Source organism: Trichomycterus rosablanca, chromosome 9, assembly GCF_030014385.1.
Source record: "Trichomycterus rosablanca isolate fTriRos1 chromosome 9, fTriRos1.hap1, whole genome shotgun sequence".
Classification (NCBI taxonomy): Eukaryota; Metazoa; Chordata; class Actinopteri; order Siluriformes; family Trichomycteridae; genus Trichomycterus; species Trichomycterus rosablanca.
Genome location: NC_085996.1, coordinates 9,504,035 through 9,576,123, shown reverse-complemented (window position 1 = coordinate 9,576,123; position 72,089 = coordinate 9,504,035). Strand labels below are relative to the sequence as shown.

Sequence of the window (72,089 nt, the reverse complement as noted above, 5' to 3'; positions counted from 1 at the left end):
AGAATAGCCGCTCCACTCCGGTCCTCTTAGCCTTTCTCTTTCTGCAGTGTGTAGTGCTGGAGGCAGGAGCTGCCCTTCCCATGTACTGGAACTGAGGGGACTTCATCAGCACAGGTCATTTGCTCAGTGGGTTTAAGATGAGGACTGTGGACCAGGCATGACTTTAACAGGCTGGGACTTGGAGGCTGGATGGATGGATGGATGGATGGGTGGATGGGTGGATGGATGGTGGATGGTTGGACTGATGTATGTATGTATGGATGGATGAATGGTGGATGGTTGGACTGATGTATAGATGGATGAATGGTGGATAGTTGGACTGATGTATGGATGGATGGATGGTGGGTGGGTGGATGGATAGTTAGATGGATGGATGGATAGTTGGATGGACGGATGGATGGTGAGTGGGTGGCTAAGTTAATGATGGATGGATGGATGGTGGATGGATGGGTTGATGTATGGATGGGTGGACTGATGGATGTATGGATGGTTGGACTGATGTATGGATGGATGGATGGATTGATAGTGGGTGAGTGGAAGAATGGATGGTGGATAATTTTTTCATGAGTCTTAGTACTCATGTCATTCATGTCATTTAACTGGGTTCATAAACATTGTCCTGCCACTCTAGATCCATTTAAAGTCTCACTTTTCTGGTTTAACTTACTTAGCATGTTGCTAATTTCCCGTGCCTGCCTTTTAGCAGAAATTTTAATTAGCTCGGTCCTGCAGTTTAGGTCACTAATGTGCTCAATATTTAATTAAACAGCTATTGCATTGTGGTGTCCTTTTCCCCAACACATCGTTCTCCCTCAGCACCTTTACACCAGCATGCTTCTTCATTAATCAGATCGGAGCTTTTAATGAGAGACTCTGTAAACGTCGCTCACACCTTTTATTTACTCCGGAGAGAGTGAACACATCACATCGGTGTCCAACATCTACTTTAAGAGATACTGGCTTGCACAGCTAAATGTAAAAGTCCATAAACTTTATGTACTACATTTAAACTAAACAATTTACTACCTTTGTACACTTGTAAGGAACATCTAGTTCTTGTCAAGCTTGTTTTATTGATTTATGTTTTTTTCTTTGACTTATTCATCCAAGAAAAACATTCATGAATATATATTTTTTTTCATAGATGGGTTTTGGATTTTCTAAAGAAAGGATTTTATCAGAAATATGTATGCAAATAAGGCAGTTAATTTAGATTTACTGTATAATGACCTAGAATGTGTATGAGTGGTATAAGTGGATCAGAAACAGCAGCGCTGCTGGAGTTTTTAAATACCGTGTCCACTCACTGTCCACTCTATTAGACACTCCTACCTAGTTGGTCCACCTTGTAGATGTAAAGTCAGAGATGATCGCTCATCTATTGCTACTGTTTGAGTTGGTCATCTTCAAGACCTTCATCAGTGGTCACAGGGCGCTGCCCATGGGGCGCTGTTGGCTAAATATATTTTTGGTTGGTGGACTAATTTCAGTCCAGCAGTGACAGTGAGGTGTTTAAAAACTCTTACACACTCATACCAGCACAACACACAGTAACACACCACCACCATGTCAGTGTCACTGCAGTGCTGAGAATGATCCACCACCTGAATAATACCTGCTCTGTAGTGGTCCTGGGAGAGTCCTGACCATTGAAGAATAGCATGAAAGGGGGCTAACAAAGCATGCAGAGAAACAGATGGACTACAGTCAGTAATTGTAGAACTACAAAGTGCTTCTATATGGTAAGTGGATCTGATAAAATGGACAGTGAGTGTAGAAACAAGGAGGTGGTTTTAATGTTATGGCTGATCAGTGTATAAAGCAGCTGAAAGTGATAGATGTGTCTTTCTGTGACCTCAAGGTCCTTCGTCATCAGAAATCAGAATCAGCTTTGTTGTCATTATACTGTATGATTCACATGATGAAATTGCAAAAGCTAAAACCCGGGTGCGCACAAACAAAGCTCAACAGTTAAAATAAACAGATAAGATCAACACAAAGACACGACCAACAATACTAGAAGAATTCACACAAGCCCAGATGTAATATTGCACATTTAAATTGCATGTAGGTAATAAAAGATGTATCATGTGACGTTTATGCTATATTATTAAAAAGTTCTTCCCATGTCTGATTGATTATTAGATTGGAGTACCAGCTCCATGCTGAGCATCAGCAATATGCCTTTAAAAATGGCCATTTCCATCACAAGTGTATGATGTCTGACAGTATCAGAATTCCTCCATGGACGTTTTCTTTTCCTTTCCTCTTCCTCACTTCTGAGTTCCTGCACCTCGGCTGCATTCTGATTTGTCCTGTTGTGACAGACCACAGTGTGTGAGTTTTGTTCCCTTCAGTCATCAAGAAAATATTTACCAATTATTCACTGACCAATGGGGACCAGAGCTTAGGCAAGGACTGTTATCGTGGCAGAGAGCTTTAATTTGCTTGCCTTTTTAAATTCTTCCTGTGAGATATGCCAGCTCTTATGGTATGAAAACAGAATTTAAATAACATGGACTGTTGAATGGGTCATTTTTTAACTTTTTTTTTTTTTAAGTGTTGGTATGCACATGTTGTTTGAGGGTTTGAAACATCCATTGTGCTTTAGTTTTTGTTATTTAAACATTTTGCATCGTTTTTAGGATTTCAGAAGCAAAAACATTGATGGTCCATAACCACTGAGGGTCCATAACATTGAGGGTCACAACTATAAGTTGCTTTGAATGAAAGTATCTGCAAAGTAATATGTGACTTATTTTACTTCCATTGTATGTCTGTGGAATTTAATTTAAATTCCAGCCTGTTTGAAGCATGCAATTTTTAGTAATAAGTGTTAAGCTCACTGAATACAAATGTGTCCACATACTTTTGGCCTCATGGTGTATACATTCCATCTGCTCAGTATTCCTAATCTTATAAAACATGATCAGAATTGGTAAAACACTAGTCCTGCTGCATTAAACCATTAATCATTATGAATAATATCAACAATCTAACACAAAGTGACAACCAGTAGGTCTCATTAAACTCCAGGTGAGAAATAATATCACATAATGTGAGAAATAATCTCCTAAATGGTCAAATCTAGAGAGGAGCCGCTGTTCTGAGGTGTTTAATCTTCGTAAATAGATCCCACGGGTGCAGTTTGGCCAAAGCCACTGCAGTTATGAGTGAAGGATTCCTGTTTTATGTCACATCGTCCTGAAATCAAAGGCCGTCTGGGAATATAACTGTGTCTTTTTATTAGAGAACAAGTTCTGAACTGCTGTTTCCACAACCGATGTCACCAAATTTCCTTTAAAATTTTTATTGGATGCTGCTCGGCTTAGTCAGCTGGAAATATTTGCTGATGCTTCTAGTCTCACAAAGTTATTCCAATAAACTGACTCTGAGGTCATCGTGCGATCCGAAAACGTTTTGTACTTGATGTGATTGTCACATCACTGAATTATTAAATCTGCACCAGAAAAACAATCCACCTGCTCCTGCTGGTATTGTACCTGAAGTGATAAATAAATGTATGAAGCTCAGTCCTGTATAGAACAGTCTTTACTGAACAAACATTGCCTACATTTCTCTAGATTACTCTGGGCAGTATCAGGACGCTGTGAGACATAGGTGGGTGATGTGCTCGGCATCGTAAGCCATGTGAAAAGCGGCGGTCTAGATAGAAATCATTGAGTCACCTGTTTTTTTCCACTAAATTAAACCATCAAGAAGGTCCTGGATTTCGTTGCCAGATGGAGTGGTTCGGGTACTTTCTGTGTCGAGTTTGCATGTTCTCCGTGGCTCTATGGGTTTCCTCCGGGAGATCTGATTTCCTCCCACAGTCCAAAGACATGCAAGTGAGGTGAATTGGAGATGCAAAATTGTCCATGATGAATCTTGTGTAACCAGTAACTACCTGTCCTGTCATGAATGTAACTAAAGTGGACAAACATGATGTTAAATACATTTAATGAGCTCAGTGTTTTAGCTACATCCATTACTAAGAGGTGTATAAATCATTTATATTAATTAAATGCTTTAAACTTTGTTGCAAATGTTTGGGAAAGTTCCTGTGCTCAAAGCAAGGTTTTGACAAGTTTGGTCTGGAGATATATTCCCCTAAGCACAGACCCCTGAACCTAAACCCCAGTACAAATTCCCACACACACATAACAGAATTTTGAGTAAAGCCTAGGTGCTACTATAGCTGTGAAAGTGCTAGTAACTACGTTTTAATGCCCATGGTTTTGGAATACTATATCCACCCATGTGACCACATACTTTTGGCCATATATGGTATGTGTTAGTAGTAGTTAAAGACCACACATATAACAAACATTTATGTTTAATGTAATCTAATAACCACTATCATTCCAAGCTGCTGGAACATGAGGGACTGACCACAGCCAAGCAAGCTTTACGTTGTCCTGGGCAATGAGGCTGTTGTGGTAGAAAGAAGCCAATTCTTCTGTTTTTATTGATTAATGTGATGAGCAGCATGGGAGTAGAATTAAGGATTAAACTTAAAGTCAATCATTATCCCTAATGAGAAATAAAAAGTTTATTCCACATGTTTAATGACATTATAGAACTTTCAACACGACCAAATTAGAAATCTAAGTAACTGTATGTATAATCATTCAGTTCCAGAAAAGTAATAAGAAGAGGAAATTTCATTTAATAACTGATGGCCTGCTATTCCTCACTTCTTCATGCATAAGTGATCAGTGCTGTGAACATGCAGATGTCCTTGACGTGATGGTGTAGAAATCATTAATATTAATTCCCATGGCTTCATATTATTGCATTAAATGAGCAGTGGTGAATGGGGAACGAGTAAATGTGTCATTATCATTTAGAGATCGTTTAGTGATTATGGTCATGCATTGGGGAACAACCATTACAATAATTAGACATGAAAAGATGGATATTGGGCTGAAATTGTCAAATGAATTCAGACATGTGGCATGTTTCCAGGTGGGGAGATTAAATTGTAAATAATAAATGAGAAAAATATGTTTTTCATTATTTTCCTCGAGAAACGTTTCCATCTGCGTGTCAGAATTGATCCAGCAATCAGCATCAACCCTTAACAAAATAGAAAAAACATCTAGTAAAATTAAACGACACAATTATTACATGAATATTCATACAATTATCTGTTCAAGGACAGGGAAAGAAAGAGGAAATTAGAAACATATTTTGGTTGAGCAGATCCTTGTTTTCTTCTTTCACACATAACCCAGAAAGAGCCCCAATTTAAATATATAACATTTTTTTTTTTGTAAGTGTAATTGGCCAATTTTGTAAATCAAACAAATTTGCATGAATATACAACAGCCTAGCCTAAAAATGTGGTCATTTACACTACCGCACTTACTTTAGCAATGTGCAGGTATTCAAATTTATACCATACTCATTATTTGTCTGGCTTGATGTTGTTAGTGGGTTATTGGATGCATGTCTGGCTGGCTCTGGTTCGTCAAGCTGGTTTTAGCCACATAGAGCTGAAAACTTTTTGATTAAAAACAACACAGATTGGAAGGATTTATTTGTTACCAACATTTGCTGAGTTGTCATGTTGGTGTTTCATCACATGACCAAAGTAACGTAACTTGCTAGACTTAATGTGGCTCCTTTTCTGTTCTGGCTTTCTTCTAAAATTGCTCAGTGGTTATCATCCACCTCTATGAGATTTTCAGAACACACAGACTGCAAACATATGTGCCTTTTTTCCATTTTTATTTATGCTTTTTTTTCTTTTTCACCTAATTATAGTGTTTCCAGTTAGTCTGCTGCTGCTGGGGATCCCGATTAAGTCCGAGGAGGTCATATTCGTTTGTTCCATGCCCCCTTCGATGCATGTGCAGTCCCTCAACCCATTCTTATTTGACCAAACTTCAGCGGATATCGCACATGATGAGCCACGCACTTATGTCCATGCTCCTCCCTCTGTACAGGTGTCTCGGGCTGCTAACCAGGGTCCTTGGACAGCATTTGAAGACCCCACCCACTAATTAGTCCGGTATTTTCCAACCAGCAGACTGGTGGCCAATTCTGTCTGCTACAGGCACTGCTAATTGAGCCCGCTAGAGAGCGCCCAGTCAACTGGTAGAATAGCTGAAATTCAAACTCAGGGAGTTTAAAATTCCAGCACTGGTGCATTTACATTTACATTTTCAGCATTTAGCAGACGCTTTTATCCAAAGCGACTTACACAGTGAGCGGAACACGATGAGCAATTGAGGGTTAAGGGCCTTGCTCAGGGACCCAACAATGGCAACTTGGTGGTGGCGGGGCTTGAACCGGCAACCTTCTGTTTACTAGTCCAGTACCTTAACCACTAAGCTATCATTGGCCCCGATAGCGGAACATCCCGCTGCGCCACCTGAGTGCCCTACTTTCAGTGGAGTAAAAATGGAAACATACAGGACCAACGACAGCTCAGCAGAATCTCATAGTGCTTAAAAATCCTTATTTGTAACTCTTCTTTGGAAGCTTTGTGGATTGGTTTTCCTTAGCCGAACAACCACACACGATCCTAAGATCACCATGTACCATGTCAAGTGTTGATTGGAGTGGTGTAAAGCACAATGACATTGCAACCTAGAACTCTGGAAATGTGTGTTCTTGGTTGATGCTTCTATTTTTAACATTAGGCAATCTGATTGACAAATCTAGGTTTGAATGCCAGATCAATTATAACTGTGCAATACTGGTCTTGGGCTGAATGAAAGTGAACTGGTATTCATGTTCAAAAATCAAGTGGGAAGACTAAAGGTGGTTAAATCAGCAAAAGGTTATGTTTTTGATTTTGAATGTAATGTTAAGGTGTCCACAAACTCTAACTATGAATTTTATATACAAAATGTGTTAAACTTAGATAATATAAATGCAGACTGACGCAGAAAAAAAACACGAGTAGAAAAAAAAGTGCCACCCTGAGCTAAATTATGCTAAATTCATCTCGCTGGAGGAAGCTGCAATCAGCATCGGTGCATCTCCTGCCAATTGGCTGCTATTCAGAGACACAACATCTGCGCCAGAGTGCCCAACCACCCTGCAAGTTTCTGACGATTTTAGGGTGCGTTTTGAAACGAGACACTTCACCGCACTTCATCTTCCTTCTTGGTCCAAACAGGGGCATAATTGCGGTGAAAAGCTCTCCATGCGACAGTGATGGCAAAGCAGGGTCGGTGCTTGATGCTATATTTGAAGTCGCAGCTGCTCTCGCTTTGTGCAAGTGTCTGAATTTGTTTTACCACGACAGTCATGAAAAAGCTAAAAAGCAAAGCATGTAATCTGAGCCTTGATTGGTTTAAACAGCTAACCTGGAACTGCTGAAATGTGAAAGAATAATGGTGTGTTTGTTTGGCCGGCTTATATCATCAAAGGTAAGTATGTTAATATATGTGAAGTACAAAAACTGGAACTATACTGGTACAACTAACCTCTCAGTTCTCTTTAATACTTTACATCTCCAGGACTCCATCTGGGCAGCATGGTGGCTTGGTGGGTAGCACTGTCACCACACATTGAGAAGGTCCTGGAATTGATTCCCAGGTATAGCGGTCCATGTCCTTTCTGTTTTGAGTTTGCATATTCTCTTCATGTCTATGTGGGTTTCCCATTCCAGTTTCCCTCACACAGTCCAAAGTCATGTAAGTTAGGCAAATTGCCTGTGACAGTGTTTGACATTGAACGGCCAATTAGCTTCCAGCTGCCTGCTATGAATGGCTGGTTACATTGTTACACCCTACGATGACATTGCAGCATTCCAGGATGACCCTACACATCCTACTAAACACCAATATGAAATCAAGTACAAGCAATGGTCTTCCCAATCACTGGATTTAAAAGGTCAATAAACCTTAATAGAAGTCGCTCAGGTGGCGCAGCGGTAAACTACGCTAGCGCACCAGAGCTGGGATTTCGAATACATTGTATCGAATCTCAGCTTTGCCATCCGGCTGGGCTGGGCGGCCATATGACTGTTGGCTGTTGTTCATACAGGGTTAGGGAGCCGGATGGGGAACTGATGCAATTACCACCTCTGCTGGCTGGTTGATGGTATCTGCACAGAGTAGAGAAATAATGCTGATCATTATACCCCTGTGTTCTCCGTGCACAGGCCTGATTCACATATGAACTCGCCTCATGCAGGTGAAAAGAGTCGGTACTGAGCATGTGTTGGAGGGGGCATGTGTCAGTTGCGAAGCTCTTCAGTCAGCATGTGGAGGGTTATATCGGTGGAGGTGAAGCATAACGTAATCAGGGTAATTGGATACGACTAGATTACGGGAGGAAATTGGGAGGGGGGAGAGAAAAATTCTGGTGTTGATTCCCAGGTATAGCGGTTCATGTCCTTTCTGTTTGCATGTTCTCTTTGTGTCTATGTGGGTTTCCCATTCCAGTTCCCTCACACAGTCCAAAATCATGTAAGTTAGGCAAATTGCCCAAGACATTGTTTGACATTGAACAGCCAATTAGCTTCCAGCTGCCTGCCATGAATGGCTGGTTACATTATTGCACCCTTTGGTGACATTGCAGCATTTCAGGATGACCCTACACATCCTACTAAACACCAAGTCTCCCCAATCACTGGATTTAAACGTCAATATACAGTGTATCACAAAAGTGAGTACACCCCTCACATTTCTGCAAATATTTCATTATATCTTTTCATGGGACAACACTATAGACATGAAACTTGGATATAAGTTAGAGTAGTCAGTGTACAGCTTGTATAGCAGTGTAGATTTACTGTCTTCTGAAAATAACTCAACACACAGCCATTAATGTCTAAATAGCTGGCAACATAAGTGAGTACACCCCACAGTGAACATGTCCAAATTGTGCCCAAATGTGTCGTTGTCCCTCCCTGGTGTCATGTGTCAAGGTCCCAGGTGTAAATGGGGAGCAGGGCTGTTAAATTTGGTGTTTTGGGTACAATTCTCTCATACTGGCCACTGGATATTCAACATGGCACCTCATGGCAAAGAACTCTCTGAGGATGTGAGAAATAGAATTGTTGCTCTCCACAAAGATGGCCTGGGCTATAAGAAGATTGCTAACACCCTGAAACTGAGCTACAGCATGGTGGCCAAGGTCATACAGCGGTTTTCCAGGACAGGTTCCACTCGGAACAGGCTTCGCCAGGGTCGACCAAAGAAGTTGAGTCCACGTGTTCGGCGTCATATCCAGAGGTTGGCTTTAAAAAATAGACACATGAGTGCTGCCAGCATTGCTGCAGAGGTTGAAGACGTGGGAGGTCAGCCTGTCAGTGCTCAGACCATACGCCGCACACTGCATCAACTCGGTCTGCATGGTCGTCATCCCAGAAGGAAGCTGACGCACAAGAAAGCCCGCAAACAGTTTGCTGAAGACAAGCAGTCCAAGAACATGGATTACTGGAATGCCCTGTGGTCTGACGAGACCAAGATAAACTTGTTTGGCTCAGATGGTGTCCAGCATGTGTGGCGGCGCCCTGGTGAGAAGTACCAAGACAACTGTATCTTGCCTACAGTCAAGCATGGTGGTGGTAGCATCATGGTCTTGGGCTGCATGAGTGTTGCTGGCACTGGGGAGCTGCAGTTCATTGAGGGAAACATGAATTCCAACATGTACTGTGACATTCTGAAACAGAGCATGATCCCCTCCCTTCGAAAACTGGGCCTCATGGCAGTTTTCCAACAGGATAACGACCCCAAACACAACCTCCAAGATGACAACTGCCTTGCTGAGGAAGCTGAAGGTAAAGGTGATGGACTAAACCCAATTGAGCACCTGTGGCGCATCCTCAAGTGGAAGGTGGAGGAGTTCAAGGTGTCTAACATCCACCAGCTCCGTGATGTCATCATGGAGGAGTGGAAGAGGATTCCAGTAGCAACCTGTGCAGCTCCAGTAGCAACATGGTGAATTCCATGCCCAGGAGGGTTAAGGCAGTGCTGGATAATAATGGTGGTCACACAAAATATTGACACTTTGGGCACAATTTGGACATGTTCACTGTGGGGTGTACTCACTTATGTTGCCAGCCATTTAGACATTAATGGTTGTGTGTTGAGTTATTTTCAGAAGACAGTAAATCTACACTGCTATACAAGTTGTACACTGACTACTCTAAGTTATATCCAAGTTTTATTTCTATAGTGTTGTCCCATGAAAAGATATAATAAAATATTTGCAGAAATGTGAGGGGTGTACTCACTTTTGTGATACACTGTACCTTTATGGAAAGGTATGACACAAACTGAATATATACTGATGGGTATATAAGGTGTGTGATAGGCTGCCTGCACACATATCCCTCGTTGCTGTCATGGGTGAAAGTACTGTGGGTAAAATTGTCTTCCCAGGGGTAGATGGGATCTTCTAGCAAGACAATGCGACACATCACATGGTTAGAAATGTCCGACATTGGTTGGAAGACCATGACTAAGACTTCCAAGTACTACCCTGACCCCCTAATTACCCAGACTTGAACTCAAGTGAGCATCTGTATCTGGAGGACCACCTTGATTGTCGTGTGGATCCTCCCCCACGCCCCCTCTAGCAGCTGTGGGATGCACTGCTATCAGCACGACTCCAGATACCTGTGACAACCTACCAGGACCTTACTGAGTCACTCCCAGATGGTCCAGCTGCTGTTTGTGCTGCACACGGCGGTTATTCTGGATATTAGCTGGTGATCATAATAAAGTGACTCGACTGTGTATTTCTGGTAGAGAGTTACATAATGATGCCAAAGCCAGATTGTACATTACATGCAGTCTATGATGTGTAGCATTTGTTACTAATACAGTTCTCAGCCTTTTTATTAGCAACACTGGGCAAAGGACAGTCTCACAGGCTGCACGCATGCATTCATAAATAACAATAAAAGGCTTATAGCATAGAAGTTTGACCATGTGTCACGAACCACAAATAGCCCACGACTGCAAGCTAGTAACCCCAGCAATAGTAGATGAAAATTATAATGTACAGTGTATCACAAAAGTGAGTACACCCCTCACATTTCTGCAGATATTTAAGTATATCTTTTCATGGGACAACACTGACAAAATGACACTTTGGCACAATGAAAAGTAGTCTGTGTGCAGCTTATATAACAGTGTATATTTATTCTTCCCTCAAAATAACTCAATATACAGCCATTAATGTCTAAACCACCGGCAACAAAAGTGAGTACACCCCTAAGAGACTACACCCCTAAATGTCCAAATTGAGCACTGCTTGTCATTTTCCCTCCAAAATGTCATGTGATTTGTTAGTGTTACTAGGTCTCAGGTGTGCATAGGGAGCAGGTGTGTTCAATTTAGTAGTACAGCTCTCACACTCTCTCATACTGGTCACTGAAAGTTCCAACATGGCACCTCATGGCAAAGAACTCTCTGAGGATCTTAAAAGACGAATTGTTGCGCTACATGAAGATGGCCAAGGCTACAAGAAGATTGCCAACACCCTGAAACTGAGCTGCAGCACAGTGGCCAAGATCATCCAGCGTTTTAAAAGAGCAGGGTCCACTCAGAACAGACCTCGCGTCGGTCGTCCAAAGAAGCTGAGTGCACGTGCTCAGCGTCACATCCAACTGCTGTCTTTGAAAGATAGGCGCAGGAGTGCTGTCAGCATTGCTGCAGAGATTGAAAAGGTGGGGGGTCAGCCTGTCAGTGCTCAGACCATACGCCGCACACTACATCAAATTGGTCTGCATGGCTGTCACCCCAGAAGGAAGCCTCTTCTGAAGTCTCTACACAAGAAAGCCCGCAAACAGTTTGCTGAAGACATGTCAACAAAGGACATGGATTACTGGAACCATGTCCTATGGTCTGATGAGACCAAGATTAATTTGTTTGGTTCAGATGGTCTCAAGCATGTGTGGCGGCAGTCGGGTGAGGAGTACAAAGATAAGTGTGTCATGCCTACAGTCAAGCATGGTGGTGGGAATGCCATGGTCTGGGGCTGCATGAGTGCAGCAGGTGTTGGGGAGTTACATTTCATTGAGGGACACATGAACTCCAATATGTACTGTGAAATACTGAAGCAGAGCATGATCCCCTCCCTCCGGAAACTGGGTCGCAGGGCAGTGTTCCAGCATGATAATGACCCCAAACACACCTCTAAGACGACCACTGCTTTATTGAAGAGGCTGAGGGTAAAGGTGATGGACTGGCCAAGCATGTCTCCAGACCTAAACCCAGTAGAACATCTTTGGGGCATCCTCAAGCGGAAGGTGGAGGAGCGCAAAGTCTCGAATATCCGCCAGCTCCGTGATGTCGTCATGGAGGAGTGGAAAAGCATTCCAGTGGCAACCTGTGAAGCTCTGGTAAACTCCATGCCCAGGAGAGTTAAGGCAGTTCTGGGAAATAATGGTGGCCACACAAAATATTGACAATTCAGGAACTTTCACTAAGGGGTGTACTCACTTTTGTTGCCGGTGGTTTAGACATTAATGGCTGTATATTGAGTTATTTTGAGGGAAGAATAAATTTACACTGTTATATAAGCTGCACACAGACTACTTTTCATTGTGCCAAAGTGTCATTTTGTCAGTGTTGTCCCATGAAAAGATATACTTAAATATCTGCAGAAATGTGAGGGGTGTACTCACTTTTGTGATACACTGTAGGCATCATATAGAACTTCATATCAGTTTGACCTATATGCCAAACACAGCCAAGATTTTATTCAGCTGTACTTTTTGATATTCAAGAATAATTCTCGTAATATAAGAGAATCATTTTGACTTTTTGCCCTCATGTTCATATTGAGTTTTCTTCCTAAGGCTGCTAAAAAGTGCGCTGGAAAAAACTTAGTCAATATAAAGTTTCTAGATTGTATTGACTTTCTTATAATGAACTCATCAGAGAAAAACGAGCCTGGCTTTCTGTAAGAAATATCTCTGATTTAAAAAGAGAAAAAAAGCCAAAGCCATTTCATTGTGAGGACATTTCATATTACGTTTCACACTAAAGGGGTAGACTGTGTGTGTTTTTCTGCTTTAATCTGAAAAATCTCTTTACCGGTGGCCCCATGATGGATGTCGCCTGGATCGCTTCAGTCTGTGGCTTTTGACGATTGCGCGGCCTTTGCGTCCGTGAAACAGGGGCAATCGTTTTAAGAGAGCCCTTGCCATTTTTCATGTAGATAGTGTTTTGATAGCTTGGGAGGAAAATAGCAGCACTTACCCCCCCTCCCCAGTGTACACCATCCAAACTGCAGGCCTATCAGGCGTGCAAAGAACTCCAGACTAAACATGGTGAGTTTCAATTGCACTCGCAAGTGAAGCTTCATTTTGTATGAGAGGGATCAGATGGGCCCCTCTGAGACCTGGTGACTTCCTGCTACAGGAATGTTCCCCTAAAAATGTCTGATTAACCACCGATTATCCTGGTCAGAGTCGTGTTGGGTACGATTCACTAGACAAATGGTAGGAAACACCCCAAAAAGGTTGCCAGTGCATCACACGGCAAACACACATATTCACACTTTAAAACATTGTAGTAGCTCCAATTAACCTGACTGCATGTCTTTGGACTTTTAGGTGGAAAACAGAGCTCCCGGAGGAAACCCACACAGAGGAAGAACATGCAAACTCCACACAGGAAGGACCTGGACCGCTCCATGGTATAAGTGGGAGACATGGGACATGGGTAGCCTAGTGGGTAGAGCTTTGGGCTATCAATTGAAAGGTTGAGAGTTCAAATCCCAGCTCTGCCATGCAGCCACTATTGGGCTCTTGAGCAAGGCTCTTAACCCTCTCTGCTCTAGGGGGCCGTACAATGGCTGACCCTGTGCTCTGACCCCAGCTTCCAAACAAGCTGGGATACGCGAAGAAAGAATTTTGTTGTACTGTACATCAGTATATGTATATATGACAAATATAACGTATTTTGATTGAGATTCAATCAGACATGTTTATATCCTGGACACACAGTTTAGTCCACTCACACAGTGTCCCACCAAGAAGTCACAGTGATGCCAAATGGCCAGCACCACTACCAGCTGACCATGTAACAGTTTACTCCATACAAATGATACAAAGTCGTTATGCAGTCGGTTAGAAAATTGCACCAAGAGGTGCAGACAAAAGTAGAACAATTCCATCACAAGGCTTGTATTTTATGTGTAAACACTTAATGTCAATTTCCTGACATACGTGAGGCGCATGGTTAAAAGGATCTTAATGTGATGTTAGCACAGTAATTATGGCACAATAATAAAGCTATTCACAAAGCTGACTTTATTTTCACCTTAGATTTCCTGCATTATCGACATGTGAAAGATGTTTTTCAAAGCATCCAGTGTGTTTTGTTAGGAGATCAGGAGAGGAACATAATTCATCCCATAATGAGACCCGGCAAATCTGTCATCCCAGCAATTACTGCACAATCAGACGCTTTAATAATCAATATCAATGAAATTGGAGCGCCTGTTTGCTCCTTTGCCACCTGGTATCGCCCCGCTTCTACTTAACATTCAACCCGTTCATAGGAAGTGGTAATTAATTCCTAATAAGTGTTAAAGATTGCCTAATTGCTTCTCATGCCGGGTCCAGTCGGAAATAAAGGTGGTAATGATGCTCTTGACCTCTCTCTATTTTTATGTGTGTGTGTATACAGTATGTGTGTGTTTATGTACATATATGTGTGTGTGTGTGAATATACTGTATATGTGTATGTGTGTATACAGTATGTTTGTGTTTATGAACATATATATGTGTGTGTGTATATATATGTGTGTATACTATACAGTGTATGTTTATGTACATGTGTGTGTGTGTGTGTGTGAATATACTGTATATGTGTGTGTGTATATGTGAGTGTGTTTATGTACATATCTGTGTGTGTGAATATACTGTATGTGTGTGTATACAGTGTGTGTTTATTTACATATATGTGTGTGTGCATGTGTATACAATGTGTTTATGTACATATATACAGTATGTGTGTATGTGTATGTACAGTATGTGTGTGTTTATGTACATATATGTGTGTGTGTGTGTGAATATACTGTACGTGTGTATGTATATGTGTGTACAGTATGTGTGTGTTTATGTACATATATGTGTGTGTGTGTGTGAATATACTGTATATGTGTATGTACATATATATACTGTACATGTGTGTGTGTGTGAATATACTGTATAAGTGTGTACAGTGTATCACAAAAGTGAGTACACCCCTCACATTTCTGCAAATATTTTATTATATCTTTTCATGGGACAACACTATAGAACTAAAACTTGGATATAACTTAGAGTAGTCAATGTACAACTTGTATAGCAGTGTAGATTTACTGTCTTCTGAAAATAACTCAACACACAGCCATTAATGTCTAAATAGCTGCAACATAAGTGAGTACACCCCACAGTGAACATGTCCAAATTGTGCCCAAAGTGTCAATATTTTGTGTGACCACCATTATTATCCAGCACTGCCTTAACCCTCCTGGGCATGGAATTCACCAGAGCTGCACAGGTTGCTACTGGAATACTCTTCCACTCCTCCATGATGACTTCACGGAGCTGGTGGATGTTAGACACCTTGAACTCCTCCACCTTCCACTTGAGGATGCGCCACAGGTGCTCAATTGGGTTTAGTCCATCACCTTTACCTTCAGCTTCCTCAGCAAGGCAGTTGTCATCTTGGAGGTTGTGTTTGGGGTCGTTATCCTGTTGGAAAACTGCCATGAGGCCCAGTTTTCGAAGGGAGGGGATCATGCTCTGTTTCAGAATGTCACAGTACATGTTGGAATTCATGTTTCCCTCAATGAACTGCAGCTCCCCAGTGCCAGCAACACTCATGCAGCCCAAGACCATGATGTTACCACCACCATGCTTGACTGTAGGCAAGATACAGTTGTCTTGGTACTTCTCACCAGGGCGCCGCCACACATGCTGGACACCATCTGAGCCAAACAAGTTTATCTTGGTCTCGTCAGACCACAGGGCATTCCAGTAATCCATGTTCTTGGACTGCTTGTCTTCAGCAAACTGTTTGCGGGCTTTCTTGTGCGTCAGCTTCCTTCTGGGATGACGACCATGCAGACCGAGTTGATGCAGTGTGCGGCGTATGGTCTGAGCACTGACAGGCTGACCTCCCACGTCTTCAACCTCTGCAGCAATGCTGGCAGCACTCATGTGTCCATTTTTTAAAGCCAACCTCTGGATATGACGCCGAACACGTGGACTCAACTTCTTTGGTCGACCCTGGCGAAGCCTGTTCCGAGTGGAACCTGTCCTGGAAAACCGCTGTATGACCTTGGCCACCATGCTGTAGCTCAGTTTCAGGGTGTTAGCAATCTTCTTATAGCCCAGGCCATCTTTGTGGAGAGCAACAATTCTATTTCTCACATCCTCAGAGAGTTCTTTGCCATGAGGTACCATGTTGAATATCCAGTGGCCAGTATGAGAGAATTGTACCCAAAACACCAAATTTAACAGCCCTGCTCCCCATTTACACCTGGGACCTTGACACATGACACCAGGGAGGGACAACGACACATTTGGGCACAATTTGGACATGTTCACTGTGGGGTGTACTCACTTATGTTGCCAGCTATTTAGACATTAATGGCTGTGTGTTGAGTTATTTTCAGAAGACAGTAAATCTACACTGCTATACAAGCTGTACACTGACTACTCTAAGTTATATCCAAGTTTCATGTCTATAGTGTTGTCCCATGAAAAGATATAATAAAATATTTGCAGAAATGTGAGGGGTGTACTCACTTTTGTGATACACTGTATGTACATATATACTGTATATATGTGTGTGTGTGTGTGTGTGTATATACTGTATGTGTGTGTGTGTGTGAGTGTGCATACATAAGTGTATTCTACTTTGCCCATTTCTACCCACAACCCACACTAAACACACACACAAGCTGAGGCTGGGCTGTAACCAGTATCAGACTTTTAATTAAAAACTGTGTGCAGTACCATAACTTCACAGCCACAGCATCTCAGATTTCCAAGCTCCCTCAAAGATTTGGGCCCATGAAGACGTGGGCCGTCCCTTCCGCAGTTAAATTAATTACAACATGTGGCCTAGTTTTTCCTACAGAGAAGAAAAATTAGAATACACTGCTGCAGTAAATTTTTGAAATATGCTATAGGATTGAATGTCTGTACATAATTTTTTTTTTAATTAGCACATTTTGAACTAGTAAAACTATATGATGCTGGCCCCACCACGACCCTGATGAAGCGGATGCTAAAAATAAATAAATAAATACATGAATTTCTGATAGGTTGATTCACAGCTTAAAATTATCTTTGCTCTCGCTTAACATGCCAGAAATCCTGAGTGGCGTGGGGTCATCCCAATATGAACTCTTCAAACCCAATCCTTTACACTGTTGTCCGTTTCATGTCTGTGGACCAAAGCTCGGCTTCCGTCTTCATCTATTCATCCTCTCATCCTGCCTCTTCCTTTGTGTCTGAATAATGAGGAGCATCTGGACACTTTGAAATTGGTCATGTGGCAAACAATAGTTGTCTGTCTTCTTTTAGCCGGCTGTCTATACCGACAGCAGAAAAGTCGGGATTATACTTCAGGGATTCATTTTAAAGTGCAAAGATTTCAGTCAAATTTCATCTGTTTTTCTTTCTCGATTTTTCACACCATCTATCAGAAACACTATCACAGAGGTGGAATCTGAAATCCGTTCAGTCACTCTAATCATTTTAGTAAGGATTTTGTTTGGGAGGCTGGCACTGGGGCACAGCTGGTGAAGTGGGTTCCAAGCAGAACTTTGTGTTAAAGTTTGTTGTTGTTACGTTTGGAATATGTTGTACATTGTATGTGTTACATTCATTTTAGTTTATTTAATAAAAGGTACAATGAAATAGGGCAGTATTAGCTCAGCAGTTACTAGGTACTAGATTGTAGATTGGAAGGGTAATGGTTCAAGCCCCAACACTGGCAAGTTGACAAAGTTGGGTTTCTGATCAGGTCCAATAATTCTTAATTGCTTGCATTGAGTTTGGTCACAATTTTCTGTTGCACCTTAGTGAGTGAGGGAGTGAGTGAGTGTGTGTGTGAGTGAGTGTGTAAGTGAATAAATGAGTGAGTGAGTGTGTGTGTGAGTGAGTGAATAAGTGAATGAATGAGTGAATTGGTGAGTGTGTGTGAATGAGTGAGTGAGTGAATGAGTAAGTGAGTGAGTGTGTGTGTGAATGAGTGAGTGAATAAGTGAATGAGTGAGTGTGTGTGTGTGTGTGTGTGAGTGAGTGTGTAAGTGAATAAATGAGTGAGTGTGTGTGTGAGTGAGTGAGTGTGTGTGTGAGTGAGTGAGTAAATAATTGAGTGAGTGAGTGTGTAAGTGTGTGGGGGTGTGAGTGAGTGAGTGAGTGACTGTGTGAATGAGTGAGTGTGTGAATGAGTGAGTGAATAAGTGAATGGGTGAGTGAGTGAATAAGTGAATGGGTGAGGGAGTGTGTGAGTGTGTGAATGAGTGAGTGAGTGAGTGAATGAGTGAGTGAGTGAGTGAGTGAGTGAATAAGTGAATGAGTGAGTGTGTGAATGAGTGAGTGAGTGAGTGAGTGAGTGAATGGGTGAGGGAGTGGATGAGTGAATGAGTGAGTGAATAAGTGAATGAGTGAGTGTGTGTGAATGAGTAAGTGAGTGAATAAGTGAATGTTGTGAGTGTGTGTGAATGAGTAAGTGAGTGAATAAGTGAATGACTGAGTGAATGTTGTGAGTGTGTGTGAATGAGTAAGTGAGTGAATAAGTGAATGAGTGAGTGAGTGTGTGTGAATGAGTGAGTGAGTGTGTATGAGAATGAGTAAGTGACTGAGTGAATGAGTGAGAGTGTGTGTGTGAGAGAGAGTGAGTGTGTGTGAGTGAGTGAGTAAATAATTGAGTGAGTGAGTGAGTGAAGTGTGTGTGGGGGTGTGTGAGTGAGTGAGTGACTGTGTGAATGAGTGTGTGAGTGAGTGAGTGAGTGAGTGAGTGAATGAGTGAGTGAGTAAGTGAATGGGTGAGGGAGTGGATGAGTGAATGAGTGAGTGAATAAGTGAATGAGTGAGTGTGTGTGAATGAGTGAGTGAATAAGTGAATGAGTGAGTGAATAAGTGAATGAGTGAGTGAATAAGTGAATGAGTGAGTGTGTGTGAATGAGAGTGAATAAGTGAATGAGTGTGAGTGTGTGAATGAGTGAGTGTGTATGTGAATGAGTGTGTGTGTGTGAATGAGTGTGTGAATGAGTAAGTGACTGTGAGTGAGTGTGTGTGTGTGTGTGTGTGTTTGTGTGTGTGTGTGTGTGTGTGTGTGAATGAGTGAGTGTGTGTGAATGAGTAAGTGACTGTGTGAGTGAGTGAATGAGTGAGTGTGTGAATGAGTGAGTGAGTGAATTAGTGTGTGTGTGTGTGTGTGTGTGTGTGTGTGAGTGTGTGTGTGTAGGTGAGTGAGTGCTATTAACCTGCCCAGGTGTCCAGCAGGCAAAATAGCACCATCTGATGGAGGGAAGGTCAACTGGGTTTCAATCCTCTGCACATGTGTCAGAGGGTGCGAGTGATAGTCTGTTGCTCTCCTTGTCCAGTGCAGGGGTCGTGGATTCAGCAATGGGTTCAATTTTTTAATTTACTTAATGGGATTATGAGGTACCAGTTTGAGTTAATTAGATATCCATTAATTTCACTAAAAACTGTAAAGAACTGAGTGGCACACTGTTTGGCACCTGACCATGAGTCTGTGGAAAGCATGGGCATTCATATGGACTTGCCCCCTCTTTCTGGGTTCAGTAGGGGGTCACTGTGAATCTTCTGTACACAGGAAACAGTCACCCTGGAACGTTAAGAGAATTTATTCCTGATGTTTTAAAGTCATCACCTCTTTTGGCAAGCGACCATGAGCCTGAAGAATGTTGGCTAAGTTCCTGTAAAGTGACTTTTATGGTAATGAATTTCATATCAATTTGCCTATAAATATTGTTTAACGTTCTTTACGTAATATAATAACACTCATGAATTAACCCATTGGCCAGCAGTTTGACTTAGTTACAAGATTATAATACTGTATTAATGACTGTAATCAAAGAGGCTCTCATGCAGAAAAGTCCCTGCTTGATGATATCTAGTCAGAATGTAATATTGGCAAAGTAGATAGTGTTTGACATCGGTAAAGTAGTTCCAGAGTTAGGTAAAGTAGATAACGTTTAAGAGTTATGTAAAGTAGGCAGAGTTTAAAAGTTTGGTAAAGTAGCCAAAGATCAAGACTTTGGTAAAGTAGCCAAAGTTAAGGAGTTCAAGAGTTTGGTAAAATAGCCAGAGTTCAAGACTTTTGTAAAGTAGCCAGAGTTATGGAAATTGGTAAAATAACCAGAGTCCATGAGTTTGGTAAAATACCAGAGATCAAGAGTTTGGTAAAGTACACAGAGTTCATGAATTTTGGAAAAGTAGCCGTCGTTCAAGAGTTTGGTAAAGTAACAGAGATCAAGAGTTTGGTGAAGTAGCCAAAATTCATAAGTTTGGTAAAGTATCCAGAGATGAAGAGCTTGGTAACATAGCCAAAGATCAAGAGTTTGGTAAAGTAAACAGTCTATTAGTTTGGTAATCCAGCCAAAGATCAAGAGTTTGGTAAAGTAGCCAAAGATCAAGAGTTTGGTAAAGTAGCCAAAGATCAAGAGTTTGGTAAAGTAGCCAAAGATCAAGAGTTTGGTAAAGTAGCCAAAATTCAAGAGTTTGGTAAAGTAGCCAAAGATCAAGAGTTTGGTAAAGTAGCCAAAGATCAAGAGTTTGGTAAAGTAGCCAAAGATCAAGAGTTTGGTAAAGTAGCCAAAGATCAAGAGTTTGGTAAAGTAGCCAAAGATCAAGCGTTTGGTAAAGTAGCCAAAGATCAAGAGTTTGGTAAAGTAGCCAAAGATCAAGAGTTTGGTAAAGTAGCCAAAATTCAAGAGTTTGGTAAAGTAGCCAAAGATCAAGAGTTTGGTAAAGTAACCAAAGATCAAGAGTTTGGTAAAGTAGCCAAAGATCAAGAGTTTGGTAAAGTAGCCAAAGATCAAGAGTTTGGTAAAGTAGCCAAAATTCAAGAGTTTGGTAAAGTAGCCAAAGATCAAGAGTTTGGTAAAGTAGCCAAAGATCAAGAGTTTGGTAAAGTAGCCAAAATTCAAGACATTGGTGAAGTAGCCAATGATGAAATGTTTGGTAAAATAGCCAAAGATCAAGAGTTTGGTAAAATAGCCAAAGATATGGCCAGAATTATTGAAATTGGTAGAGTATCCAGAGTCCATGAGTTTGGTAAAGTAGCCAAAGATCAAAAGTTTGGTAATGTAGTCAGAGTCTATTAGTTTGGTAATCCAGCCAAAGATCAAGAGTTTGATAATGTAGGAAGTTGGTAAAGTGGCCAGAGTTCAACATTTTGGTAAAGTAGCAAAGATTTAGAAATTTGATAAAGTAGTCAGAGTTTAAGAGTTTGGTAAAATAGCCAAAGTTATGGAAATTGGTAAAGTAACAGAGATCAAGACCTTGGTAAAGTAGCCAAAATTTGTTAGTTTGGTAAAGTATCCAGAGATCAAGAGTTTGGTAATGTAGCCAAAGTTGAGTTTGGTGAAGTAGCCAGATTTTGGTTTGGTTTGGTTGAGATGGGTAACCGGGGTGAGGCAAAGAGAGCTGAGTAAATCTAGCTGATTTCTGGAGATCAGTCAAATAGCCAGCATTGAGAAAAATGGTAATGGAGTTTGCTTTACCCTGGTATCCAGCATATTGAGATTCTGGTGCAGAAGGAGTTAAAATCGTTGATTAATTCTGAAAGGAGCACCAACATATGTGCTGAGATTATTTAATTCCTAATGATTTTACTTTTCTCAACACCCTTCATTTTGTCATGTCCAAACAAGTGCTACGATTGCTGTTGCAGGCTGGGCGTACGGAGTGATCGATCGCGTGCTGGAGCTAAATTCAGAATGAAACATCAGGCAACCATCTGGGGTAGTGTTTAATTGACATATATTTTTGCACAAGCAGCAGGGTGAGACAATGTGCTGACAGAGAGACCATCTTGCTGCTGAATCGTCCTCCTGTATATCTGTTTGTAGGGGGGGTAATACAAGTGTACACACGGGACCCTGGGGAGCCACACAACGCAACTCCACTTGTTCTAAATGAGATTCATTGGGCTAATCTAAAACGAAAGCAGGCTTTTTTTCCCTAGATTACTTTGATCTACGTCTTGAGACAATCTCTAGAAGCTTCTGGAGTATCAGTGAACCAAGCGAATTGCACTCTCATTCTCGCAATCAATTAGTGATTTTCTGGGTTCAGCGATGTGATTGAACCTGGGCGTAATGGGGAATCCAAGCTAATTAAATTGCTGAGGAAGATATTAGGTGAAAATGAGAGATTTAAGGCTAACAGCCTCTGTGATTGTACTCTTAGCAGATTGCATTGCAATTTGTGGCACCTTGTGAGTTTCTAAAACTCAAAGAAAGAGTAAGAATCTTTCTACATTTACAATAAGAATTCTATTGTCTAATTCTCTTGTTATGGCCAACAAGCTCATGGTCATGCGTCCACATATTTTTGGCAATGTGGTGTATGTTCTCTAGCCTCACTCACTTTATTAACCACTTATCCAATCAGGGTCGTTTGAGTGCTGGAGCCTATCCCAGCTTTTCAGTGGGCGCAAGGCACACAGTAACACCCTGGACGGGGCGCCAGTCCATCGCCCCAGAACCCTGGTCCGGCTTATCCCACTCTGTAAACAACAGCCAATCGTTGTTCATGTAGCCATTAATGTATTAATTAATATAGCTTAGTGGGAGGCTGTATTTAATAATACTGGGAACACACTAACTTCATAATTCAAGATACTACATTTGTGGCATTTAGCAGATTCTTTTATCCAAAGCTCAGGGGCCCAACAGTGGCAACTTGGCAGCAGTGGGGCTTGAACCGGCAACCTCCTAATAACTAGTTTAGTACCTTAACCACTGCCTATTACTGCCCATAGAATATAATGCCTTTATATATATATACAGTGTATCACAAAAGTGAGTACACCCCTCACATTTCTGCAAATATTTCATTATATCTTTTCATGGGACAACACTATAGAAATAAAACTTGGATATAACTTAGAGTAGTCAGTGTACAGCTTGTATAGCAGTGTAGATTTACTGTCTTCTGAAAATAACTCAACACACAGCCATTAATGTCTAAATGGCTGGCAACATAAGTGAGTACACCCCACAGTGAACATGTCCAAATTGTGCCCAAAGTGTCAATATTTTGTGTGACCACCATTATTATCCAGCACTGCCTTAACCCTCCTGGGCATGGAATTCACCAGAGCTGCACAGGTTGCTACTGGAATCCTCTTCCACTCCTCCATGATGACATCACGGAGCTGGTGGATGTTAGACACCTTGAACTCCTCCACCTTCCACTTGAGGATGCGCCACAGGTGCTCAATTGGGTTTAGTCCATCACCTTTACCTTCAGCTTCCTCAGCAAGGCAGTTGTCATCTTGGAGGTTGTGTTTGGGGTTGTTATCCTGTTGGAAAACTGCCATGAGGCCCAGTTTTCAAAGGGAGGGGATCATGCTCTGTTTCAGAATGTCACAGTACATGTTGGAATTCATGTTTCCCTCAATGAACCGCAGCTCCCCAGTGCCAGCAACACTCATGCAGCCCAAGACCATGATGCTACCACCACCATGCTTGACTGTAGGCAAGATACAGTTGTCTTGGTACTTCTCACCAGGGCGCCGCCACACATGCTGGACACCATCTGAGCCAAACAAGTTTATCTTGGTCTCGTCAGACCACAGGGCATTCCAGTAATCCATGTTCTTGGACTGCTTGTTTTCAGCAAACTGTTTGCGGGCTTTCTTGTGCGTCAGCTTCCTTCTGGGATGACGACCATGCAGACCGAGTTGATGCAGTGTGCGGCGTATGGTCTGAGCACTGACAGGCTGACCTCCCACGTCTTCAACCTCTGCAGCAATGCTGGCAGCACTCATGTGTCTATTTTTTAAAGCCAACCTCTGGATATGACGCCGAACACGTGGACTCAACTTCTTTGGTCGACCCTGGCGAAGCCTGTTCCGAGTGGAACCTGTCCTGGAAAACCGCTGTATGACCTTGGCCACCATGCTGTAGCTCAGTTTCAGGGTGTTAGCAATCTTCTTATAGCCTAGGCCATCTTTGTGGAGAGCAACAATTCTATTTCTCACATCCTCAGAGAGTTCTTTGCCATGAGGTGCCATGTTGAATATCCAGTGGCCAGTATGAGAGAATTGTACCCAAAACACCAAATTTAACAGCCCTGCTCCCCATTTACACCTGGGACCTTGACACATGACACCAGGGAGGGACAACGACACATTTGGGCACAATTTGGACATATTCACTGTGGGGTGTACTCACTTATGTTGCCAGCTATTTAGACATTAATGGCTGTGTGTTGAGTTATTTTCAGAAGACAGTAAATCTACACTGCTATACAAGCTGTACACTGACTACTCTAAGTTATATCCAAGTTTCATGTCTATAGTGTTGTCCCATGAAAAGATATAATGAAATATTTGCAGAAATGTGAGGGGTGTACTCACTTTTGTGATACACTGTATATTCAGAGTATATATATATATATACGTATATATATATATATATATATATACAGGTGTACAGTACAGCGCTTTCTTCGCATATCCCAGCTTGTCTGGAAACTGGGGTTAGAGCACAGGGTCAGCCATTGTACGCTGCCCCTAGAGCCAAGAGATTTAAGGGCCTTGCTCAAGGGCCAACCAGTAACTGCATGGCAGACCTGGGATTTGAACTCTTAACTATTCGATTGATATCGCAAAGCTCTACCCACTAGGCTACCACTGTCCCTACGACTGTCCCAAAATGATCTAACTTCACCCTACCGTACTACACCTGTTATTATATAACAATTATTCAAGATAAAAGAATAAATGGACTTATTCTGCAGCATAAAATCACAAAGCATACTTTCATGGGTTCCATCCGGCAGCTTCAAATAATCCAAAGGGTTCACAAACCTCTCACAATATACTGTATTATACTAATCCATGTTTTATCTTTCTTTGTTGTAGTATTTTAGCAGTGACAATCTCACAAAACTTCCATCATAGGTTAAAGATGGAAGTAAGAATGATTAGTCCTCAGTAAAAGACAATGTTCTATCGATTGATGCTTTGCTCCACCGTAACATCCGTGTTTCTTGACAGTGCTGTGTGATTCTATCAGCGGCGCATCGACTTCCTACACAGTTTGCGCACCACAGCCTGACAGCTCTTCTTAAATGCCCTGATTTATGGTCAGTGTTTGCAGGATGGTGGCAGCGGAGGGGAGGAGGGTTTATGATTGGGTGGGAGTCGAGATGAGATTCACAAAAGGAAGCATAAATAAGCTGCATTGGACCTGTTCTTCTTCGGACTCTCCTTAGTTTGACCTTTGGCTGGCAGATTTGCTGATGTGTGAGCTGGAGCTGATGTGGATAAATGAATCACAATTTCTGTTATTAATTTTCCATGTCACTACAAATTTGTTCTCGAGACGTCCTCTGAAGGCTAATTTTTGCTGCGTACAGTAGATGCCTTATTAGCTGAAGAAGGTGAGTTGTGCTGACTACACCTGTGGTAAATGAGAATAGATCCAGATGTGTATGTCCAGATGATTAGATCAACATTTACCCTGATTCTTGGCAGAGGTTTTATATTAAGTGACTTACAAGTGAACCAGAATCCAATCTCAGTGTAAAGCTTAGAAATAAAGGACTTTTGATGGCGCAGATTTAACTTTCTGTCAGTCTGGGGATTGATGACCTTCTGGCCAACAGCAGTAAGGTTCACTATATGTGGACACCTAATCATGAGCTGGCTAGACAACCAATTCCAAAACCATATTCCAAACCCCAAGCTTATAGGGGCAGTTTATCTTTAGGGCAGTGATAGCTCTGCTATTCAGATGTTTGATGTATTCGAAGGGTTGCCAGTTCAAGTCCTGCCACTGTTGGGCCTCAGAGCAAACCCTGATTATATATGGTCACCATGGTAAGTCAATTTGGATAAAATCATATGCTAAATGCTAAATAAAATGACTTTTCAACCCTTGTTTTACATTTTATCTCATTAAACGTCCTAAATAACTGACTTTTTAAGAGGTCAGTAACCTGTGGACACTCCTCTTAATTTAGTTAGTTCAGGTGTTTCAGCCACTGCTATTGCTAACAGCTGTATTAAATCATATACACAGTAGAGTCACATTATTATGACCACCGGCTTATATCCAGAGTAACCACCGTGTGCAGCATGGCCAGAAGTTAGTCGGGCTGGAAGTGACTCTATAAGGTCCTGTTAAGTTGTCACAAGTATCTGAAACCATGCCGACAGCAGTTCATCCCACAGCTGCTGGAGGGTGCGTGGGGGAGGATCCATAGAGCGAACACGGTGGTCGAGGTGGTCCCACAGATGTTTGATTGAGTTCAAGTCTGGTGAATTAGAGGACCAGGGTAGTACTTGGAAGACTTGGTCATGCTCTTCCAACCGAAGTCGGACATTTCTAGTCGTGTGACGTGTCACATTGTTTTGCTGGAAGATCCCATCCGCCTCAGGGAAGACAATTTTACCCATGACAGCAACAAGGGATATCTAAGCAGACAGCCTATTGCACACCTTATACGTATAACTAAAAAGCCAGCTCACGAAACATGACTTTCTTTATGAGCTACGTGCTGCTGATGTCGAAAGTAGGAAGTGGTCATAATAATGTGACTTGACTGTGTATAACATAAATGGTATGCTTCCAACTTTGAGCTTTCTTTGTGTTTTCTGTTCCATAAAGATCTGATTTGAAAGGTTTGGTGTAAAGGAACCTCAGTCGCCTGCACAAAGCTCTATATTTAACCCCCATAAAAACAAGTGGGCTGATATAGAACTTTAGCTGTACATCAGATTTTCTCGTCTAACATATTTGCCTGACCTCAGAAATGCTTTTTTGTGACTATTCCCACAGACACGCTACAAAATCTTGTGGAAAAATCTTACAGATGAGTAGAGGTTGTTGTAGCCAAAAGAAAACCGTGTCCAACAAGCTCAAGATCATGCGTGCCCATACTTTTGGCAGCGTGGTGTATCTTTTCCAGCCCGGATTCCGGATGATTAATCAATGTGCCTGCCTTTTATTTAACTTGGATGAGATCAGACCACATTTAGGAGTAATTAATACACGAGTCCAAGTGCTTTCAAAGTGTTTACAAGCTTCCTCGTGCAGCTGCACCCTCTACATGGCCATGTGTTGTACACCTGCTAAAGAAACTGCTTATCTGTTGTTCAGGAGTATTATTTTTTTAAATACTTTGCAGCCGCTACCTAGCTGGCATACACCACCCTGGCTGGCATGTTAATTTATCAGTCGCTCAGTTGACTCAGTAAACAAAACCCAGAAAAAACTCATCCTGTATTAGCCCGCGGCATAATAGCATCGTCAAAACCTGACCTAGAAATACAGACGGAGAGATAGTAAAGCCAGACAGACAGACACCACGAGAATAAAGAGAGCAATTGAAGACAGAAAAGAGCCAGACGGAATGAAAAAAAGAAAATCCAGTCAGCAAGAAAAAAGAAAGTCGGAGAGCGACGAGGGAGAGCGGGATAAGTTTATTTGAAATATGATGATATGTTTCACTCAATCCACCAGACTCCTCATTACAGGAAGCTTCCTTGACGTCAGCTGTCACGGTTCATCAGGCATCGTTGGGTTAAGGGACAAAAACAAACAGCTGCTTCTCCAAACTCTCAGCAGGTAGCAGCTCAGGTAAACACAGAATATTTTCCGCTCCCGTTTTTATTCCTCGGTGAGCAAACTGAAAATCTCCACACTGTGTTACTCAGAAAGCTGAAGATACGGGACCGTTTTCCCATGAGGAAGCAGCTAGCAGTGGAATTTCACAGATTATCACTTCACATGAGATACAGACTGAGATCTACCCATAGGATTTGATACACTCTGTGACCAAAAGTATGTGGACACCCTTTTTTATCAAGTCAAGTCAAGTCAAATTTATTTATATAGCGCTTTTTACAACAGACATTGTCTCAAAGCAACTTTACAGAATCCAGGACCAACAGACAAAAAAACCCTATTGAGCAAGCCGAGGGTGATAGTGGCAGGGAAAAACGCCCTTAAATTTCTTGACAGGAACCAGACTCAGCAGGGACCCATCCTTCTTGGGTTGCCTGGAGGAAACTTTAAATAAATAGGATTTACACAAACCATACATACACAAAATTAAATTAAACTAAAAGTTATAACTAGCAAAAAAATAATTGTAGTTCTTCATTGTTCAGTCCAGTCTGTGATAAAGTCCGTTGTAAGTTCTGGACATTTTTGGTGCAAACACGCCAGGTTTCCTGTAGTAGGAGCAGCATTGTTGTCTTTAACCTCGAGAGGGTAAACAGGTTTCCGTCAGAACCACCTCAGGGTAAAACAACAGAAGATGTAGTTACAATGTGAAATCGTTAAGAGTAGAATAGGAGTCAATTATAAGACTTAATTTATTAGAATTAATTAACTCTAATTAACTAAGCTCAGGTGTTACAGTCATATAAAATAAATGACGTGTTCAGTTTGATAAACCCTCTCCTGTTTCTGTTTCAGCGAGGTTCAGAAAGACATAGTTTGACAAGTTTGACAAGACATAGTTTGACAGCTGTGACTATTCCCACAGACACTCTGCAAAATCTTCTCTGCAGAAGAGTAGAGGCTGTTATAGCCAAAGAGGTAACCATGTCCGACAAGCTCATGGTCAAGCTTGTCGGACATGTAAGGTCAGCCACTGATCAATGGTCAGCCACTGGTGTTCAGTAGACTTGAGGCTTGGGTCCTGTTCAGGCCATTGAATTTCCTTCACACCAAACTGGTCAAACTGTCTTTACTGGGACAAAGTGAAAAGCGTACAATACATTTTATGTAATTGATTTTATACCACCTGAACTTAATAATTAGGTTGTGTTGGCTACTGTTCCCAATAGCTTACTATTGTCTACACCAATCAGACATAACATTATGACCACCTTCCTAATATTTTGTTGGTCCCCCTTTTGCTGCCAAAACAGCCCTGACCCGTCAAGGCACTACGAGGGTACAATATAATGGTCGTCACCAACGGTAGTTCAATCTGAAGCCAATATGAAATATATAATTGAAAGGTTTATACAGGGTGGCACGCTGGCTCTCGCCTCCAGCAAGAAGAAGGTCCTGGGATTCCCAGGCGGAGCAATTTGGGTGCTTTCTGTGTGGAGTTTGCATGTTCTCCCCGTGACCGTGTGGGTTTCCTCCGGATGTTCAGGTTTCTTCCAACAGTCCAAAGACATGCAGTCAGGTTAATTGGAGATACAATAATTGCCCTTAGATGTGTGTGTGAAGGGGTTGCGCCCACTGAGAGCTGGAATAGGCTCCAGCACCCCACCCCCCCCTCCCCTAATTATGATAAGCAGTATAGAAAAATTGTAAGAAGATTATACAGCTATCAATGTAAGAACATCAAATGCAGAAATGCTTATTTTTAAGTAATATATAATATATAATATACTGTATGTATTAAAGAATTATCAAAGAAACTTTGTTTAATAACACGGGGAAGCGGCTATATCTTGACACATAGACATATTTCCAGGAATATATAGCCACTTGGTAAAGCTGGAGTTGAGCTTCTGGTGATGAGCTGACATTCATGATTAGATATTCATCAGATATGTCAAGATGAGTGTCTAAGAGGAAAAGGAGAGGATAACAATGGTGTGTCATGTGATGATATGACTGTACAGTACTCTCTACAGGTGTAGAGAAAACAAACAGACCTAATACTAAGCCTTGTTGAACTCCTGTAGAGACCTTTGCAGTGTGTAATGTACAAAAAACAGTCAAAAACAGCAGCTTTTGTTCCCCGTGTCTGTGTGGGTTTCCTTTCACCTCTGAAAAACATGCCTGTCGTTGTATTAAATGTTCCAAACTGACCCTAAGCACCCTTAGTTTTTTGTGAAGTGAGTCGCTTTGAATCCTGCATCAGGACCCTGTGTGATCTTCAGTCTTTGGTTCGGCTCATTGAACTTCGTCCTAACAAGCTACTATCTTCATGTTTCTCATTAAGTTACTTCAGAAAGTTACCTCCTTTTAAAAAGCAATTTCACTGCAACTTAGTTCTGTCTGAAACTAATTTTGTTACATCTTAACTACTTCCATAGCTGATAGCTTCATTTGCTACATTGCTAAATTAGCCGCGCTTGGGCGGCGCAGGGGTCTATTACGCTTGCCCAACACCGCTGAGATTTGAGCCCAGCTATCAGCCAGCAGGGTGTCTACACAGACATAATTAGCTTTGTTGGTCTATGTTCTGTTTTGTTTGGTCTATGATCTGCAATGGGTTGGGACCTCTTCAGGGTATTTAAGTCTTGCTTCCTGGTGAAACCAACCCATTGCAACATTGCAACCCTGACCAGGATAAAGTGGTTGATTTGAATAAAATGAAGTGAAATAGCTCTCATAGGAGTCACCAGCAGGAAGAACTGAGCAAGGTCTAGAAAGGATGCAGGACAACAATTAGGCAGCTTTCAAGAGGAAGTCATGTACCTAACTCATTTTCTAGTTTCTATTTGGAATTTTTATTTGAGGGATCATCAGAAATTAGAAATGATCAGAATCAGAATCTCTTTTCCTTATACTTTGTGAAAGACTTTTCACCTCAACCAAGCATGATCATTTTTATTAATCAATTTGTTTAACCTTCATGTTCTGTTTAGGGTCCTCAGACTCTAGAGTCTCTTTAACAGCTTACAAAATATACAAAATATACTCTGTTTGAGGTCTCTGAGACACCAGCTGGAATACATAATTAAAGGCATTAGATTTACATATATTTTTAGTTTCTGAGAGGTCTAGCGTTGATAGTACATCTGATTCTCTTATAGTGGGTCCAAAATCTCCTCAAAACACATCTTGGACAATGGATGGATGGATGGATGGATGGATGGATGGATAGATGGATAGATGGATAGATGGATAGATGGATAGATAGATAGATAGATAGATAGATAGATAGATAGATAGATAGATAGATAGATAGATAGATAGATAGATAGATAGATAGATAGATTTTTAGACACTTTATTGGTCAGTTGGTAAGTATGGACAACTCCTTAAAACTTCATTGACTTTAAGAAGCTTTGTCTAAAGGTTTATCAATTAAAATCATTTAAACAACTTTTGTCAACAGGGGGTCACCAAATGGGCTAATAAGTAGAAAATGATGTCAAAAGGGTGGGGCCTTTTATATAGAATTTATATTGACAATATCCACCATCATCAAAACAAATAAGTGAATATCTTTTGGAGGAATGGTATCATATCCTTTTGGTACAGTCCAAAAACTGATGGCCCAAAACCCATATTTTAAGGTAGAATTTTGTGTTATATTGTGTTAGATTTTCCATCTGTTAGTGCAGTGGTCCCCAATCACCGTTATTTATTATTATTTATTATTTATTACTGGGCCGCACAGAAATAATAAATAATTAGAGATTGCTACAAAAGCAATTAAATTTCCAACATTTTTTCAACTTCAGCGTCTTGTTGCATTGAAAAAAAGCTCAGAGATCCCATTGATTTTCCATTCTATAGATATTGTATTTTAAATCCTCCTGCCCCCGCTGTTCCGTTAAATTATATCTTATATGAAACCGGTCAGTGGTGCAAGAAAGGTTGTGGACCGCTGTATTAGTGGATTCATAGAAAGCCATTGCGAATTAGTTCACCTCCTAACTACAGATGGACATTCCTGCCCTATGGCCCTCACCATGCCCTCTGAGGGTCTGGAGGAAAAGTCAGGATTTTACTTCAGATGCCACCATTTAATCTGGCATTTAGCCCTAAAGTGCTCCTGCTAACTGGGGTGGCCAATCCCATCAGATCCCCCTGAAGCCTCAACACCTGACCCAGTGGCACTCAGAGGAAATGAAAAATGTGACGATCTCTCCCACAGAATTCTGCTCAACAGAAGCTTCTCTTAATACTAAATATTGTTCCTTTAATCACTTTTTCTTTTGGTCCCGAAAGAAAAAACAGGAGTAAATAAAGCCAGGAGGAAGAAAAATACCTCAAATATCCTTGTTCCATGTCTGCCTGGCGTATGAAGAAGGGAGTCTTGGCTCAGCAGATACAGACATTAGCCGACAGCCTCGTTCTTATCCCACTCAGACAGATTCAACCTGCTTTTTCTATTTTTTCACCCTGTCTTCCTCTTTCTTCAGTGAGTGCTCCGACTTTCATTAGAAATGCCACTCTCCTGATCACAGCTATGGCATTGTGCCTGGACGTAGTGCCAATGACCGCAAAATGAAACGACTTGGCAGGAGGAAGCACCGCGTCTGGACTCTGACGTGCCCTGTGTTTGACAGACAAAGTAATTAGGACGGTAGAATGTCACACAGAATGAGTGGAAAGCCACAATCATGTCTGATTCCATCTTAATTTTTTGTACTGACCAAAGTGGAGAAAAACTAACCTAGACTTAGTTTTCCTCTTGTTTTATTTAATTTCAGAAAAGTGGGAGTAGTAAACCCCCTTTGCTTATTATTTACTATACATACAGTACAAATATTTACCTGCTGGAGGATCCCTGATTGCAGTCGAGGTGGTATATTGCTGCTCACGCCTCCTCCGACCTGCACGCAGCCCTCAGCGGAACCCTTTTTCACCCATGCATTGAGAGGCATCTGTGCAGAACAGATGCCTCTCAATCTGCTAATCAGGGTCCTTACACGGCGTTTGAAGACCCCACCCACATAGTCCGGTCATCCCGCCCTAGCAGAAACATGTCTGCTGCAGGCACTGTCAATTATGCCCGCTAGATGGCGCCCAGCCGGCCGGTGGCAACGCCGAGTTTCGAACCGAGGAGTTCAAGATCTCTATGCTGGTGTGCTGCGCCACCTGGATGCCTGAAAACATTTCAATTTAGCATCTCTGTGATTCCTCCCACAGTCCAAAGATGTGCAAGTGAGGTGAATTGGAGATACAAAATTGTCCATAACTGTGTTTGACATTAAACTTGAACTGATGAACCGTGTGTAATGAGTAACTACCTGTCATGTCATGAATGTAACCAAGGTGTGTAAAACATGACTATCAATCTAGTGCTGTTCACCTGCTCGGGGAAAATATGCGGTTCAGTAAACTTACACTCGCAGATTATCAGAAAAATTGTACTGACAAGGCTGTGTAAAATATTTACTGTGGTTCTAAAGCTTTTTCAGTTTGAGTGTGGTGTAATAATGGCAGTAGATTCACAGTGGAAATGTGAAATTGATACATGAACTGGAAATATATTAAATAGCAAAAACAAAAGCAGTGGATTAATTGTTTCTCTCCTTGCTGTATAAATTTCACATGTGAATGATATTATTTAAATAAGGGTAAAAACACAGGAAACACAGGACTGTGTGGTAGCTGAAAACATTGGCTGCTGCTGTACAACTAAGCCAGTTTATATGATTTAAAGATCTGAAATGTCCAGCACAATTATTTATTCATTCATAAACAAATAATTTTCAATGGCCCATCAACACAAGTCGGCACCTACAACTTCTCTCTACACAGCTTCCCTAAGCTTATCTTGGCCATAGCAAAAAAGAAGAAAATAGTAGACCTTTGGCTCTGGTTAAAGCTAATGTTTACCGTACCAAATCTCCAAAGACGTTTTGGAAAGAAGTAATCTAGTGCTCTGTTCACCGTCTGTCTGCCAGGAATAAATGAGCTTTAAAAATGATTGATTTATTTTTGAAATATGTGAGTGAATCCGGAATGTGGCAAAACAAAGAGAAAAGAACTGTGTGGCATTAAGAGCAAAACTGCAGAGCCTGGCTAATGAAACGTCATAGTTCATGAAACATCATTTTCCTAGAATAAAAAGCTATATTCAGATCAACGTCTGTGGCGGGAAATGGATTGGAATAGGTTGACAATTAATGAGATTATATGGCCGAAATGATATGGACACCATGAACATGTGTGATATCCCAATCCAAAACCATTGCCATTAATATGGAGTTGCAACTATGACAAGTTTAATCTTCTGGAAATGCTTTCTCAGAAGTGTGTATGTTGGCATTTGTGTCCATTTGATCAAACAATCAAAGTTTCAATTCATCAATTCATCTCTGTGCAGAGATACTTCATGTAAAACTCATCAAACCATATGGACCTCACTTTGTGCACAGTGGTTAAATACTGAAACTGGAAAGGACTTTCCCTAAATGGTAGCATATAAATTATATGATAATTATACATACCTGTTAGGAATGGGTGTGGCCTAAACACCTAAACCTATTAATTAGGATACATATTTTGGCTATACACTTCACACACACATGCTCTGACTGTTCTGATCATCATTCAAGTCATAATAACAGGCCAACGTATTCTGGTTTGGTCTAAACTAATCATTTCTTTATTCCAGGGTTGGGTCGCGACCCTTGAGTGAGCCACGAGCCAAAAGAAAATGGGTCGCAGAGAAAATTAATAATAAGTAAATAAACAAATTTTAAAAGGCACATAAACACAAAATTAACTTCCCCCCTTGTGTAAACCCCAGTGCGACCAGATTGCCACCAATTGTATTAATTAAGTATATTTCATTTTGTGTTTCGTTTTGATGCATTGTTTGTGTTGCTTGGATCACAGTAAAAATCATGGACAAAATGAAAGTTGCTTGAAAAACAAAGTTTAGAGACCAATCAGGTAAAAGTTTGTGAACCTTTGTATTTTATTACTGAAGGAACGTCATTTTGTTGCAATAAAACTCATTTTAGTTGATGATAAGACTTGCACAACAATGAGGAGGGATTTACAATCATTATGGCATTTCTTGCATGAACAGCAATTTTTTGGATCAGTCTGGATTATGACTGGAATTTTCCGAAACACAACTTTTTAACATTGTTAATTTGCTTGTGTGTTCTGGTTGTTGTCTTGTTGTATCTATGGCAGCAAAGCTGAGATGAGGATGAGGAGAGTTTTGGAACTGGTGTGCAGTGTCTTTTTTATTTTTTCATTTTCCAAGTTATCTGTAATGGTATCAACGGGCATGATTTAGATTGTTCTTGTAAAAAACAAGATTTTGTGCTGTTCTTTATAATGCAGGGCACTTCTGCCCAAATATTCAATCTCTTTGCATTAAAAAATGTAAACAATGACAGCTTTAAAATATGTATGAAATGTAGGTAAGTAAAACAGATTCTTGTCACCTAGAACAACTTTCTATAACTTCGCTCTTATCGCACATTGCTAGTCATGTCCTGAGACGGTAAAACCCAGACCTAGCTCTGGATGAAGTGAATGTTTACCGTACTGAATCCCAGAGGTCGGTTTTAAAGGACTAATCTAGCGCTCTGTTCGGCATCCGTCCGCCTGGCATAAATCACCTTTAAAATGATTGATCGTCTTTAAGATACATGGCTGCATAATAAATGTGCTACAACAAAGCAAGAAATCACAGTGTGTGTGTTTCATAAAGAGAAAAGAGTCCAGAGCCGGAGATTCTGAGTGCGTCTGTTTCCTCTCTGAACCTGATAATGGTGCTACTCTGGCCTCCACGACTCATTACCACACATTCCTGTCTTCCACTCCGAAATCTGGCCTATATTCTTAGTCTCTAGAGTGTTCCCTATCATATCATTATGGGAACACTCTCATAAGAGGCGCATTAACTTCCCTAGCAAGGAGAGTAAATAAATCATAAAACGGTGACTTGTCACATTCCCATGTTTCATATTTACACACCTGTGTACACAGCTGGAGGCAGGACCATCCCAAACTTTCTGAAAGTGTATTATGTGCCTATTTTAGTAAATTGTGCTTTGTTTGCTTTATAAACGTTCATATCAAACCTACAGGGGTGTAAAAGAAGCAATCTCTGTCTTTCTGATTGCCTCTGTCACAAACTTGTCCCACTGAATTTCAGAGCTCTAAACAAAACATAATGTTACACAATAGGATTGTAAGTGAAATGTATGTGTAAAAAATAAATGTACTTTAGTTAAAAACCATCTTATTAAATACACATCACCTCTGTGCTTGTTTGGTTTCTCAATCAAAGTTTAATTTGATCAATTTACCTAATACACCGATTAGCCATAACATTAAAACCACCTCCTTGTTTCTACACTCACTGTCCATTTTATACGTTCCACTTACCATATAGAAGCACTTTGTAGTTCTACAATTACTGACTGTAGTCCATCTGTTTCTCTCCATGATTTTTTAACCTGCTTTCACCCTGTTCTTCAATGGTCAGGACTCTCCCAGGACCACCACAGAGCAGGTATTATTTGGGTGGTGGATCATTCTCAGCACTGCAGTGACACTGACATGGTGATGGTGTGTTAGTGTGTGTTGTGCTGGTATGATCAGACACAGCAGCGCTGCTGGAGTTTTTAAATACCGTGTCCACTCTATTAGACACTCCTACCTAGTTGGTCCACCTTGTAGATGTAAAGTCAGAGACGATCGCTCATCTATTGCTGCTGTTTGAGTCGGGCATCTTCTAGACCTTCATCAGTGGTCACAGGACGCTGCCCACGGGGCTCTGTTGGCTGGATATTTTTGGTTGGTGGACTATTCTCAGTCCAGCAGTTACAGTGAGGTGTTTAAAAACTCCAGCAGCGCTGCTGTGTCTGATCCACTCATACCAGCACAACACACCACCTAAATAATACATGCTCTGTAGTGGTCCTGGGAGAGTCCTGACCATTGAAGAACAGCATGAAAGGGGGCTAACAAAGCATGCAGAGAAACAGATGGACTACAGTCAGTAAGTGAGTGTAGAAACAAGGAGGTGGTTTTAATGTTATGGCTGATCGGTGTATAGTGCATAACATGACTCTTCACTGCACACATGTTGGAGGTGGGCGAGCATTAGTTTGCAGCCCTCTTCGGCCAGTGTGTGGGTAGTGCAAGCGGCAGAAACACTGTAATAGGCAATTGGAGACTAAGTTGTAAACAAAAATGAAAAAAATTCCATGTATTTTATTGACCCTGTGTTTTTAAGGTGCAAGTGGAACAGAAAAACAGAGCAGATGAACCCTGCATTGTCAAGCGGTCAGACTTGTTCCATGCTGACAGAGTATTAAAGCACTTGCCCCTTAAACAGTCTTTGTGAGTGAAGCTCGTGTCACCCATGCCACAGTCATGCACTACTTTTCAAAGCCACCTGGGTCTTTTCCTCAAAAAAAAAAAAAAAAAGAAAAGAAAAGAAAAACAGTGTAGTGACCAAGTAAAGCCTGAGTACGACTAAATGCAGAACTGACTGCTCTGGCATGAAGAAAAATGCCTGGGTGAAGGAGTTATTTCGTCATGCCTTGTTTTGATGGACTCTATCATTTCCTCCAGGATAGTTTCTGAACAAGATGGGAACGATTTGCGGGTCAGCAGGGATGTTTCCGAAGCAATTTAGCTTTCCAACATGTGATGTCTCAACAACCGGCAATTTACAGTCTGCTAACTTCTGAACTCCTGATGGTCTGTGAAAGATTGTTATTATGGTCAGATTTCAGCACTTCAGCTGAACGGAAATTTACTGTCCATTCCAACGGAGCTGCATGGAAATCCTGCCAAAGGGAGTATGCAGTGTTCTGTAGACATACAAATACAATGACATACGATGCAAATCTGCGCTCGGTTTGCGTCTGACATTTGTATTCACTTATCTAAAGCTGTAGCTCATTAGACAGATTGCACCTGGTACTGCCGACTGTTGCTTTTTACTGTAGATTTAAACATCTAACGTCTAATAAATGAATTACATTTGAATGAGGACACCAATAAGAAAGTCATTAATATAGCTTATATAGGCTGGAAAAGTGGTAGCCTAGTGGGTAGAGCTTTGGGCTATCAATCAAAAGGTTGAGAGTTCAAATCCAGGCTCTGCTATACAGCCACTGTTGGGCCCTTGAGCAAGGCCCTTAACCCTCTCTGCTTCAGGGGTGCCGCACAATGACTGACCCTGCGCTCTGACCCCAGCTTTCAAACAAGCCACCACCATGTCAGTGGCACTGCAGGGCTGAGAATAATCCACCACCCAAATAATACCTACTCTGTAGTGGTCCTGGGAGAGTCCTGACCATTGAAGAACAGCATGAAAGGGGGCTAACAAAGCATGCAGAGAAACAGATGGACTACAGGCAGTAATTGTAGAACTAAAAATAAAGGAAAGCCCAAAAGACAAGTATGTTAAAAACCTTTCTTTCTGAATAGCTTTTTAATTATTGTCTCATATTTTTATTAATACTCTAAAAAAAACTATTTATTTATTTATTAGGATTTTAACATCATTTTTTACACACTTTGGTTACATTCATGAGCTCACAGAGGAAACTCAGATGGACTTGGGAAGAACATGCAAACTCCACACTGAAAGGACCCGGACCACTCCATATGGGAATTAAACCCAGGACCTTTAGTGCTACCCACCAAGCCACCATGCCGCCCAAAAGAACTATTAAAAAGAATGAGTGGAGTATTATCCTGATAAGATAATGCAGTAAGACACCCTGGACAGGACGGAAATCCATTACAGGGCCTCAGCCACCCACCCTTACTAAGACAATGCCAATCATGTCTATATGTAGACTGGTCAGGGTCGCAGTGGGTCTTATTTGTTGAGCGAAAGGCAGGAAACAGCCTAAACAGTTCACCAATCCATCAGACAAAAGCAATCTGATTCATTCTCATGTTTTACCACTGTTCCATTCTGGCCAGGGCCGGGTTGGGCCGGGTTTGGCCTGGTGACTCCGGAATTACTGGGCACAGTGCAGCAACACAGACTGGACGCCACGATGCCAATCTATCACAGGGCCCCGGCCACCCCCCTCTCCTCAGACACAGCCAATCGTGTCTGTATGTAAACGTCTGACCGACCCATGGCAGTGCTGGGAATTCACACGTTATCTAAAATTGAAAAATGGGATAAAAAGGGATAAAAAGAAGAAAGATCACATGACTAATGGTTTCTGTTTCAACAAATATATCATTTTGGCCATATAGTTTACTTTCCATTCAATGCACATCGCATGTCTGATCTCCAACTGTTCTAAATCCATGCTCACTTTCAGCTTTCTAAAGTCTGCTTCAGCAGCTCTGATGATGCATAAATAACCAAGATTTAGTCCTGTAGCACTTCTATAACTGACGGCTCCCTTATTAGCTTTGTGCTTTTATTGTATTCTGCCTTCCTTGTAAGTCGCTAAAAGCGTCTGCAAAATGAATAAATGTAAATGTAAATGTTATAGGATTACCAGATTCTGAGAAGCGCATTAGTTCAGATAGCATTACTATAGATCAGAAATGTTTTCTGCAGCTAAGCCTCTAAAAGCTGTAGCGTAATCGTCTCAGTTTCCTCTCAGCATTCACATCGGAGGATTTTCTCCACTCTGATGATATTTTTTAGCAAATCCAAACTGCGGCACTCAAACTGAACACAACTAACACCAATTTATCCTCAATCGTTCTCTCTTTGCGATAATAATGCATGTATTTAGCCGTTAAGCATCTTTACAAAGAAGTTTCGGACACCCACACAAAACTTTTCCTAATCCTGAAATATATTTGCATCTTTCACTTGGTCCATAATGAGTACACATGTGACACGACACCGAAACGGTGATGCCGTGTCCCCTTTCCAAACAGAAAAGGTCACTCGGATCCTCTTTAAGCCATGACAAATGATCACAGGCGAGAGACGATAGAAGCCTTATCACAGGCATCTGTGTGGTCTCCAAGAAGTGATGCTCTGCCTCCACTCAGCCCCGAACCCCCCGATGAGCGCCCGCTCTCGCCCACCACCACTTATCAAGCGTGATGTGTTCCCAGCCCGGGCGGAATGATCCGGAAAGGTCAGTCCCAGCTGGTGGCCATGCTCAACAGTCTGTACGCCACCGCATCCGGCATCCAGCTGAGAGCGCCAACAGCAGCTCAGTCACCGAGTTTGGTCTCTGAGAGGACAAAGAACAAGACAATAGCACTTTCTTTTGAAATGCATTCTGAGGACGTCCAGCTTCAGGAATATAGTAGAATAATTGATTTATTAATTCTCTGTTTTAAGAAGAAAATTATTATATTACATAAATTGTGTTCATTGTTAACAAGTAGCTATTTAGTAGAAGTTTGCCTTTTGGCTACGCCCATATTTTAGTAAACGTAGTGCAGCTTTAGGGTCCTCGTGCCTGGATTTAGACCTGTCTGGGGTCACTGTCTATCCTGGTCAGGGTCGTGGCAAGTCCGGTTCTACCAGAATACACTGGACAGAAGGCAAGAATACAACTGATAGATTGACAATCCATCACAGGGCTTCAGCCATGCCCCCTCAGACATAGCCAATAATTTTTAGACGCCCAGTCAGCTGATAGCACCACTGATATTTGACACCGGATCTCAGCAGTGGGAAGAATTTGCCTAAAACACTGCTGCACCACCCGAGTGCTGATTTATTAATAATCATTGTTATTTTGTGTTTAATTATTTTAGTTAATATTATTTAATGTATGGCAATGGTGGAAATCTGGTCCCACTGTGGTTTACAGGATGTATTATTATTATTTTTCTCTGTGACCCATTTTTCTTCAAAACCCAGGGTTTGGAAATCCCTGATTTCACTAATTTAATAAATTAATTTTATTAATTCTTTGTTTTACCACCTCTTTATCCTGGTCAGGGTCACGGTGGGTCTTATTCATTGGGCAAAAAGCAGAAAACAGCCTCAACAGTTCGCCAGTCCATCAGACAAAAATCTGATACATTTTCTTTCATTCTCATGTTTTACCACCGTTCCATTCTGGCCAGGGCCGAGTTGGACCTGGTGACCCTGGAATCACTGGGCACTTCGCAGCAACACAGACAGGGCGCCAGGATGCCAATCCATCACTGGGCTCCGGCCACCCCCTTCCCTACATGATTGACATAGCCAATCAAGTATGGAGTATGTAGACTCCAAGCTGGCTAATAGCATCACTGGATCCCAGCTCAAATCCCAAATCTGGTACATTTTATTTGAAATACAGAGTAACTATGTGTGTAACTGTTTATATACATTGATCTCTAATATCTATCTACTATCATGATCATTATTTACAGTGTTTGAAGACGGGTCATTTTTTATCCACTTACACTGTGTCTGAACATCAGCCAGAACTGATATGAAAATGTAGCAGCATTTATTTGATGCGAAATCTCCACTCATTGCAACATTTAGATAAACTCAGCTCAGGTATTTCCCTTCTACTCCCACTCAGCAGCTTTCATAAAAACACCACACATGCCAGCGGGTATTTGATAGGCCTGGCGTGACTATTTATGGACCTTCGTTGTGAGGCCAGTGAATCAAACGGATAGTTAGCTGGGCGTTATTTTTTTACATTGATTTATTTTGTCTGCCACATAAACTCAGAGAAAATGAATAGGCCATTTAGATAAAGTTAAAATGATTTAACAAAACGACCGTAAGTCGGTCCCTCGATGCCCACTCTGTTAGCTTGTCTCGATGCAGCCAGGCTCTTAAAAATGCACAGTGTGGCCTTTTTCTCCATTTGCATCCACACTCCAATCAGACAGCATTAGTCTTATTCACGGCGTGGATATTAAGAGCTTGTGGTGAATAAAAAGCAGTAAAGAAAAGATGAATGTTCATCAGTTGAGTTTATGAGCTGTAGGAGCTTTTTGTGATCAGTCTCTGTCTTCATTTAAAGCTTTGTTTCTCGTGATGCTTGCATAACCGAGGGGTCTAAAATAAATAATAGTTTTATAGGTCAAACTTAGAGGTACAGTTTTAGGCTTAGAATCCCCCACTAATCTTTGCAATCGAATCAAATATTTTAGCTTTAATGTTTTTCTCATTATAATTTAATGTGTATTTATATACACCGATCAGCCATAACATTAAAACCACCTACTTACTGTCCATTTTATCGTCTTCACTTACCACATAGAAGCACTTTGTAGTTTTGCAAGTACTGACTGTAGTCCATCTGTTTTTCTGCATGCTTTGTTAGCCCCCTTTCATGCTGTTCTTCAATGGTCAGGACTCTCCCAGGACCACCACAGAGCAGGTATTATTTGGGTGGTGGATCATTCTCAGCACTGCAGTGACACTGACATGGTGGTGGTGTGTTAGTGTGTGTTGTGCTGGTATGAGTGGATCAGACACAGCAGCGCTGCTGGAGTTTTTAAACACCTCACTGTAACTGCTGGACTGATAATAGTCCACCAACCAAAAACATCCAGCCAACAGCGCCCCGTGGGCAGCGTCCTGTGACCACTGATGAAGGTCTAGAAGATGACCGACTCAAACAGCAGCAATAGATGAGCGATCGTCTCTGACTTTACATCTACAAGGTGGACCAACTAGAGTGTCTAATAGAGTGGACAGTGAGTGGACACGGTATGTCTGATCTACTCATACCAGCACAACACACACTAACACACCACCACCATGTCAGTGTCACTGCAGTGCTGAGAATCATCCACCACCTAAATAATACCTGCTCTGTGGTGGTCCTGTGGGGGTCCTGACCATTGGAGTACAGGGTAAAAGGAGGCAAAAAGTATCTAGAGAAACAGATGGACTACAGTCAGTAATTGTAGAACTACAAAGTGCTTCTTCTAAGTGGAGCTGATAAAATGGACAGTGAGTGTAGAAACAAGGAGGTGGTTTTTATGTTATGGCTGATCAGTGTATACACACACTGGCATAAAGCATGTGGGCACCACTTTTTATTTTTAAGTTCAGGTGTTTCAGTTATACATTCATTCATTCATTGTCTATTTTAGCACCAATTTCTCCTACTAAGGGTCCAATTCACTGGGCGAAAGGTTGGAAACACCCGGACAAGTCACCAGTCCATCACAGGGCACACACACACACACACACACACACTCCTACCTAGGGCTTTTTTAGTATCTGTGGGATGAAACCCATGCAGACATGGGGAGAACTTGCAAACTCCACACAGAAAGGACCCGTACCACTTCACCTGGGAATCAAACCCAGGACCTTCTTGCTGTAAGGCAGTGCTACCCACCAAGCCATCGTGCCTTCCTCGGCCACACATGATTCAAATCAATTACATACTCTTTTATACTCTTCTATTTGATCTGCTTTTATTTCCAGTCTGAGATTTAAATTTTGTATTCTCTTACAGGTTGAAAAGGTTGTAAAATGAGTTACACTGAGTGTATTTAAATATTAATAGATGTGTGTGGGTGTGTGGGTGTGTGGGTGGGTGTTGTGGTGTGTGTGCGCTAATAAACAAGCCTGTACGTCCGAGACTCTCATAACTTTTTTAGCCAAATAACGTGATCATCATAAAGTCCCGAAGGTAATACGCCAGATAAAACACCAGCACCACCATGTGGAGGGAAGGCAAACTGCAATTTTGAGAATTAACAGGGATATGTCGAGCGAGCTGCTTGCAGAAATTGGAATATTTCCAATATTTTCCAAAAACCCACAATAAATTAATAAAAACCTAATAAATGAGCTACGTTGGATGAGCTTCTGTTTATTTCAATATCTGATGTGTGCGTGTGTGTGTTAAAATAAGCAGCAATGCTGTATTAATTACTTTGTCACCCTTTTTTTCACACTCCATTGTGCTCATGAACAATTGAACACTACAGAACTGTTAATGTTTGGGACACTTGTACATCTACAAATTACCTATTTAACTTATATAATGACTCTCAACACTTATAACACTGGTCTTTCACATTCATTTTTCATTTATTATATAACTCTGCACCTTTAACCCATAACGTGAATTACACATGCTAATTATTTACAGGTATGAATGTGTGTTAGAGAGAGAGAGTATATACTCTCTCTCTCTAACACACATTCATACCTGTAAATAATTAGCATGTGTAATTCACGTTATGGGTTAAAGGTGCAGAGTTATATAATATTTATATAATATATATATATATATAGATATAGATATAGATATAGATATAGATAGATAGATAGATAGATAGATAGATAGATAGATAGATAGATAGATAGATAGATAGATAGATAGATATCAGTGGCAATTTCTCTAAGACTGCAATAAAATGTCCAAAATTAAATGGTCAAATATGTACAGTTGTGTTAACATTTCATTGACTACAAATGCGTTAGAACACGTTCATCTCGAAGACGAGTTTGTTCAGAATCAGCTAATTATCACAAATCGATTCGAATTTTCTTAACTTAACTCATACATTCCCGTAGCGTCAATGCATTTGCCCGCAGAAGCTGAGCGTCTCTTCACTTCTATGGGACTGCGTTGAGGTTTTTTTTTTAATGCTCCGAAACTCGCCGGTCATTGGATAAATGCCTCGATTTTGTCCCGCCCCCGGACGCTGAGCGTCTCTGGGGGTGAATGGGGCTGTGGGCGGGTCTGGACGCTGAGCTTCTGCAAGATGATTGGAGGATCAGTGGAAAGGCTGAATCCCGTTTTGATTGACAGCTCGTTTGAGCGCTACACCGTCACTTCTCAAACTCAAAAGAAGCTTTATTGGCATGACAAATAGGGACATTCGTATTGCCAAAGCAATACACTTCATTAGTCACTTAATCACTAGGAGCTTCAGTCCCATCGCGGATTTTGCGAGTGAAGTCGAAAGACAAACTGCTGCAACCCATTTCAGGCCATTTTCTTGTAAAAGGAACAGAGGGCAGAATTTATGTGTAAATAAATTGACAAATTTTATGATGTAAGCCGACAATGATCTTCCCCTCTTTGAAAGACCAGCAGCCGCCACTGATATAGATATATATATATGTGTGTGTGTGTGTGTGTGTGTGTGTGTGTGTGTGTGTGTGTGTAACCAAAGTGAGCATACTTGGCCAATAAAGTCTGATTCTGATTGAAAAGTAAGTCTGATCTTTACTTTTATCATAAAGACTTAACCAATTGTCCATTTCTTTATTAAACACTTTAATTGTAACAATAATTGTTATTATTTGCACTCAGGTGGTGCAGTGCTGAATTATGCTAGCCCAGGGTTCTGTTGGGGGTTGGCCAGGGCCCACAATGGATTGGCATCTTGTATAAAGTGAGGTGTTGCGTCGTGTCCAACAATTCAGAGGAAATCAGACCTGCAGTGACCCTGACCAGGATTAAGCGGTGGTAAAAACACAAAAATTAAATGAAAAATAGGATTTCTTATTGAGGCTGAAGAAAGTATGTGATCCTCTGTGTTTAAGAACTGATTAAGAACCTTCTTTAAAAACAGCTATATTGGCTATGTCTGCTAATGAAATTTTCCTTCTAGTGAGGATGTAATTTTAACTGTTTTAAGATTTCTAACAGGTACCCTCAATAAACAATATTTTGGATATATCTTGGTGTTCCGGAAGGCCAGTGACCCATAATACAAATCAAAACTGTTGCCAGAATGGCAGAATCAGACTAAAATTAAGTTTTTAGAATGGCCTTTTTAAAGTGCTGACATGTGGATTATACTGAAAAGTTGTATCAGTGCCAGAAAACCATCTTCAGTTCCTTATTAGTGATTATGATTTACTACAATTACATTTTCAGCATTTAGCAGACCTCTTTATCCAGAGTGACTTACATTACAGTTTACAGTCTGTAATGTTAAGGGCCTTGCTCAGGGGTCCAACAGCAGCAACCGGCAGTGGTGGGGCTTGAATCATTTACTAGAGCTGCTGACTTCTCCATGCCCATGTAGAAAGGGTTAGTTTGACTGATCCATCAAAAGGAAATAAACCCTTATGTTAAGATTTTTTTTTTCTGTATGGTTAGATGTAATTCAAATACCAGTCTTACAAAGGAATAACCCTGATTTGTTCCATTAGCTTGTTAATGGCTATTAAAAGTTGCTAGTCAAGGTAAAAGCACTAAAAGACATATAATAAGTTGAGCTGCTTGAGTAAATTGGACTAATATTTTCCAAAAACCCACAATAAACAAATGAAAGAACTGAATAGATGAGCTATTGGTTGGATGAGCTTCTGTTTGTCTTTCGCAATACTGGCCAGAGTAGAAACTCTTCCACTGTGAAACGCATTGAGACAAATGCAATTTGACAAAGCTATTTAACTGCTTGTATTTGAACACCTATCCAAGTAAACACAGGAGGGGGGAATCAAGCGGGTGAGAGCTTCCGTGATGAAGAGAACCCAGCAACAGGAGGTAAACAAACATCGTTGGCGCCTGAACGTAGCTCCCTCGCCATATGCCTGCGTGTTCTGCTTCCTCTCAGAAGGTCATGGAAGACATTAGACATTTTTATGAGCCATTCCGCTCAGTCATTAGATGAAATGATTGCACAGGGATTATGATGCAACCCGCGTGCACACACCGGCTATTAGCATCACACCTGTAGAAGAGCGGGAAGGTACGATTGTCTGGAGGTTTTTGATAATCGTAATCAGTTCTGTAATTCAAGCTTAAGGATATGAAAAGATTGTGCTGAAATGAAAAGAAATAAAAGGAAGTCTTGATGTTTGTGTGTGTGTTTATAATTTTTTTAGTAGCTGATTGTTTTTTGACTAGTGTTTGTAGAATACCTGAACATTAGCATTAGTAGCATTGCACTATCATAGCACTCTCAGGATTGCAATGATTTCTTCTTCATCCAAAAAAAAACAGAAATTTATATTTAATTAATTTATATTATTATATTTATTATATTATATTTATATTTAATTATTATTTATATTTAATAATTAATATTTAATTAAATTAATTGCTGTTTTTCTAATCATATGACAAAAGTAAGTAGACACCTGATCATAAGCTTGCTAGATATCTCATTCCAAAACTCTAGGCAACCATGTGGCTGTAACAGCCTCCGCTTATCTGGTTTTGGAGTGTGTCTGTGGAAAATTGTGGTGAAGTCTGACGTTGGACAAGAAGGCCTGGCTTGCAATCAATATTCCAATTCATCCCAAGGATGTTTAATAGGCCAGGGGTCAGGGCTTTGTGCAGACCACTGGAATTACTCCACTCCAAGCACAACAAACCAAGCACAACATTTATGGACCTTGTTTTGTGGCTATGGCATTGTCAGGTGATATGGTAAATGCTTTTTTGATGTGCCACTGAGAAGCCCCCCACTTTTATTTTGACTGTAAGCGTCTTTTATAGCTTTGTGGACATTTTTTCATTATAAAATTAAAAAAGAAATTTAGATTTTTTTTTTTTAAACTTAGCCAGAAAACAGAATTTTTTTTATCAAGTAATGATCCCTATTTGAAAAATCCCCCATTACATGAATACTGGTCCACTGTTGCGCAATGAAACACCCACATCCAACATCTAAGACAGGTTACTTCATCAGACAACCAAGACAAACAACTGCTGTTTGAGTTTTTCCAGCACTGGTGATTAATAGGGATCATATTCAGCTGTCATCAAATGATGGTTGAAATTCTGAGTGTATTTTTAGAGCACTGAAGTCATTCGTTCAGGTTGCTGGGCAAACACATTTTGATAATCATTTTCCCATCGCCACATGTTGTGCTGTGTACAAGGTCACACAATGTTAGCACCGCAAATGTATGAAAGAGAGAGTTTTTAGAAATGCAACTTATTCAGTAGGTGGTGTAGCACCTGTAGTTATACTGTATAATGTCATTTACCTTAGTGGCAGGACCTTCCAATTCCTCATTAGTGATTGACTAGAGCTGCTGACTTTTCTGTGGGCATATAAATAGGGCTAGTTTGACTGCACCCATTAAAAAGTACATGGGATAGTGGTCAGTGATTGTCAAATTCTACTAAGAATAGTCACCTTACGCTCAGAGGAAATTTGTCTAAATGGTCAGATGTACTGTAAAAACCACCAAACAACATCTGGCATTAATTGTATTTATTTCCATAATTTTAATTGAGATACATTAATGACCCAGTATTTAAAACTTCACACTTTCCTGAGATATTTGAGAGTGTCTTTTAAGAAACAACTTCATCCTGGTCAGGGTCACAGTTGCCAATTCACCTTCTGGCATACTTTTAAGCAGTGAGTAAACCCAGAGGTAACCTCATTTAGATACATAGAAATCATGTCATGCTTTAAAGTACCTGAAGGTAAAAGAGAAAAATGGTTTTCTCCATATAGTGTTCAGCTCTTTGTGAGAATCTACTTCCTGCTGGCTGGTGTAAAGAAGTGGCCGGCAATTTTGCACATGTTGGGTGGGGCTGGTGCTAGTCTGAAACAATGCTTGGCCAATGTAGGGGTGGTGCAGTTAGCAAAGGAACTGATATAGACAGTTGTCTATGACTAAATTGAAATCAAACTGAGAAACTGCAAAAATAGAATGGTATAGTAATAATAATATACATCAATACAATGGTATTGGTATAAATATTGTTTTAATGTTTTCACAATAATTTTGAAATGTTTTTACTGTAGGTAAAAAATTCCTTTATTAAATTATTTTAGTTCACGAAATTTTATTTTTGTGTCCTTTATTTTCAGTGTCTATTAACTTTATCATTACCCTTGCTTATCAATTTGACACATTATTAAGATTGATTGGGTAAATCCCAAATGCATTCCTTGTCGCTACATTAATGCACTACAAATGTTCTGAGATAATGGCTTCTGTGCCCTATGTAGTGCACTATGTATTTTATGAGGAGTGATTTGGGATTTACCCTTGTGCACCGCTGACTAACTGGTGTAAGCGACGCTTCCTGAAGCCACTGTTACTCACAGCGGAGATAAAACAACAGAGATAACAAACGGAACTCTAGTTGGAGACGAGATTAAAGTTATTTTTACATATCTAACTTGTTGCCGTGTCGCAATGATACCCCCAGTTATTGCAAAGTGTCGCTCTTTTATCTGTAGTAGTGCTCTGTTTAACTGTGCTAAGCTAAAAAATCTAGCAAAGCGGCCTAGCTAACGTGCTATTCAGTACTGTTCGAGTCCTAAAATTTGGGAGTCGGCTCAAATTCCGTTTCCACGTGTCGGATATCAAAAGACTCGGTTCCATGAATCGATTCCAATTACTTACCTGTAACGCAGGTCGAGAGCAAAGATTGTTCAAAATAGAAAGTGCGGTAATCATTACTTATAATTAGGGCCAGTAATAAAGTTTCTGTTTCAAACTTTCAAGTTGCCACTGTTGGACCCATAAGCAAAGCTTAGATTGTATTTGGTTGCAGTTGTAAGCCGCTTAGAATAAATACATCTGCTGAATGCTGAAATAAGATTAAAAATGACACATTTCTTATCTTTAGTTGCCTATAGGGTATAATAGTGCCCACTCCCAACACACTTCATTTAGCTGTAGAAGGCATAATCAATGCTGCAGAAATAAAAGTGATTCACCTCAGCGCCAACACCATACTAATCCTGGTCATCCTGACCAGGGTCACAGTAGGTCTGGAACCACCTGGAAACACTGGACAAGACAATAATCTATCACATGGACACACTGAAGCTACCAGGACATATTTAGGATTGTGCTTTTCAGTGGTGCTTTTGGAAAGGCTTTCCAATGATTAAAATCAGAACATTACTAGACACTCCACAAAGTTGAATCAGTTCATCTGGACACAAGTTTGTTGTAGAGGCCTGAGAGTACATCTCTCACCATCTTACAACGCCGTAATAGGAGCTATACCCCAATCATATGTGAAAGGCACACATTACCATTGTAATTAATGGTCATTGTGATTTGCATATGGACCTGATCACCGGTTCCATTGATATGCAATGCAAATCGGCTGCATATAAGGTTGGGGTATGCACCACCAGCTCAGACTGAAGAAGTCACTCGGATTGAGTGACGAAACGTATCTCTACAACGAACTTGTGTCCAGATGAACCGATTCAACTTTGTGGATTTGTGTACCTGGATTATTGAGCATGCATCAACAGATTACTAGACACTAGTAGCCCCAATGTAAAATCAGACTACTAGTGCAGGGGTTCTGAAAGTGGGGTCTGAAGGACCCCTGGTAGTTTGTAACAAGGTATTAGAGGGTTGTCATAGTTTTCTGAACCAAACTATGGAAATAAGCCAATGCAACATAATATATGACAGTAGGCAGTGCAGATACCATTTGTTAATGTGTACGTGAGAAGTGATCTGCCATTTCTAAATAGTCAGATAGACAAACAAAAAGAAATACAATTAAAGCTGCCAAATAGCATATTGCATATGGACTCTATTAAAAGGCAGCCATTTCTTTTAGTAATACAGTTGTTAATTATTTTATATTAAAACATTGTAGTAAAGTGTACCAAAACTGTGCTCAGAGCTCATTTTTTTGGAGAAACTTCCATCTGCTAAACATGAGTGACTGACCCTTAACAGCCAGATTCTGTTAAAAGTATCAAGGGTATAAAACATAATTGTATATATTTGTCTATTATCGTTAACATTTAAATAATTGTTTTTGACCAGTGGGTTTTTGTATTGTGTTTGATATGAATAGTTTTATTGACTACGGCATTGTTCAGTCTGTGGAATCGACTCCAATTTGCAGAACTCTATCCTCGCTTGTGAATGCCATGAATTGCAGAATCGACTCATTCTGAACGACTCCGAGCCCTGTAGTCGGCTCCAGAACGCAGTACTGTTGTGTTTCTCCTAAGGTTTTACTGGATTATGTTTTGTTAATGTTTTCCCAACGGGTCTTCGCCGGCGGCCTTTTTAACAATATTCGGACAGGTCACGGTTTGTGTCACCTGTCATGTTTGTTGCACTTTGCGGTTTGTTGCACTTTGCACTCGGGGTTTTGCTGTGCTGAAAGTGCTAGCCGTTTGGCTAAGTTTACACAGATGAGCTAGCCGGCTAGTGGCTGCTCGGCTAACTTTTTAAAGTGGTGGAAATTAGCGCAAAATGACCGGGTGATGCAGGGCTGGTCGCTACGTCTAGTCCTACTGCTGCTTCGTATCTAGTAGGCGGTGTTCATGTTCAGAACTGAATGTATTAGTGGAAATTGTTGTGTTTTATTGCGCGTCGTTTTTAATGGTTGATGTTAGCTGGCTAAGCTAGCAATGTCTGTCCCCTCCGCCGACATGCTCGAGACTCCACCGGGATATCCATTCGAGGAGATCGACTATGTGGACATTGAAGTGGAAGAGGTGAATAATTGTTTATTTCACGTTTAATAAATGTATCTGTATGATTATTTCGCACTGCTTCTGTAACCTAACTGACTACCTGTGGTGAATACCAAGTTCCCAGTACAATAAACACACCTTGTGTCAGTCTAGGGTTGAGCGATACAGCCACAATCGATCACAGTGTGTGTAATTTAATAACCTGAAAACGGTATTTTACCATGTCATCTTACTTGCATCTTTTAATTCAGTGTTTAGGTCCATTTGAGGTCCTAAAAAGTCCCCTTCTTGTCTGTCTAACATGGAATTTGTAAAAATGTTTTCTGTACAGTCTTTAATTGAGATAGACAGCACAGAGTATGTGACAGTTTACAAAACAAATCTAAACATCTAACTAACCCCTAACAATCATCCCCTTTTGGGACCCCACACCCTTCAAGCATACCCTCAAGACAGGCATCAAGGCTGTTCTTTGTATTAGCACCTAGGTGGTGGAATGATCTTCCCCTCCCCTGTGTGTTCAAACTGCAAAGTGTCTTACCGTCTTCCACAATTAACTAAAGACCCACATCTTTACTAAGTATTTAAAGACACTACTGTTGTTCCACCTATGACTGTTCTTAAGACCTTCAGTACATTTCTGATCTCAGTTTATTTTCTGTCTAAAGAGTAAGCCCATGTTTACTGACTAAGGATCTTAGCACTGTTAGTCACCCTGAATAAGTGTCTGCCAAATGAAAAGAATGTAGACACAACAGTATTGTAGAATATTTAGTGGTTGACGAATCCATATTATTAGTCAGTACGTATAATCATTTCACCTGGAACTTTTACAGGTATTGGGGTTTATCTGGTGCACCTACTGTTTAGGACTCGTACCAAATCAAAGCAGTGCACACTGGGGATGATCAGCCAAGATGCGATTACAAACCATCTGTTTACATTGCACTTCACATTGTGAGAAAATTCAAGCTTCAGAGTTGTGTAGTGATTTTAGGTATAAAAGTTAAAGCCTGTTTCTTACTGCTATAATAATATTTTGACCCATGCAGATGTCCTAACAAAGAGCGGAGTACGAAATCCGGACTTGTTGCCAATTTGCAGAGGATGCGATCTATAGTTGCCATTTATAGCCCTGTTAAAAGTCTAGCTCTTTTCTGCCAAGCTTTCTTGGTTTACTCAGATGAAAATTTTGTATATTTGTTAAGTATATTTGGTTTACTACTTATTTAAAACGTTTTAATATTGGAAAGTTTCGTAAAAATGACCAGGTTGGGAAAGATCAGGAAAAATAATATACTAAAGCAATTTACTGGGGATACAAAATAACATCATATCCATCCATGATTTAACAAAATAACATTGGATCCGTAATTTATGTATGTGTGTACAAAATGTACAAATAATCAAGCCTTAATGGATTGACGCATTGTTCAAGGTATTCCTGCCTCGACATAATCGACATAATCATTAATGTACTGTACTATACCAAACCCATCTTAAACAGAATAGTTGTTGAAAATTTTTAAAATAGCTCTTAAATATATTAAAAGGTTTTCGGAAACATGTTTTTGTAGTGTTTGCCCATCAGACATGTCTTTTGACCATGCATTATCTGATTGCACTGCATCATTTGGCATGACATATCCTTAAAGAATTGAGAACACAAAACACTGACACACATGATTATTACTTATAGGTGGTGGGCAGAGGAGCTTTTGGGGTCGTCTGCAAGGCCAAATGGAAAGGCAAAGATGTGGCCATCAAGACCATTGAGAGTGAATCCGAAAGAAATGCCTTTGTTGTTGAGGTAGGAGCATTTATCCTGTGTTTTATCAAACTGTTTTGTAAAGATTTCTTCTAAACCTTTAGCCAATGGAATCTTGTACTAACATTTTAATAGTTAGATTTTTTTTATATAGTATAACATTTTTGCACAGAAAACATAAAATTGCACTGCCACCCAGAGGGTAAGTAATGGTAGTAATTGGATTATTTTTTGTAAGGAAAGGAGTTTACAATCTGCAACCTGTAACCTGCAATCTGTAACCCAAATGTTCATGATTTTCCCTTTATAAATGGGGGCTCTGATTCTACCAGGTATTTGTCTTACATCGGATTGCTTTCTTTCTTCCTCTCCAGCTTCGTCAGTTGTCCCGTGTAGATCATCCCAACATTGTAAAGCTGTATGGCTCCTGTAACAATCCTAACCAACCTGTAAGTCCTCTAAGCAACATGTTTTTATGGTATATAAGTAACATTTATTCATGGTTGATGAAGTTTAAAGCAGTTATTTTCAATGTGTCTACTGACCAACTTGATTTTAAAAAAGGTATAAATAACAAATAATTCCCAATATACACCTTCAGACATATGCAAGTCACCCATGCAGTGGACACTGTTGCACTCCCATACCATGGCAGATGTTGAATTTATTTACCTTTAATTGATCAGAATGGTACTAAATGGTCCTATTCGTCTTTGTCATGAAGACCTCACTGTCCATTTTTTGCGTAAACAAGCTAAGATATGGACTCCTCCAACCACAGCACATCTATTATTTGTACTACTTTTTATTGGGTAAACAAATGTTTAAAGGAATGAACACATCAAAAAAGAAAACAAGGTGAATATTATCCCTACAACTGCAAAATTTATTATTTGTTATTCATTGCATAATAATATATGAATTCAGCAGATGATTTGACAGGTGTTTCAACAACATTGAGTATTGTATGTTCAATAGTAGAACAATGTGATAAATATGTGTTATCAATATTCCCTACTGAATTCCTCTCTCTTCTCTCTATTTGTCTATAGGTATGTCTTGTAATGGAATATGCAGAAGGTGGCTCACTATACAATGGTGAGTACAAAATACTCCAATATTTAAGAGCCAAAAAAGGTGCATCAATAATACACAAATAACTTCTGCTTATGATGAGCTTATTTTTGTCTCTGCATTAGTCCTGCAGTTTTCTTTCACTCGGACTCATCAGCTAAGTGAGTCAGTCAGTAAAAAAAAAAAAGCCAGGCACAAATTAAGTAGAACATTCATTAGGGCTTGATGAATTTTGATTTCAGCTAAATAACTGGTATGTTTGAACACCTAAATATATCAGATCACCTCCAACAATTAACACAGACTGCTCAATTAATACACATCATTCATTCGAGACTTTCATTCATACCAAGCTTTGTGTTTCTCTTGACATGTGCACTGCCCAGCCATTCTCTTATTTTTCTTTTCTTATTTCCAATATGTTTCTCTGTCTCACAGTTCTCCACGGCGCAGAGCCTCTTCCTCACTACACAGCATCCCACGCCATGAGCTGGTGTCTGCAGTGTGCTCAAGGCGTCTCGTATCTACACGGCATGAAACCAAAGGCGCTCATTCACAGGGACCTTAAACCACCCAAGTATGTCCACCACTATTATCTCGTCCAACACATTCGCACACAGGCTGTGTTCTGAGACCTTGACAAGTCTAACTGATAGAGGAGACTGCAATGCTGTCCATGTCACTGGACATAAACAGCTTGTAAATATCCAGTCAGGCCATGCCAGCCATTCCTGGGGATCTGTCATGATTAGGAGGGATGGAGAGCCCTCCTCTTAACATGTTGACCTGCCAGATGAACTGCTGCATTTAATATATCTCATATATCTCAGAGGAAGCATGTGCTAGCCCTCACACTTTTATATCAGTGGCTGTTGTATGATTAGTGACTGGGTAGAATTTGCAGTGTCTATATTGAATACAGACATGTCATATCCAATTACCCAATTGCGTTTTGCTTCCTTTACTGCTTCTGCCCCCCACTTCTGACCGAGGAGGGCCACGACGAGTCCCCTTTGAGGTGTGCAGTAGCTGGCCACTTCTTTTCACCTGCATGAGGCGGGTTCATATGGAGTTATGCATCTCCATTATCCCCCGTCTCTGTGCAGGTGTAATTGCATCAGTTATGAGGAAACCCCTCTGACATTCCCTGAGCTGGGTTTGAGATCTCAGCTCTGGTGGGCTAGCGTGAGTCACCTCTGTGCCACCCGAGTGCCCTGTGAATGCAGACAACACAAACTTTTGCAGGAAATAATTGAAATTCCAGGACGGGAATGCAAACATGCATCTCCCTGTAATGTGTAAACACTTGACTTGTACACTGTAGATACATTTTTGGCCATGTAGCCTACTAATAGAACTACCGTACTGTTTCTCCAGTTTGTTGCTGGTCGCTGGAGGCACGGTTCTGAAGATCTGTGACTTTGGGACGGCGTGTGACATCCAGACACACATGACCAATAACAAAGGCAGCGCAGCCTGGATGGCTCCCGAGGTGTTCGAAGGCAAGTAAAGGAAGAGTCATATGCAGCTAATCAGAGATAAACCACCCTACAACACTGTTGTGCAACAGATCATTCTAATGAGCTGGAACTAGCATCACATTTGGAATTATCTCTCATCTACAGCACTAGGAGTATACGCTGGCTCACTCTATCCACATTAACGTACAGATCATATTTTTCATATTTAATGCAGCAAATAATGTAGATGCAATACACAGACTGAACAACAACTTGTTTAATGAGCCATACATGTGTAATGTAGTCTACAGCTGCAAAAAAAACCCTTGTGAACTGCTTGGAACAAAATACTAATTAATCACTAATACAGTGTAGCCCGATTTATAAATATTAAACAAAGACATTGTGCCTCAACAAAAAACTGTACATTTAATTATCTTTCATTTTTTTAATGCATTAATAGTCACAGTTGCTTTTAAGTTAATGGCCCTCAAAAGTTGGGTGTTATGATTAATAATTTGATATTTGAGGGTTGTAAAGGCACCCTTTATAGTAAAAGTCGCACACGTTTTGAATCCAGACCTTAACCTACAAACCCTGTTTTTAGAAAAAGTATGGACATTTTGCACAGTGCAATAAAAACAAGAATCTTTGATGATGCATCATACAACAGGAAACATCTGGACTGCAGGCAGGCTAGTCAAGCACACGCACTCTGTGTCTACACACCTAAGCTGTTGTAGTGCATGCAGAGAGAGGCCTGGTATTTGTCTTAACCATGTTGTTAAGACCCAATCCCAATATATGCCTCTGTGTCAATGGTACCTTCACACATATGCAAGTCACTCATGCTTCCCCATACCATGACAGGTGTTTTTTTTTTTTTTTTTTTTTTTATTGTCACCTTTCACTAATAACTGTCCGGCTGTTCCTTTTTTTCTTTGGCACTGAGAACTTGACACTATGACAAATCATTTCTCTATCATCTCTAGTAGCAACTATTATCTAGGAACCAAAAAGGTGCATAGTGTTTAGCAGTTGCAGGGATAAAGTGTATATCACTCTGCTCAGTGCTTGGTTCCTATTGGTAATCGCCACATCTCTTCGCTCCTAATTTGCATAAAGTTAAAATGCAGACTCCACCCAGCTTTCATTGCCAATTTTTGCACTGCCTTCTGTCGTCAGAAATTGTCAGCTCTAATTGAAAATGAATGCTTTAACGCATCTTGTTTCTGCCAGTGTAAATACAGTGTTACAGATGTTTAGCAATGTAAAATACTTATAACGGCTTATGTCAGATTTTATTAACACTAGTGTTTGACCATATAAACCACTAAATAACTCTTAGTGTGTGTTTCTGAGTGTTAAAGAACATGCATAGTGCAAGTCCTCTGTGCTTCCGATGTTATTACAAAAGTAAATTATGAACATTTACCTGCAGTGCAATTAGCAGTAGGATTGTAGCCTAGAAGATTTAACAAGAGCTTTTCTGACTATAGGCAGATGCACCTAATTTCCTCTCAGGGATTAAAAAAAGTGCTGGGCTACGAGTAAGTCATTATCTTGTTTGTTAATGCGGCAACAGAAACTTCCATGTTATTAGAGCTGTTCTCATTACATGAGCAAAGCCAGCAATGTTCATTTGCTTTACTGATGAAAGAATTAGCAGAAGACCTGAGCAAGGTAACATCCAAAAATGTGCAATGAGCGATGTAATTTAAGGATAATAAGAGAGGGTAATTAGCCTCTCTGAGGTGCTACAAGAGGAAATTGCCTCCTCTTTAGAAGGGTCAGATACATTGTGAATCACTTCAAGTGTGCTTCTGTAACATCTCTGTAGTCATGCACTTATTTGTTAGTGCTTTGGTTTGTTAAATTTTTTTACATTTGTGTGTGTGTGATTTTTTGTAGGCAGTAACTACAGTGAGAAGTGTGATGTGTTCAGTTGGGGAATTATTCTTTGGGAGGTGATTACACGCAGAAAGCCTTTTGATGAGATTGGTGGACCTGCCTTCCGGATCATGTGGGCCGTGCACAGGGGTAAATCTCCTTCACACACATACTAGTGGTGGCAAAATTTCAATCATGATGTTTTTACCCTGTGCAGTACAGTAGTACTGGTTATATTCAAATGCTTAGTAGCAAACAAAATCATACCTGGATGTCTTCAATTAGCCAATTTGTTCAACTAAATGCTGCTTATGAAAAATGAGGTACATAGATGGATTCAGATTGTTAGGTTTTATCTCTTATTGTATAAAGTAATAGAGAGCAAGTACATATTCTCTGCAGTGTTGATGCTCAGTGAAATGCTGCAATAAAAGACGATTCTTTACGAGGATGCTTAATTATGTGCTCATAATCCCTTATGGGACCAGGGATAAAGTGACTTCAGCATCAGATTTAGAGAGTCTTCACATGAGCAAGCAGATAAACCATAAATATATTAATTTTTACCTTTTATACATACAAATGATTGTGTGGTCCAGCTGCAGTATGACACTACACCTCCACCACTTGAACGATATGATATAAAACCTGTAAACCTATCAGGAACGCTTTGTTGAATGAAGTTTTGATGTCAACCTAAATAACAGTTCCCATAATTAATTTAGCATATTATTATTATTATGGCATATAATGTTAATGATTTGGTTTGTTTTGACTTTTAACTTCTAATTTAAAGATTTTACCCATTAAATAAGTTAAATCAGTTGCATAAAACTGTCAAGCACAATAAAGTGTAAATTACACTCACAGGTAGAATTATTGGTTTGTTGACTCATGATTTTATTACTTGTTATTTGTAATGTTAGTTTGGTCTGTGAATGAATTTTTGTGTTCAGGTACACGTCCTCCCCTCATTAAGAACCTGCCCAAACCCATCGAGATTTTAATGACACGTTGCTGGTCCAAAGATCCCTCACAACGACCTTCAATGGAAGAGATAGTCAAGATTATGTCACATCTGAGGAAGGTAACAGTTGCATAGCAGTTCCCAAAGATTATACAAAACAGCCATTAAAGTGTTTACTGATCAATTGTGCAATCTTTTACCTCCTCTTACACATGTTCTCTTGTTCTCTCTGTGTGTTCTTACATGCTGTCAATTCCTGCAGTATTTCCCTGGGTCAGAAGTGCCTCTGCAGTACCCTTATCAGTATTCAGATGAAGGCCAAAGTAGCTCAGCCACCAGCACAGGTACATACCCACACACTCTCAGGGATGATGGGTGAGAGATAAATGGATAAACACAACAAAGAAAAACTACAATTTAAACCCACTTTATTCTTAAAAACAATTACGGTTTTAGAATTTGCATGCATTCAATTCAAAATTGTTAAGTTGCAGGAATTGTCAAATGCTTCAATCTTTACCTGCATCAACTGATGTCTGTACTATGTCATCAGCATAAACATATGAGTATGATAGAACCATGTCACCATCATGAACTGGGTAAAAAATAAATAAACGTATGTTAATTATTTATGCTTGTATTAGCCCTAATGGACAAAAAGAGACAAAAATGTATACACAGCTGTATAGATGTTAATATATCTGGAATAAACAAATCCTCCCCATTTGCAGTTCTTTTGAATCTTTTTGTCTTGAGGTAATTAGCTCTTTTAATTGGATTTGAACATTGGTTTGGTATATTTTTTCAATAACTCTCTTTTATATAGTGTATATTAGCAGCGCCTGTGGTAATTTGGGTCTCTCTCAGTGAAATTCGTATGTGATGTTTTTTGTTAATATTGTCACAATTCAGGCCCAGATTACAGCACCAGAAACGATGGCAGTATGGATCATGGAACCCCGGCTGGCACAAACGACACCATCAAAACCATGGAGATCAAATTTGCACAATTCAAACCAAAGGTAGCATCCTGTTGGTGATAATTGCATGTGTATTATCGAAAATCAGTGAAACTTGTATTGTGTTTGTATGTGTATGCATTTTTCAGTATTGTTGTGTGTGTGCATGTGTGTGTAGGCTGACCCGCTGAGGCCTGGTCTTCCTCTGTCAAGAGGGGGCAGTGTTGAGAGTCTGTCAGGCCGAACACACTGCCTAGTTTCCTCCGACAGCAAACGAATGAGCGCCGACCTTTCTGAGCTCGAGCCCAGGATGCCTTTTTCTACAGGTAACGCATTTAATGTTATATAAAGTTAAGATGAGTTCTAATGCATGTCAGTGAAATTGCAAGTGTGAGCTTTCATTCCAAGTAAAATCAACCCACTGTGCTTTAACTCCTGACTGTGTTTTAACTCCTGATATTGTTCAGAGCAATAAACAGTCGTTTTTCTTTTCATCTCATCATTTTTGCTCTTTATGAGCATCACTTTCCATTTCTGACGTTTCAAAAATGGCAAAACTCTTGCATTACTGATTTTCAATGATTGTCAATGATTTTTTAACCTTAATGTTGAGCATTGTGAGCTTGTGTGGTGTAATGATAAGAGGCACCAGCAGGGCCTGATTTCAGAGGGGGTTCAAATTCTGGGCTGAGCTCACAAATGTAGAAGTTGCATGGCATGACATGAACCTAGCCATGGGTCATCAGTGCACCCTTAGTGCTGGGCCCCAGCCTAAGTAAATAGGAGTGTTGCCTCAGGAAGGATATCTAGCATAAAAACTGTGCCAAATTAAATGTGCTGTTAAATGACTTGCTCTGGCAACCCTTAATGGAAGCAGCTGAAAGAATTATATTACTAATTTATCATTCATTTCATTTCCAACATTCTGGATGTTCTGAAGAAGTTAAAAAGACATTTGGCATCAAAAAAAAATTTGCCATCCAGTGCTTGCCTCCTTAGTTTTGCATTAAGAAAGTGAGGCTGATGTAGGTAACAGGATATAGACATCTATCTAACTAAACATTCAAATACAAGAGTAAAGTTAAGGTCAATGTTTTAAAGCTGTTCCTTACCACATTAATGTTGTTCTTATAAGATTATAAGCACAGTTTTAGCTTTATACTGGTGAGGGAGCTGGGGGTGGCAGAGATAAAGATGCTGCGATTCTCGTTTGGAGTGACGATCAGGGACAAGATTAGGGCAGAGTTTGTTAGAGACAGCACAGGTAAAATGTTTTACAGGCAAAGTAAGAAAGGGGAGATTGAAATAGTTTGGGCATGTGTATGGGAATGATGGAGCCTCTAAGCAGGAGGAGGAGGAGAGGAAGGCCAAAGAGGAGATTTATGGATGCAGTGATGGAGGACGTACAGGTGGTCACAGTGACAAGATGTAGACGAATTATCCGCTGTGGTGACCCCTAATGGGAACGGCTGTAGCTGTAAATATGTGTTGGTTGTGTTGGCTAGGAATGTGGAACTGATCAACACCAGGTACTGGTCGACTCGGTTGGTGCCACATGCTTTATTATAACTTATGCTTACATTTATAATACTGGCTTCAGCCAGTTATATGCTTTATATTTGTTTTTTTATTGAACATAATTCCCTTGTAAAATATTAGTAATGTATTCACATTAGTGGAAAATGCAATCGCATTAGCCTGAGCGACCTCTGGGTGGTGCTGGTGTAACAGCATTGGTGCACTGGTCTTAGTTGACTAGGTTTAATTAGAGCTCGCTTTGGGCAACATGATACATTTTGGAAGTCCTGTAATCTGAGGATGATGTATTTAGGAGAGGGTTTTATCATCACTGTCATTTTCATTAACTGCTTAATGATTGTGTTAGGTCCAGAGAACACTGGGTACTGGGCAGGAAATACATCCTGTGCATAGCCTCTTTAATAGCAATTATTAATATCTGTCCCACCGGGAAAATGAAGTATTAGAAAAGAACACGTGGAACTCTTTAGTCAGTGAAGCCTCAAACTTTTCTGCTCTTTAATTACCAGTTGCGTCAATGTGCAGCCAGACGTGTTTGTAATTATGATACATTATGATAGAAGTTTTATGATGGAGGTTTTTGGCTACACTTATAATGGACTTGGACAGCATTACATTTTCAGGCTGTACATATTTTACCTGTGAGGTGCAGTTCTGGTCTATAGTTCCTCTCTGTTTTAGTATGTAATTACAGGATTTGTTGTGTGTGTGTAGCTTGGTCAAGCCATTAAAAGCTGTAAAATAAAAAGAAGATATTTATGTATCCATTGGCAGTGGTAGCTCAGTGGTTAAGTCACTGGACTATTGATCGAAAGGTCACTGGTTCAAGCCCTATCAATGCCAAGTTGCCACTGTTGGGTCTGTTAGCATGCTTTTTAACCCACAGTTGCTCGCATTATATTTGCATACAATTGTAAGTTACTTTTAAAGAAAATCTTAGTGTTACAGTGCTAAGTGCTGTAAATGAATGATTGTACATGAATTGAAATTGACTCCATTATTGACTTCATTAGCTCGCTCGGTCCTGTAATACTAGCTCAAGATAAAAGAAGCTAATACCAAACTTCCTGAATGAACTGTGTATTTATTTTTAGCTGTCTCCCGTAAAGGCAAATGCAGCTTATGTTACAGCGTTATTCATGCTAAATATCACATTCGCTTCTCAACTCCTGTTGCATGACGTGAGAATCGGCTCCTAGACCAGCAGTCCTCTCTAACGCTAACGTCCTGCTCTGTAACAACGCTGCTTTTTCTAAGGCTGTCCCAGCCTTGCATGTGAATTTGTGTTGAATTGTCTCTTGAATCCTTAACAACATGTATTGCATGTAAGCGTGTATTAACAACATGTATTGCATGTAAGCTTGTGTTACAGCTGAGATGTGTCACATGTATGTACTAGTTTTGCCCAGATCAATCAGCTTGCATGTTTGGTTGCGCGTACGGTCTGCATGTCTGTGTATGCAGCTTTGTGTGTATGTGTTTTCGCAGCACGGCCGCTGTTTAAACGAGGCCACCGCAAAACAGCATCACACGGCACCATTCTGGACGTTCCACAGATCGTCGTGACAGGTAGTCGAGTTGAGCCCCGCTGTCCCAGACTTGCTGCTGCTGCTAAGTTCTGAGCTTTTTCCTCAAAGCAGTGGATGTGTTGCTAATTGTGGCTGTTACTCCAGGATGTACAACAAAACACACATACACAGAAACAATTTGCGGTTTGATCTCACACACATGTGCAATTCAGGAAAATTGTCTAGGAAATTATAGTTATGGGCAATTTGCTATTGTAATTGTTATCAGAATTATAACAAATGTTCAGACGCCATGCAGTCTAATCAGGGACTGGCTTATTGGCTGATCTGACACATTTAATTGTATGCATAAATCAGGGAGGGGGTGTTGGGGTATTGGCTCTTTAACATAACCTGCTGCCTTCCATATGGCAGTGGAATACAGTAGAATTATGTCCTTGAGTAGCATCCATTGGTTCTGTCCTCCTGTTATGTTCCCCTCTTTCTCCTGTACAGCTGTAGAGTATTGTGGCATTTGTTAATTTGACTTCTGGCATCTGCATTTCACTGTCCAGCCACCAGTGGCTGATCTACTCTCCTTGCCAGGTTTCTTTTACAAAAATGTGATTCTATGGATTATAAATGTCGACCAGTGTATGCGATTTAAATGTCCTTTGGAAGTCTTTCTTTTCGTTTTATGTATCCATTTCTGGCTTCAGGGTCAGACGGTTATAGCCTTTATTTTGGATTCCATATTCAAGCAGGGTAAATTTTAAACCCTTGACATACTAGAATCATTGTTCTTGATAGTATTAATTACAGACATTATACAATCATGTAAATCTATCATGTGTGGATCTTGGCTCATAGTCACAAAGCATCTCCATCTAGCAGGGTTATTTTTGAGTTAGTGATAATTCCTTGTCTAGTGCAAAGGTCCAATAAAAACAATATAATTTGGTCTCAATTCATCGTTTCTACTACACTGTTGCTTTGGGACTAATGTCCCCAGTGTCTGATTCAGCATTTTCTGTTAAATCTTCAGGGGCTCCAGGGGAAATCGAAAATACCTTATTGGGTTGGAATTTAGGTTCTGACATGCCTAATTTAAGTCTGAACCATCTGAGCTCATTTTAAAAGGCACCAAAACCCAGTTCATAGTCAGCAACTCTGCAAAAGTCCTTTCACATTAAACAGTCTATGCTGTTATTATCTATCTGATAAGTAAAAGAGATTTGAACGTTAAAGAATGGCAAGGATGAAATGGCAAAATCTTACTATATTAAAGCATATCACAAGCAGCACCTACTTGTACTTGCATTTTACAGCCCAATATTTGATTATTAAATTGATTCAAGACTTTGTGTCTTTGACTCTTACTTAGCAGGCATTAAAACTAGTTGGCACATTATTTTTGTATTAAACCTTAGGACTGAACATTGGACTAACGATTGTAAACATCTTGTAAAAAACCTTTCCTAAAGAGTGAAGACAGTAGTGAGGTGGTGGTAGCCTAGTGGGTACAGCTTTGGGCTCTCCAGCTAAAGGTTGTGGGTTCAAACTTTGCTCTTGGGCTGGCATACAATGTCTGACCCTGCACTTCAATTCCAGCTTTCAAACAAACCACTATATGAGGAAAAAGGAATTGTATTGTACTGTACACATGTATATGGGTAGCACGGTGGCCAGCACACAGCAAGAAGGTCCTGGGTTCGAGCCCCACGTGGGGCAGTCCTTTCTGTGTGGAGTTTGCATGTTCTCCCCGTGTCTGCGTGGGCTTACTTCGGGTGCGCTGGTTTCCTCCCACAGTCCAAAGACATGCAAGTGAGGTTAATTGGAGACACTAAATTGTCCATGACTGTATTTGATATAACCTTGTGAACTAATAAACCTTGTGTAATGAGTAACTACCGTTCCTATTATAAATGTAACCAAAAGTGTAAAACATGACGTTAAAATCCTAATACACAAACAAACATGTATATGTAATTATTAAAGCCAGAAAGATAGATAAGGAAAGGGGTGAGTGATGTCGACATCCTTGTTGAGCTTTTCTAGTGATGCTGATTTCTAGTTTAGTGCTCTGCATTGGAATTCCAGCTCAGTCACCTTCTGTCATTGTCTCACAGTCATATTTACTATGTACCAACGACTGCTGCTGATCCATTGCCATCAGAGCCATCAGACGTGACCGGAGCTGTTTTGCCAATGCTAGTGAAATGGGCTGTGTGGCCGTGTCGCTGTGGTGTGCCGTGCTCTTTCAGTCTTGTCTGTGTTTTAGTGGTTTATTTCTGTGAGGAATTGGGTCAGGTTTAGGCCACGTTTGAGCCCCATGTTGTTGGCATGCCAATGGACTGGGAGTCTGGGTAATTCATTGCAGCTGTCCCTCTGTCACACACAGCGTTACACCCTCCTCAGTCCTGATAAGAGGCAAGAACTCAGTCTCAAGCACCCAAACTCTCTGATTCATCTTTTATTCCCTCTTCGCCCTTTTTTTGTAGCCACCTGTGAGCCGTTCAGACGCAGATCAGTACAGGATCTTCCCGCTGTTGGAATAGAGCCAGGCCAGGTAGGATCATCTTATTCTATTTACAGTGATGCACACTCTTTTGGGTTTTTGATCATTTAAAAAAATAAAGCTATTAGAAATGTATCTGATATGGTACCATAGGGCTGAACGATATATTTAAAATCCTTGATCACAATACATGTTATTTTATTTCACGCTTGTGCTAGGTATTACAAAATGGTCATCGTTTTTGTAGAAAGGTAAACTTGTTACAGTAGTGTAGGAGGCACAGTATGTCAGTTTTTTTTGGTTTGTAGTTGGAACATGTACTGATGAGTTAAGTCAGTGTGTACCAACTAATGTTTGGTGTAATGCCATTAACTTTCTGCCTTTAAACAGAGCATATTGTCATACTGTCTCACCCGGTGGTACATGTCTATGGTCCTGTGCCATACAGCAAAGTAAAGCTGTTAAAACTCTTTTAGCAGGACATGTTATAGTAGTCTTGCAATTCTGACACAATAATTGGAGAATTGTGGGGTTTTCTTTTCTTATTTCTGATGCTTGCACAACCCCACGATCTGACCAAGGAGAGCCAGATCAGGCTGGGTGTGTTCCAGTTATTTAGTTACAAGAAAAGAACAGTAGCAGAAATGTTTAAAGTTTCCAGACTGTCCATTACAAGTGTATGCTCAGTTCATAAGACCAGTGAGATCTTTGTAACACAGTCTCTTGATTAATGATTGCAGGATAGCAGAAACAGTAGCCGGTCGTCCAGTCCCAGTGTGAGAATGATCACGTCTGATAAGACAAGCAGAGCTTACAGTTTCTCTCCTGATGACCCTACAGGTACTCCCACATGCCACTTTGCAGTTTTACACAGCATTGCAACTTTATAATGTTTTTTTTATGATGATTATTAGTATGCCTTTCCTAAAATACAGAAATCACAGTGTCATTTACAGTGTGTGTGTGAGGTGGAGGGGAGTCGAGGTTAATGTCATTGAGCTGTCTGTATAACAGTTTCAGCAGTGCAGCAGACGTTCCGTAAACCTCATCAGCTCTCTAGTCCTCATCTCACTCTCTCTAATTAACGCCGATGAGCCGAGGTTATTTACAGTCTGTCTGTGGATATCTGGGACCACAAAGCAGTTCGGTACTAATATAAACTTGCTTATATGGCAAAACAGATGATGGACGAAATGCCATTGCTCTTTCTTTTCTGCATGGCTACAGTTTGTAGGCACTTTATGATTGAATATCATAAAGAGCATAAGTAAACTTGTGCATTGTGGAAGGGCAAAATGCCTGGCTCACTGTCGACATTTTGGATTATCTCAAAGGTCCTAGACTTGTCCAGGTACAGTTTTTCCCTCATTTAGCTCCTTCAGGCATGGAGCTATCATCATTAAAAAGAAGTTAAAAGCTGGAAAGCATAATTTGGAATGCTTTTATGATGTAGAATTTATGGGCATATTATGCAAGACCACTATCGGGATTCGAATCTCAGCAGTGCTGTGCATACTTTTGTAAACTTTTTACTTTAACTGTAGTGTTAATGAATTTGAAAAGAAAAACGAACGATATAATTTAGAATGTAGCTAGTTTTTTTCTTTTTTGTCCTATACTAAATGTGAGCTGACAGTATTCTTTTCTGTGCCCCCTAGACACAAATGGCTCTGATAACTCCATCCCAATGGCCTATCTGACCCTGGACCACCAGTTACAGGTACACATTCGTCCACTACACCTGCCTTTGAATTAGTAAGCATATAGTTTGCTCATGTATGGCTGGGTAATATTAGTATTTTATTCAGAGTGGCTTGTAAAACATCTTTGTGTTATTTTTTGTACGGTTTTCATCACTCTCCAATTGGCAGCAGTCTAAAAACATTTAGCTAAGACTAAAAGCAAAAGGGGTGGAAAGGTTTTCTTTCTTTATTTATTTAAAGATAGTGGCAGCGTACTTGGTGAAACAGTGAGTCTTGAGACTTTGTTTAAAGACACCAGCAGACTGTCAGCTTATTCATTCCACAACCTGGTTGGCTGTATAGAGAAAAGCTTTAATGCATGTTTTTGTTGAGTCCCAAGGGGTGGCTCAGGTCTGAGTATCCCTGCAATGGATTGACGACCTGTGGCTGGTGTTTTCTGGTAGAACCGGACCCTCTGCGTTTCTGACCTGGATAAAGCAGCTGATTAAACTGAAATGAATTGCCAGTAGCCTGAAAAACCAGCTTTAGATTCAATCAAATCAGGATTATAGCGGATTACCGACTCTGAAGATGACTCTATTTACATTGTGGAATGTTCTCAAAGGTACCCAGCAGCAGTTGCTTGGATGCAGAGTTGGTCCTTGGTTTTGCTATTTCTGTGCAGACTAGCAGTGATAAAAATACACATACTGCATTACAGACTAATAAACTTTAAGCTTTGAAGCTGATGAATGGTGTTTGTGTGATTTGCAGCCGCTCGCCCCCTGCCCTAACTCCAAGGAGTCCATGGCGGTGTTTGAGCAACACTGTAAGATGGCGCAGGAGTATCTGAAAGTTCAGACGGAGATCGCTTTGCTCATCCAGAGGAAGTAAGTTCTGCTTTTTTCTTAAGACACAGTATTTGTCATCATCGCCTACCTCCTTGTTTGTATCAGACTTGCTGGTTCAAACGTCGGTGCCAAGTTGCCACTGCCGGGCCTCTGAGCATGGCTCTTACCCCTTAATTGTTTACATTGTACTGATGCAAGTCGCTTCCTCCCAACCAATAGCAATTTCTTCTCTAATGAGACCAAATGCATTAGCTTTTAGCATTAACATCCAAAACTTATTCATTTAGCCATTACATATATTTCTAATATACTGACTGAATACTTTTCACCTGTTTATTTAGTTATAGCAAATAATTGAGTAGTTAAGCTGCATTCACACGATACGTGGCTGCTGTGCCGTTGTTTTCTGTGGAGTGAAGCGCTGCTGATTACCTGGCCACTACGCGTTTCTAAAAATTGCAGAACTGACCTTTTCAAAGTGCCGCCAATGAGACTAATTGTTTGTGCTTTGCTTCAGACTGTTTCATATAAACAGTTTGTCTCATTGATGGCACCTTAAAAATGTCAAAGTTCAGAGTCAAACTGGGTCAGAGTTCAGTCAGAATAAAAAAAAAAGTCAAGGTAAGCGGCCCCACCTCACTTCATAAGAAACAATGGCCCAGTCAGCGCAAATGGGTTTTGCCATGTATTGTGAATGCAGTCTTAGTGTTTAAAAAATCATACATTATGGCACATGAATGGTTTACTTACTGTACATTAAAAGATGTCTTTGTTTTTCTTATTTGTTTATTTAGGTGTTTTTCTAGAATTGCGTTTATTTCACTCATGATGTCACATCCTGCAGACCACAGACACATTCTGTTAAATTATTTAAATGTTATTTTTAAATCCACTTACGTTACATATAATTAAGGTTTTATTTTTAGTTACAACCTCACTAAGCTCAAGCAAAGCTCAGTGGCTCAAATGTAAGTTTGGTGTCATGAGAACAAAGGCATCTCTGTCACGTTTGAATTTGGAGATGGTTGCTCACACACACACACACACACACACACACACACATCTTTAAGCAGCTCAAACAGGCGCTAAAGAAGCAACTGGTGGAGTTAGAACCAATCAACTCATTCTGTATTTATAGAGAATGACCTGAATAAGGAATCTACTTGCTGTGCACGTGTGTGCTAGCATTCTGTGCAGCAGTAAGTGACAGCTGAATCCGGGCGGTTTATATTTTTATACACAATACATAATCTAAAGTTTTGTGAGGCGCTGTTGATAAGGTTTACATTTGTGTTTAAAATTCAAAACTAAGATGTTAACCACAGACTTTATTCATCTTTAATCTGGTCATTTAATTGCTAATTGTGAATCCGCTGCCTCTGAATCACCACACACTCCTTCCGACACGTGTCCAGTCTGCGGCTGTTTCTTATCACCTGCCAGAGTTCGGTTCCAACACAGTGCCATATCACATACGGAGAGCAACGCTAGGCTTCATGTCATAACAAGAAACCCCCCACTCATAAATCAGTTCAGCCGACACAGCCTGAGTGTAATTCAAACGTGTCCATAGCTTTCACCTCAGTCCTATGAGTTATTTGTATTGGTGAAAAAATATAACAAATAAAACTGTTTGTCTGTGTGTCTAGGAATGAGCTTATAGCAGAGCTGGATCAAGACGAAAAGGACCAGCAGAACACGTCTCGCCTGGTCCAAGAGCACAAGAAGCTTCTAGAAGAGAACAAGAGCCTTTCTACATACTACCAGCAATGCAAAAAGCAGCTCGATCTCATCCGAGCCCAGCAACAGAAAAGACAAGGCACGTCGTGATGTGTCTTCACTTAATGCGCTCTAAAACAGACTGGATCGCTTATACCCCTCCCTCCCTCACCAGATATTTTCACACCGTGAATATCCCTGTACCAGTGTTGCTTTAGACCCAGTAGACCTGGTCATGATATTTTGCAACTGACTGTGCACGCGCATGCTGGCTTCAGCAGCTTGGAGTCCTGAACGGGACGTAGAGCATTCGAGATGCCACCTCACCACATTCAGGGTGCAAAAACTGTACACTTTGATGCCCTGCTAAGCCAAAGTTTGCATCTACAATAGCATTTTTATTGCAGATTAGGTGAGGAGCAGATTTGCAGTGCCCTTGTCTAATCAGGGGTCAGAAAGGAGCAACATCAGTTCACTGGGATGCTGGATCCCACAATTCCCCTGGAGGATTAGTAAACGCCACTCTGCTGGCTCACGACCCTTGAGAATGTGAACGCAACGTGATATCAAGTTACATTCATTGTAAACTTTTTTTTATTATGATTAATCCCCATTTTATTTTCTCCTTGTGTTATTTTAGTTTATACAGGGGAGTTAAAAACCCCAAACATTTAATAGCTTGGAGGCGAGTTTAATAAGGAGGGTTGTATTCTGCGATCACTTTGCACGTCATACCCTGCACCTGTGAATAAATAAGGGAAGATGTGTTTATTATATACGCACCGCCGCAGCCTCACAGCAAGATGCAAAATATTTTAGCCTTTAGTAGGTTTTATTTTATTTTAAACCCCCGAAAGCTGGAAACCTGTTTGAGCAACCAGTACAAAAAGAAACAAGCTTTTGAAGATGACAGTATTCTCCCGGATTTTGTTTATTTATCGCTCGCTACGATTGTACGGTGACTTCCACACAGGTTATTATGGGTAGAAGCTGTAACATCACGCAGGTTCAGCCTGCTTGATCTGTTTTGAGTATTCTTAGTTCACATGTTGCCTTAGAGTTTTAATTGCTTGCATTTACTTGATCTGTTTTGTTGCCGATGTGTTTTAATAGGCGACTCGTTAAATGTAGTAACCAATATAACCAACTGGTGTGCTTGAGTGGCTTTCTTTCTTTCTTTCTTTCTTTCTTTCTTTCTTTCTTTCTTTCTTTCTTGATTTTTTTTAAAGGTTGTATATGCAAAAGAATGGAATCAGGAAGCTAAAGTGTGCCCAGACTATGCCAGATTTCTCTGGCCAAATGTGTATTGTCATTATGCTGCAGAAATCATCAATTGTCTTGTTTTTATTTTGCGTTTATAAGGGCCTGTCTGTGTTACACAATACTTTTTAGTTTGTTGTATTTTAACATTTCACAATTCACGCCCTTTTATTTATTTTTTTGCTAAAGTCACTCCCTTCCAGTTCTTTGCACGGTCATTTAATTCACCACAATCACAAGTTGTCATTTCACTCTAAAAATGTTCCAGAGCACAAAACCGTCCGTTAAAGCCTTCCACCGTCTTCAGTCCTCATGAAGTCATTTTTATTCAACCCATTCATTACAATGTCCTCGCGCAGAATAGTGGTGCACTTCTAGACCTCTTGTGTTTTGTTTAGTTTCTTTCTGCAGTTCATTTGTATGATGAGTTTCTGTACTATGCGCTGTACATAAGAAAATGAATATGTGAGCTTTTGGGAGAGGGAAAAGCAAATAAAACAGACAGGTGAACATTGTGCAAACTTTGCTGTCTCTTAAAAACTTTCTGCAAGAAAAAGTAAAAAAAATAAGCAACTCTGGTATTACATTTGATGCTGTAGAAAGTCTTATACTGTCATTTAACTTGGTGTGATACATAAACAGGGCTGGTTTAACTTCACTCCACCCATTACAATGTGAAAAAGAAAGTCATCAGTGGGACGTATTTAAAGCCACTTCAGTTTCTCCTGTCACGTGATGGCTTTTAGATTACCAGGAACAGTGGACTCTTTGTCAAGGTTGGGAAGGAAAATAAAACTTACCTTAAACTAAAAGGAAATTGGATGGTTAGACCATCGTTAAACAGGTCTGCTAAGCCTGCTAAACTACTAGGGTTCTTCAAAAAGTTTCAGCACTTTTTTAACTATTAAGAATTTCAAAAACCAGTGACATTACTTTGCTACACAGTCACCTTCTGATGCATTTTTCCCAGCGTTGTACCGACTTTTTAATTCCATCAGCAAAAAATGTTTTTGGTTGAGCGTGTAGCCACTGATGCACCGCTGCTTTCACATCATCACATAAAAAATTTTCTCCCCTTAAAGCTTCTTTAAGCATCCAAAAAGGTGGAAATCAGAAGGAGCTAAATCCAGACTATAAGCTCTCTCTGTCTCCCCAAAACGACTACTTACTACTTCTCCTGCCTTCACAGTTTCCGATGAAAATACAAAAGTGCGGAAACTTTTTGAAGATCCCTCCCAGAAGCTACTCAAACCTGTTGCTGTCCACGGTCACGCAAACAAAGCTTAACTACAGTTTGTTGCTGATTACATAAACAAAGAAAATAATCTTTAGAAGAAGAGTTTTATAATGTGAACAATAAGAAATCATGTGGCCTCGGTGACCAGGAGTATGTTTTGGGAAGAAAATGTAAGGTGTTTAAACCCAACAACACTGTAAGTACTGTTAAGCATGGTAGTGGCTGTAGTATGCTCGTAGGCTTGTGCATTGCAGAAAGTGGACAAAATTATGAGTAAGCAAGATTATCTCGAAATATGTGTACATTGAACCTACTGGGTTTTCCAGGAGAACAGTGGCTCCAAACACCAATCTAAACTAGTCTAAATTGCCTCTAGGAGTGATTGACTGTGATGGACTGATGCCATGTCAGGTAAATATAAATAGGGAGGGGAAATAAATGTATTAATAATGATCTTGTTTTAGCATTTCAGAACAGTTTCTGGTTTTATCTCTCTCTCCTAACCCTAACCCTAACCCTGTTGTTTCAACCACAGGAGGGCAACAGAGACTATGCTAAGCTAAGTCT

General features: G+C 40.4%; 1 protein-coding gene across 3 annotated transcripts; it reads left to right on the top strand.

Moving 5' to 3' along the window:
• The first annotated feature begins 50,581 nt into the window (after nt 1-50,581).
• map3k7 (mitogen-activated protein kinase kinase kinase 7) lies at nt 50,582-70,800 on the top strand. 3 transcript variants are annotated; one of them, XM_063001841.1, is made up of 17 exons: nt 50,582-51,111; nt 52,790-52,900; nt 53,233-53,307; nt 53,911-53,956; nt 54,371-54,509; nt 55,310-55,438; nt 57,308-57,432; nt 58,239-58,369; nt 58,512-58,593; nt 59,162-59,271; nt 59,387-59,534; nt 62,236-62,316; nt 64,757-64,824; nt 65,514-65,613; nt 66,432-66,493; nt 67,230-67,345; nt 68,956-70,800. In XM_063001841.1, the coding sequence occupies exons 1-17, from the start codon at nt 51,025-51,027 to the stop codon at nt 69,134-69,136; spliced, it is 1,791 nt and encodes a 596-aa protein (XP_062857911.1). In that variant the 5' UTR covers nt 50,582-51,024; the 3' UTR covers nt 69,137-70,800. The 3 variants fall into 3 exon arrangements, with proteins under 3 accessions (XP_062857911.1, XP_062857913.1, XP_062857914.1); XM_063001843.1 differs by lacking the exon at nt 62,236-62,316; XM_063001844.1 differs by lacking the exons at nt 50,582-51,111; nt 52,790-52,900; nt 53,233-53,307; ... (10 more) ...; nt 65,514-65,613; nt 66,432-66,493 and adding an exon at nt 66,514-67,080.
• Nucleotides 70,801-72,089: the final 1,289 nt, after the last annotated feature.

Excerpts from the sequence above, each read along its gene's own strand:
- map3k7 (XM_063001841.1), top strand. The coding sequence starts at position 51,025 with ATGTCTGTCCCCTCCGCCGACATGCTCGAGACTCCACCGGGATATCCA. Across the intron at positions 62,317-64,756 it reads TCCACAGATCGTCGTGACAG|CCACCTGTGAGCCGTTCAGA; the intron begins GTAGTCGAGTTG and ends CTTTTTTTGTAG. Across the intron at positions 64,825-65,513 it reads TTGGAATAGAGCCAGGCCAG|GATAGCAGAAACAGTAGCCG; the intron begins GTAGGATCATCT and ends TAATGATTGCAG.